The following is a 72,089-nucleotide window of genomic DNA, read 5'->3' as shown; positions in this document are numbered from 1 at the left end:
TGCTACTACTGACCTGAGCTAAGCAAATCATGCCTCAGGCCTGGCTCCTCTCTGCCCTTGGATGTTGCAGTTAATGGTAGACTGCCATGGACTCTAGATGTCAAAATTCTGGTAGCTCTTTTGACTTTTCAAAGCTCACAAAGTTGTCTCTGGGTCCCTTGGTCTCCGATACTTATTCCCCTAAGATCAGGGAAGAATGAATACAACACAGAAGAAACAGAAATGGTCATGCATTCTCATCTACATGGTACCCTGGTGGGGGGGTGGAAATAAACATTGATTAAGCACCTATAGTTCCAGGCGCATTACAAATATTACTTCATCCAATCCTTACAACAACCCACTATGCTAAGTGCTTCACAAATACCATCTCATTTGATCTTCAAAACAACCCTGAGAGGTAGGCACTATTATTATCCCATTTTACAAATGAGGAAACTGAGGCAGAAAGAGGTTAAGTAACTTGACCAGGATCATACAGCTAGTAAGAACCTAGGGCCATATTTGAACTCAGATTTTCCTGTCTCTAAGCCCAGTGTTCTATGCCACCTAGCTGTCTCTAGTGAGAAGATAAGCCAGCTCTACATGAGATTCATAACAAGGTATTTGCTACAAAGATTTCCTCACCCAAAGGTTCAAAGCAGTTCTTCCTCTCCATCTGAAAGGTACTAGGGAAGGGAGAATATTTGTCCAATCATGCCATTATATGCATACTCACTTCTGGCTGAGCAATTAAAAGGTCTGGTTTTTTTTCCATCATACAGTAAGCCAACAGGAAAGAGTCATAATAAATGATGAGAACAAGGCCCTTCCATTACATACCATGATGAATTTCAGAGTACAAGCTCCCCAAGTCTCCACTCAGATTGCCAGCAAACAAACATACTTTGCCCACTCCAAGGACTGGGACCCCACTGGCCAGTCCTCTGATAGAAATATTTTGCTGTTAACGGAACTTTTATTTTTATCATTGACATTCTTGGGGGTCTATATCTAGCCGTGAAATCTCTAGCTCAAAGGTTATGGGCTTTTAATCATTTTCTTAGTGTATTTCCAAATTGTTTTCCAGAATGATTGAGCCAATTCACAGCTACAGAAGAGGCTTCTAAGAATGATATAATGTATTCACAGATACTTCCTGTTATTTCAAACCTCTTGCCCACCTAATGCAAACTAAGAGTATATTCTGTAAAATGTGAGGCCCACAGGAAATCCCTTGCAAATTCAGGAGTGGTTCTCATTCTTGGGGGAGTCTTGAATGTTATTTCCTGAGAAACACAATATTCTCTAGCTGAAACCCAAGAAACCCATGAGGGTGAGTGCTTCTGGCAGGGGGAAAAATACACTGAAAGATATTTTTCAAAAAGCAAAAACAGGGTGAGGAACAAATCTGTAAAAAGGCATTTGGTAAGTTGCATTTTTAAATTTAAAAAAAGATAAGTTTGGGGGAGGGGATTATTGTTGTTTTTTTCTCTCATAGGTAGAAAAGATACCTACAAATTTGAGCAATGGTTTTCTGAAAATGGGCAGGGGGGAACAAAATATAGATACTAAGCAATAAAAGAACTGCAGGACGCAGAAACAGAAAGGCCTCTGACCTGTGCCAGAGTAAAGTCTTAGAAGGTTTTCCCAGATACACGAGGAGCTCCAAACTTTGGCAGGAATTTTACAAACACCACCATAGAGTATGGATTTGTAGAACATTCATTGAAATTTGATAAACTGTCAAGGTAAATTTCACTGGATTCTATTGGTCTTGAGAATAATGGAAGGTGGCTGCTGGGAGCTTAGAGACTCAGAGTCAATATACTCAAACGTGTCCAAAGCCTAACATTTTCCAGGTAGTGTTCAGTTAGCTGTACATCAGCATCACTCAAATTTGAGCAACAGATGGTGATGTTTCTGCTACATTCCTTGTTTTACTCTTTTCTTCATTTTCTCCAAGTTTTGCCAAGTCAACCTGAAAAGATAAAAATGTTTTTTGTTGATCAACATGCACCCATTGATATCTTTTTCATTCTGAAATAAAATTAAAATCCCGAACCATTCTCTCCTGGATTTACAAAGGAATATGTCATGACAAGAGCTTTGCTCCTTTACACTTTGCCTCCAAGAGCAGAGAATTTCTATGGAAGCCAAGGACAAGGTCACCATTAGTCATGTTTTAGGATCTACTAGCTCAGTAGACTTTGACTTCATCACATCTGAAATGGAAGTAGACCTATAGAGTAAACATACTTCATACTTGCCGCCAAATAATGGCTTGAAATTCTTCATTCAGTGAAAGGATAGCCTAATAATACTCCATATTTATGAAACATGGTCTTAGGAACTTTTTTGCTTAAAAAAATCTTATAAGTTTTAATTCTATTGAACCCTCACAACTTTGATTGATGTCCACTATTAAGATCCCATTATAAAAACAGGTAATTTCAATTACATGAATTTGAAAAGCCTTTACAAAATTACTGCAATAAGGATAAGAAGGAAAGTGGTAGATGTGGGAAAGATCTTTATATCAAGTATCTTGATACATATCTCATATCCAAGATATATAGACATCTAAGAGAATATACAAAGCCAAAGGTCTTTCTCCAATAGATAAGTGAATAAATATGGCAAGTCGCTATTAATAAGAGAAATCAAATCAAAATAACTGTGAGGATCCCCCTCATACTCACAAAATTGGCAAAAATAACAAAAGATTGGAAGTCAGTGCTGGAGGGTCTGTTGAAAGACGGGCACAGTAATGTACTATTGGTAGAGCTGTAAATTGGTCCAGCCATTCCAAATTGGAATGCAATTTGGAATTGTGCAACTAGGGAAAGCACCTAAAGAATCCATAACCTTTGATCTGGAAATTCTACTGCTAGAGATATACCCCAAGGAAGTGAATGATAAAAAGAAAGCCTCCATAGGCAACAAAATATTTATGGTATTAAAGAATTAGAAACATAGTAAAAGTCAAACTATTGGGTAATGGTTAAGCAAGTTCTGGCGTCTAAAAGTAATAGAATGTTGCTATGTAATAAGAAACATTTAATATGATGAATAGTAAATTCATGATCAATAAATTGATGAAAGTAAAATGAGCAGACTCAGGAAAATAATATACATAATGAGTACAACATATATAGTTGAACAATACAACAGTAGTTGAAATTGAATGCCATGAAATTATAATGACCAAGTCTGGCTCCAAAGAAAATATTTGAGAGGGAACACACCTTTACTTCCTTCCATAGGTGGGGGAGGGGAGGGGCGGTCTATGGGTATGGAACACTGTGTACGATGTCAGACTTTTTCAGGATGTTGGAAAGATGGCTTTTTGGTAAGAGGAAGGTAGGGGAATAAACTGGGAAATGTAAGTAATATAAAAACAAAATATATCAATAAAATTTTATTTTCGAAAATTGACTACAACAAATGAGGAAACAGAGGTAGCTAAAAGTGAAATAGATTTTATATGTCTATTTTTTTAATGTAGCACTTTTAAGCCTCATCATTATCTAGTGCTCATATTAAGAAAGACATTAATAATCTGGAAAGCTTACAAAGGAGAGAAACCAGTATGGTAAAGGGACTCTAGATAATTCCAAATGAGGATCTGTTAAAGAGGTTAGGGGTGTTTAGACTGAAGAAGAGAAAACCAAGGAGAGACATGATTGTTGTATTTAAGTATTTGAAGACAGGAGAGAGGAATTAGACTTATTTGGACCCAGAGAATATGTAGGACTAAGAATAATGGTTGGGTGTTTAGAGGCAAATAGAATGATCCCACTCCATCCTCTCTCTTCCAATAGATTGCCTTCTGTCATATCTACCTTATCATTTATTTTAAATCTCTTTTTTTCTACTAGCTCATTCCCTCCTGCTTACAAACATACCCATGTCTCCCCATCCTCAAAAATCCATACTTGATCCTTTCTTCCCTGCCTCCATCCTACATCTCTTCTGCCTTTTGTGGCTGAACTCCTCAAAAAGGCCATCTACAACAGGTGTGTCCTCTGTCTCTCTCTTCCTTCTCAATCTCTTACAAACTGGCTTCCAACCTTATCATTCAACTGAAATTATTCTTTTTTTTGTTTGTCTTTTTCCTTTGGAGGGGGGAAGGCAGGGCAATTGGGGTTAAGTGACTTGCCCAAGGTCATGCAGCTAGTAAGTGTGTCAAGTATCTGAGGTCACATTTGAACTCAGGTCCCCCTGACTCCAGGGCCGGTGCTCTACTCACTGTGCCACCTAGCTGCTTCTATTCTCTTCCAAGTTAACAATGATCACTTAGTTGCCCAATCCAATGGCCTTTTCTCAATCCTCCTTCTCCTTGATCTCTCTGTAGCCTTTGACACTACTGATCACTCTCCCTTTCTTAATACTCTCTTCTCTCGGTTTGGCGGGGGAGGGCACTCTCTTCTGATTCTCTTCCTACCAAGCTGACCACTCCTCAGTCTCTTTTGCTGGATCCTCATCCAGGTGATGCCCTCTAACTGTTGGTGTCCCACAGAGCTCTCTCCTGGTGCCTCTTATCTTTTCCCTCAATATATTACTTCACTTGCTGATCTCACATGGATTTAATTATCATCTCTATGCTAATGATTCTCAAATCCACTTATCTTGCCCCAGCCTCACTGCTGACCTCCAATCTCCTATCTCCTACTGCCTTTTAGACATCTCAATGTCTAAAACATATCCAAAATTAAACATTTCAAAAACAAAACTCATTCCATTTTTCTCAAATTCTCCCTCCCTCTTACCTCCTTTATTATTGTAGAGGGCAGCACCATCCTTCCAAACTGCAGGCTTACAATCTACAAGGTATTCTTCATTCCTTAGTTTCTTTCATCCCCCATAGCCAATCTGTTGATAAGAACTATTGATTTCACCACTGAACCATCTCTTGAATTGTCCCCTTCTCTCTTCTGACATGGCCACCACTCTAAAGCAGGACCTCAACACCTCATTCCTCAGCTATTGCAATAACTTGCTGGTGCATCTGCCTGCCCCAAGTCTCTCTCTAGTATTATCTAACCTCCATTCAACCACTAAAGTGATTTTCCCAACACAGAGATACAACCATGTCATTCCTCTACTCAATAAACTCCAGCGGGTCCCTATCACCTCCAGGATCAAATAAAAATGCTCTATTTAACATTCAAAATCTTTCACAACCTAGTCCTCTCCTACCTTTCCACAACAAGTTGCACAACTTACTCCTTGCCACATTCTCTTAGATCCAGTGACACCCCTGGCTGTTCCACAAACAAGACACTACATCTCTTGGGTCTGGGCATTTTCTCTGACTATTCCCCATGCCTGAAATGTTCTTGCTCTTCAACTCCAATGGTTGACTTCCTTGCTTTCCCTTAGATATCATTATCTTTTACATATCCCATATTTTATAGGAAGCCTTTCCCAACCTCTCCCTTCCTTCTGTTAATTATTTCCTAATTATCTTGTATGTAACTTGCTTGTACATATCTCTGTTTGCTTGTTGTCTCCTCCACTAGAATGTAAACTCATTGAGAACAGGAAGTATCTGTTGCCTGTTTTCATATCCCCAGCACTTAGCATAGCACCTGGCATACAATAGGTGTTTAATAAATGTTTATTGAAAGAAAAACTTTAAACCTCTCTCTGCATACTACCTTATTCTTGTCTGCTTACAAACATACCCATGTTTCCCCATGTATGTAAAGTCAGAGGAAGCCTTGCCCTAGACTAGAGCTTTACTTTTATGCTCTAAGTAGGTGCCTTCCCCACTAACAAGAGTTTGGTCATTGATGTGGGCTGATCTCCTGTCAGCAGCTCCATGCCTTATTTGGAGGGCAAAGAAAACTGTGACATAACCATTAGATACCCAATAGTGGAATGGACTGGCTCATGATTCATTGAGTTCCTCTTCACTGGAGGTCTTAAAGAGAAGACTGCATGGCCACTTGTTGGGTATTTTAGAGAGGGGATTCTTTTTCTGGTGTGAGCTGAACTAGACAGCCTTCAAGGTTCATTCCAACTCTGATATTCTGTGATTCATTCCTTTTTCAGATTTTCTGGATTGACCTGGCACAGCGACAGCAACAATGAAAAAAAAAACCATCAATACCATGATGCGTGCTAATGCAGGACCTGTGAGTTCATCAAGGTGGGTACCCCACTCTCTTTACATGAATGTTGATGCTACTAAGAGGTGTAAGATAGATACCTTGCCTCAAGCAGCTTAAGAGTACACTTGGAGACGTAACATTTACATAAAAACTTGGCATAGGAGAAAGAAAAGTTTAACTGAGAGACCATTAACTAGGTGTTTATGTCCAGAAGAGGGCAACAGTGTGATAGAACATAAGAAAAGGTCAGACAAGGTTTAGTTAAGGAAATTTGTGTGTGTGTGTGATGTGTGTATGTGTAATATGTGTACATGTATGTATATATACACACACACACATAAAATTCTGAAGAAAAATATTTAGGGTGGGTATGACGATAGTTTTCTAGGTCTTTCAAGGTTGATGTACAAGAGGGACATGTTTAGTTTCGCCTCAGAGAGCAGTGTTTGAAGCACTGAATAGAGAAAACAAAGAGACTATTTTTAGTTCTTAATTCACAGAGCAGACTTTTGATAAATCAATGCTTGCAGGATGGCATTGGAGTGAATTTACGCCCACCATATATCCCTCCACTGTTTTCTGGGTCACTTCCAATTTTGATTCTTCAGAAATTATGGCATGTCGTGATAGCAGCAAGCTATACAGGATCACTGGGAGAAAATCTGTACTTTTAAAAAATGGGTGCCCAACTAGCCTAAGCTTTGAGATCTGCCACAAGGAGGCTTAGGGCTGAAATGCCATTTATGTGGTTTTTCAAGCAATCAATCAGTAATCATTTAGTAAGTGCCTACTATGTGCCAGGCATTGTGCTAAGAGCTGGGGACACAAAGAGAGGCAAAAAAAAAACAGACCCTGCCTTTGAGGAGACAATATGCAAGCAAATATATACAAAGCAAGATATAGACAGGATAAATAAGAAATAATCAGCGGAGGGAAGGCACTAAAATTAAGGATTCCTGTATTTTAGCTAGGATTTAAAGGAAGATAGGGAGGTCAGTAAATGGAATAGAGGAGAGAGAGTGTACGAAGCACATGAGGGACAACCAGAAAAAATGCAACTAGCAAGGATGCATCCTAGTTAAATGCATTTCCCCTCTGCCTTCCTTTTCCTAGGGAAGATGTTTTCATAACCTCTGGGTGGCAGCAACCCACAGGAAACTGGAGTTCTGTCAAGTCAGAGGAAGACTTGCCCTAGATCACTTTTATGCTCTGGTGTGTAAGTAGGTGCCTTCCCCACTAATCAGAGTTTGGCCATTGATGTGGGCTGATCTCATGTCAGCAGCTCCGTGCCTGATTATTTCCTCCTTGTATTCTGCGAACCAAGCTTAATTATATCTGCGACTCAATTTTGGTCAGGTGCAAACAGGCTCGTTGCAATATCTATTCTTAGTCCATCGCCTGAATTACTCTAATCTGTCAATTTTGGTAAGAATCACACTGAGACCTCCACCACCCCTTGCTAGAAAGGAGCAGTAGTATCCCCCAAAGATACCGTCTAAGTAGGTGGGGGTAATAATTGTAAAATAATAACAAGAGTAATGAGTAAAGAGTAATAAAAAGATTAGTGAGTAATAATAACAGAGACTAATAAATACAAATACAATGTCTGATAGAATTATGAACCCCTGAAAGAGGATTTGGCCTAGTGAGCCTAGCAGACCTATTTGCCATGGTCTGAAGTGGGAAAATATTGAAAATAAGTCTCAAACCTCAAAAGTAGGTAATCGGTATCGGTTTATTATTTAATGATAATGATGATGATGAGTGATTTAAGACTTGAAAAGCATTTTGCATACATTAAGAAATGATATTACTACTACTAATAATAGATGACCTTTGCATGGTGTTATTATGTGCCAGACACTGCGCTAAGTGCTTTACAATTATTAAATCATATGATCTTCACAATCCTGGGAGGTAGGTGCTATTATTATCCTCATTTTATAGGTGAGGAAACAGAGACTAAGAGGAGTTAAGTGACTTGACCAGGGTCAAACAGCTAGTAAGTATCTGTGGCAGGATTTGAAATTAGTTCTCTTCCTGACTCCAGGTCCAACACATTGAACCACTTGGTTCCCTGATTTTGAATAACCAATGAAAAGCAGGAGGATTTAAGTAGGCGTGTGCCTCCTTGTGAAACCAACATCCAGTAAAGTTACCAAAATAATGGTACAGTTATTTTGGAGGGCTTCATGGATAGTACTGCCTTTTTCCTTCAGTAAGAGGCTTATGTTGACCAAGGTAAAGCTAATGATTATTTCTATAATTTCTAGCTCTGCCATATCCACACCCACCTCCCCATCCCTTTGCCTTGGACTTCAATCTTCTGTGGGGTTGACCATCCCCTTGCCATTATCCAGGGTCTTGGGAGAATCACTGTCTATATAAGACATTTTTGTACTTACCATGAATATTACTCTCTCCCCTCATTATGCTTGACAACCTGCTTACCTGCAATCCCAATCAATTATTGCCCCTTACACTACTAATTCTTAAGAGGCTAGCCTCAATCAATGTGCTGTCCAAACCAAACTAGCTCACTTTTGACAGTGAGGAGTATTTTCTGAGCTTTGCTCAAAGACATAATGCTTGGCTTTGGGGCTAGCTCTTTCTGTCCTGCAACACTCAATGCAATGGTGGGTACCTAGAATGTGAAAGGGTCACATATTGTCATAAGGAAGCAACTAGGTGGTGCAGCAGATAGAGTGCCAGGCCTGGAGACCAGAAAATTTAGGCAGTTTGAGTCATGACTGAAAATGACTGAATAACTAAGTATTGGAGGCAGTGGTATAGGATCACCACCTTCTACTTCCTTTGATGGAGCACAACAGAAAAGCAACCACACTTGGTATTGCTATAGGTATTCATAGGGAGGGACCACTTGGGCAGTAATGGGACCAGGAGTGATAGGTACTGGTAGTAGTATCATAGGGACATATAGACAGGGATTATTGAGAGATTTGTCCAATTAAATGTAGAGTTACTTCTTGATCCGAGCTCCATTCAAACTTACCTGCCTCAAGTGTGATTTGTGGACCACTAGATATTATATATGCACTCTCCATATTGGGTCAATGGACTATCGTATATATGCTCTCCAAACCTCCCAAAACCCAATTATTTTTAAGAAATATTTTGATCATTAACAAAAACATCATTAACATTTTAATGTACATGGAAGCTCAGAAAAGAAACTGTAAATACATTGCCAGTGATATTTTATTACTATGTTGCTAGTTGGCGCAGTGGATAGAACATGCGCTGGGCCTAGAGTTAGAAAGACTCATCTTCCTGAATTCAAATGTGGCCTCAGACCCTAACTGTGTGACCCTGGGCAAGTCATTTAACCCTGTTTGCCTCAGTTTCCTCATCTTCTGGAGAAGGAAATGGCAAACCACTCCAGTATCTTTGCCAAGAAAACCCCAAATGGGGCCACAAAGAATCGTACATGATCAAAATGACTGAACAACAACAAATTAAATTCAATATGGTAGTACTTAGGTTACCCTTTTTGTCAATGGTTCCTTCTGAACTTCTGCTTTCTAGCACTTAGTCCAGTGCCTCGCACGTAGTAGGTGCTTAATAAATGCTCATTAACTTCACATATTGACTTCTGTTTCTAGCACTTAGTCGAGTGCCTTGCACATAGTAGGTGCCTAATAAATGCTCATTAACTTCACCTATTGACTTCTGTTTCATTGATATTCTTTTCTTCTTTTTTTGTCACAACACTCTTACCATCCCCTTCTATTTCTCCCTCATCTCCTCCCCCCAAATAAAAGTCCTCCCTTGTAACAAATAACTATAATAAAGTAAAACAAATATATACCATATTGGTCATGTCTGAAAATGTATATTTCATTCTGCACATAAAGTTCATCACATCTCCAAGAGATGAAAGGAACATTTCATTATTAGTCTTTCAGAATTTTGATTAGTTATTGCATTATCAGAGTTCCTAAATCTTTCAAGAGTGGTGATCATTATATAAATGTTGTGGTTATTTGCCTGTGTTATACTCACTTCATTATGCATCCATTAATAGTTCTTCCTAGGTTTCTCTGAAGTTGACTTTCATAATTTCTTACAGTAGAATAATATCTAATCATATTCATATGCTAGAATTTGTCTAGCCATTCCCCAGTTGTTAGACACCTCCTTTGTTTCTAGTTATTTGCTTCACCAAAAAGTGATACTCACGTATCTTTCATTGATCTCTTTGGAGTATGAGGCTAATCATGATATCACTGGATGAAAGGCTATAGACAGTTCAAGTGATTTTCTTTTTTTGGGGAGGAGGGCGTATCATTCCAAGCTGTTTTCCCTATGTCCACTTTCATACATTCACCAACAGTGTATTTGAATGTCCATCTTCCCACAGACCTTCCAACTGTTATCATTTCCTTTTTGCTTTTGTCATCTTTGCCAACCTGATGGGTATGAAGTGGAATCTCAGCTTTCATTTGCATTTTTCTTATAATTAATAACTTTTAGCATTTTTATGCAGCTGCTGATAGTTTGGATTTTTTCTATTGAGAACTGCTTGATTATACCATTTAGCCACTTATCTATTGGGTAATGGCTCTTTTTCACAAATACTTTGATTAATTCCACTTATATCTTGGATATCAAATCTTTATCAGTGAAATTTGCTGGAAATATTTTCCTTAGATAACGATTTCCTTTCTATTTCTAATTGCATTGATTTTGTTTGTGGTAAAACTTCTCAACTTAATTTAATCAAAATTGTGTGTTAATGTTCTCTGATCTTCTCTATCCCTTATTTGATCAAGAAATCTTCCTCTATCCATAGTTGTGAAAGGTATCTCTTAGTATTCTCTCTACTTTGTTTATGATATATTTTTTACTTGGAGGTTAAGTATCTATTTGGAGCTGGTTGTAGTATACAGTGTGAGCTTTTAGTCTAAACTTAGTTTCCCCCAAACTGCTTTCCAATTTTCCCAAAAGTTTTTATCAAATAGTGACACCCCAGTAGTTGGTATTCTCTCCTTAAATCGAATGCTATGCCACTGTATTGTTGTTGTTGGCCTATGTTCTTGAAGAGGACCATAAAACCAGGAAGATGATTCCATAACTTGCAAGTGAATTGGATTTAAGTGAGGGAGGTCTATGCAAGATCACCAGCCTCATTTTCTCCTCTGGAGTCATCTGAGTCCAGTGGCAAGATATAGATCAGGATGACTGGAGATAGCCCCATGCTACTGTCTTGGGCTGTGTCTGGATCTTATGTACCTAATATGTTCCATCTATCAGTTTTCCTGGTATCTTAACCAGCATTAATTTGTTTTGGTGATCCTTGCTTTGTAATATAGTTTGAGATCTGGTGCTGGCTCCTTTCCTTCTCACTTTTTTCCCCAAATATTTTCCTTGAGATTCCTAACTTTTCATTCCTCCAGATGAATTTTGTTATACTTTTGTCTAGTTCTATAAAGTGATACTTTGGTAATTTGATTGATATGGCATTGAATCTATAAACTGGTTTAGGTAGCAGTATCTCTTTTATTATAGTAGCACAACCCAACCATAAGCACTTAATTCCTTTCCAGTTATTTTAGCTTTCATCTACTTCAGTAAAAGGTGATTTGTAATTTTATTAATAACATTCCTCTGTGTATACATGTATGTCTTTGGAAATGGACTCCCAGATATGATTTATGCTCTTTAGTAATTTTGAATGAAATTTATTTTTCTGCATCTGCTAGGTTTTAATAGTAATATACAAGAAGACAAATACTCCCACAAATTTATTTTATTTCCTGCTACTTTACTAAAGTAATTGATTGATTCAATTTTTAATTGAATTGCTAAAATAAACCATTACTTCATCTGCCAAAAAAATGATTTTGTTTCTTTTTGCCAATGCTTGTTCCCTGGATTTCTTTTTCTTATCCTATTGTCATAGTTAGTATTTCTAGAACTACAGGGTGTTCCTAAAGTCTGGACACATAGGCAATTGACAGCAATGTGGAGTTATTGCATCGCCTGCACATGAATCTTGCAAAGCACATCAACCTTTGCATCACAAATTATGGAAATCATATTGAAGATGTTATTTCTTAATATTCCAATTAAATAAAAATTAATTCATTTCATTTCTTGAAAATATGCATTTTTTCCTATGTATCTAGACTTTAGGAACACCCTGTATATTAAATGATATTAGTAACAATGGACATCCTTCTTTTGTTACTGGGAAGCTACATCAAGTCAGGTGCATCTTGAGCCTTAGTCCTCTGGGACATCAAGTCCTGGAGACAACTTTGTCACCTTTCAAGGAAAAACTAGCCTAACCAATATGACAGTGGTAAGAGGAACCTGTAAAATCTTTGTAGTTCTTTGAATATTTGATAGAATGCAAATTCTTACAAATCCATCTTGTCCTGGGGTTTTTTAGTTGGGAATTCATTTGTATTTTGCTTAATTTTTTTCTGATGTTGAGTTATTAAAATACTCTATTTCTTGTTCTGTTAATCAATGTATATAGTATTTTATATTTTATGAATATTTGTCCACTTTCTATTTTTACCTTGCCTTATAGTTTTAATAAAACCAGGCAGTTTTCATTTATGATGTCTTGAAATACGGTATCCAGATATTTTTCATTTGTCATGCTTTTCAGGGACTTCAACGATTCTTAAAATATTTATCCTTGACCTCTTTTCCAGGTCATTTGTTTTTGATTGCATATACCTTTTATTTCCTCATACTTTTTCAATCTTTTTTACTTTGTTCTAATAATTGTGACTGTTTCATGGAATCATTGGGTTTGCTTTATTCTACTTTTAAGGGAGATTGCTACCTGGATAATGTTTTCCATTTCTATTCTAAACTGTGTATTCACCCTGCTTTTTTCCTTAAGCTTTCTAATTTAATTTTTAATCATTTTCTTAATCTCTTATAGACACTTTCTGAATCCTTGTCATTCTACTTGGATTTGAGATGTCCTCCAAGTGTAAAGGGCCTGACTCCATGTGGGCAAGCATTATTATTCCTTTAGATGTCCAGGACACCATTGCTATAGTGAATCATAGGGTTGCTATTTAAATTTCTCCCAAATTCTTTGTTAATAAAACCCTAACCAATCTCTGTTCCTTCTGTAGAGGAAATGGCTGGAGGTGGAAGGAGGGAGAGAAGGTAACAGAACAAACCTTTAGCTTTGCTACTGGTTCTCAAAGCTTATTCTCTTTTCTGCTCATAACCTCATGTTCTAACCCTGATCTCAGGAGGATATTTTCTAGCACATTTCCCAGTGAAATCTTTAGCTCCGTGACTGTACTTCCTACATGCAGCCCGTGGGTTCCTGCCTGAGTCCTGTTGTTCTTCACCCCATCCACATTACCCTTTTCATTTGTTTTGTTATTAGCTTCCAGTGCTGCTCATCGGCTTTCATTGTGGGGTCCTTACAAACTAAGACATCTGTCTCTTGGCCAGATTTCATGCATCTTCCTCATGCTGGTAATTCAGCTTCTCCATGATGGTTAAGAGGAACCAGGGAATGGTAGACCTGGTGCTCTCTTTATGCTCCCCATTAGCCTACTCCCAGTGGTGGCTTTCTTCTACTGAGAGAGCTCTCAATAACTACCAGAAAGTCCCTTGACAAAAGTTGTCACTTTGCCAGAGATAGTCATCAAATCACCCCAGCTTCAATATTTGTGTCATCCTTCCCCCACTTCAATCAGCCCTCACCTACAACAAATGTCGTGGGCGGGACCTGATTCTAGCTGATTCAATGGTAATTTAGGCCCAATTTGGGAACAGAAAAAGACATTTGTAGGTCATTTAACAGTTGAAAAAAGGGGCTTATTGAGCCATACCCAAAAAAAAATACTCTGTAGTCATAACGGTACTGATCTCAGAGGCGTAAGGTTCTCCTCTCTCTATGCAAAAACATGTCTGCTCCTCTGGTAATTGAGTGGTAACTCAGCTGGACTTGGGGCATCCCTCAAGTCTGAAAGACCCAGATTTTATGTGAGTAGGTCTTTTTATGTCCTTTGGTGACAAGAAAAACATATCAGCATGGCTAGATGGCACCAAGAATGGATCCCCCTGGGCCAATCAAAACTTGAGGACAGATGCCTTGCTTTGTAAGGAAAGAATTAACCTATCCTACATGGTGGGAAGGATGGAAATCCTGGTGATTATTAAGCCTATCACATCATGTCTAAAAACTATATGTCTCATTCTGAGTCTTGATTCTGTCACCTCTCCATTGCTTTTTGTCACCATGCCAAGGTTTTAAAAACACTATTCTTCCTGTTTCACTTGTTCCTTTATGTCCATAGTTCCCAGCACTATGCTTCGCACATAGTAGGGGCTTAATAATAATAACAATGATGATGTTTGTTGAGTATGTTTTACACGGAAATGTTTTGCATGAGTACACACATAAACCTGTGTCAAATTGCTTGCCTTCTCAATGAGGGATGGAGTGGGGGAAGGGGAGAATTTGGAATTAAAAATTTGAAAAAGGAATGTCAAAATTGTTTTCACATGTAATTGGGAAAATAAAATATTAAATAAAAATGTTTGTTGAATTTAATTGAATTCTGGAGTATATAGGAGCCTTTCTGAGGAAGCCTTTATATCTACATTCTTGGCAATTAGACCAGTGAACCCAGTAACAAACAAAACAAAAACTGAATAGCAAATTGCACCAATGATTATTAGCTTTGATGAGTTCATCCAACCCTCTCATGAGCCCGTCCCATCATGGTTTACAGCTGATGAGAGCTAAACATTTGGCAGGACTGATATTGCATCTAATTAGACATTCCAGCTAGCAGACAGCTTTGGCTCCAGTTGACAGAACTGAAGGGCCAGTAATTTATATTCTCTAGGGTTCTACTTGGTGGGGCCAGAAGTGTGCAACTCAGACTTGCCCCATGATTTCTAGGGAACCATTCTCTGAGCTCTTCAATGTCTTTATTCATTAAAAGAGAGGGATAGACAAGAGCCTGCCCACATCTGCATCTTTCTTTAGCTTAGCTACTTTCATAATGCTGCTGTTCCCAACTTTTATGGTGGGTGGGGATGGGAGGGAAACTCCCATTCTTGCAAACTCCTGACAAGAGAGTTTACAATTTGCAAAAACTGGAACAAACTTTGAAGTTAATAAAAGTGATTTAAAGTCGAGTCATAGCATCTCCCAAATTAGATTATATCAAATATTGCCAATTAAATACTATAGAAATCCAATTTCCAATTTGGTTGCAACAATTATAGTACATGTGACAACATTATCACCTGTTTCTGTGCTTTGGCATGAGCTGCCCTCCATGCCTGGAATGCATTTCCTCCTCCTCCTCCTCACTTCAGCCTCTTAAAATGCATTGATTCCAAACTCAGATCATGTACCACAACTCATAGGAAGCTTCACATAATCTATCTAGTAGCTAATGTTCTCTTCCTCCTCAAATTATCACATACATACTTGTGTCACTCCCTCTGGGCTTCCCTTTAACTCACTCTCACAAGTTGGATACCCTCAGTGAACCTCCAAGTTCAAGGTAAACTATTGGTCCATACTCTCAAAACTGTAAATGGATAGATAGATGGATGGATGGATGGATAGATAGATAGATGATACATAGATGGATGGATGGATGGATGGATAGATAGGTAGATAGATAGATAGATAGATGATACATAGATAGATGGATAGATGGATAGGTAGATCCCAAGCCCTACTTGTTCATTTACCTTTAATGGTAGTTGTCCTTTGTGCTTGAAGAAGACCAAAATGACAACACTATTTTGGGGTCAAAGTACAGTGTGTTTGACTCTGACTAATCAAACCAATTTGAGCTCAGAAGGCTCTACCACAGGTTGGGCACAAATAGACCACATGAATGTTTGGAATGGAGATGTCTCTAAATTTGGACATCTCACATTTCTTTTGAGCTACTGCAATTCTGCTTTGCTCATAGAGTCAAAAGTTTTTGTACATTTTTTGGTGATTCCAGGGATGATCCCCAACTGACATGGCAAGCAGGCCAGGTTTGGGTGAAGCAGACAATTTTTAGGGCACTTTTCTAGCCCCTTCCTCATGCTGGGAGGTGAGCAGTGCAGTCCCTCAAAAAGGCTCCTCAGACACCCAGGGAGTTGCTGAATCCTACTGCTACTTCAGTCCAGTGAGAAGACAACCCTGTGGCCTGGGCTTCCTATGTGTAGGGTTGTGCCTACAGCTCTCAGTGTATCCATACCTGCTGCTTCTTCACTTGCCTATCACCACCAGACTTTGAGGTAGGTAAAAATGGTAAAGTGGCATGGGTGATATCTTTTGATTTGAGCATATATTTGATTTAAGTGAGGCAGAGTTGCTCAAAGTTGTCAGCCTTATTCTTTCTTCTACAGTCATCAGAGTGCAATGGTAAGACAAAGTCAAGACAACCGGTGGACTGGAATGCATTGGATGACCTCAGAGTCTTCAATGTCTGACCAAGCTCTAAGTGCTCCAGAGCACCTGCTTCAGCTGTTTTCATGGCCTTTGGAACAAATTGTTCTCATCCACCCATTCCACCAGCGTAAGTCTTCACATGTTTGGGGTAGACACCCCCATAACTCACCAACAGGTTTGAGACTCCTCAGTTACCCTCAAACTGATCTAGTCAGTCTGCCAAAATCATTTACAGGGTGTGGCCACTTCCCTTGCTACAGCTTCCTGGAGCCACAGGTGAGAGTCAGGTGATACAGGTAGACACCAAAGGTGAAAAGCAGCCCTCACACCAGAGGTATGTCTTTCCCTACACCCTATTTACCTTCAATAGTCAGCCAGAGGATACAATTAATTCTAATTAAAGGCATTTACTGAGATGGTACCATAAGAGCAGAAGCTACAAAACTTTCTCCCTTCCCCCTCTTCCACACATCTGAGGTTTACTCACCCACAAAAGTTTACAGCAGGAATAGAAAGCATAAAGATGCACAGAGTGAGTATATACATATAGTAGAGAAATGTACACTTAGCGGACTCAACCAAGAGAACTCATGACTCCAACATTGTTGAATCCCAATCCATTGCTCTTCCATAGTGTCCTCATACTCCTGGGCACAGCATCTCTACTGGGCACGTCACTACCCTGGGCTTCTAGAGCCTGCTCCCTGCTGGACTCAGTTTCTCCAATAACATTTCTGCAAGATGCCAGGGACATTGAAGGTATGAGGAAGGGAGGACAAAGAAATCTAATTGCTTTTGGGATTTGGACTCTGTGGATGCACTAGGGTGTGTAATTCATTTGAAAATACATTTTCCCCTCCAGGTGGATATTGCTTTTAAAAAAAATATATATATATATATATATGTATATATATACACACACACACTCATATATTTCTTTTCTCTTAACATGTTGAAACAATTTTAACTTCTTTTAAAAGTTTTGAGTTCCAAATTCCATCTCTCCCTGCTCCCTGAGATGTAAGCAAATATAGGTTATACATGCACAATCATATAAAACACTTCCATATTAGTCATTTTGTACAAGCAGATGAAAGAATGAAAGAAAGAAAGAAAGAAAGAGAAAGAAAGAAACAAAGAAACAAAGAAACAAAGAAAAAAAGAAAGAAAGAAAGAAAGAAAGAGAAAGGAAGGAAGGAAGGAAGGAAGGAAGGAAGGAAGGAAGGAAGGAAGGAAGTAAAGAAGGAAGGAAGGAAGGGAAAAATAGGTTCTTTCAGCCTGTATTCAAACATTAGTTCTTCCTCTGGAGGTGGATAGTATGCTTCATTATTAGTCCTTTGGGCTTGTCTTGGGTCATTGTATTGCTGAGAATAGCTAAGTCATTCACAATTCTTCATCAAACAATACTACTGTTACTGTGTACAATGTACTCCTGGTTCTGTTCACTTCACTTTTGCATCAATTCATGTAAGTCTTTCCAGGTTTTTTCCTGAAATCATCCTGCTTGTCATTTCTTACAGCACAATAATATTCCATTTCATTCATATACCTCAGCTTGTTTAGCCATTCCCCAATTGATGGGCATCCCCTCAGTTTCCAATTCTTAGCCACCACAAAAAGAGCTGCTATAAATATTTTTGTACAAGTAGGTCCTTTCTCCTTTTTTGGATATCTTTAGGATTTAGACCTAACAATGGCATTTCTGGAACAAAGGATATGTACAGTTTTATAGCCCTTTGGGTATATTTCCAAATTGTTCTCCAGAATGATTGGATCAGTTCACATCTCAGGTGGATATTTCTTAAGGCAGATGAGTCCTTTGAAAAGACACTGGAGTTGAATGGACAAAGGTCATTTATTTACATTAGTAGGAGCCTTGTCTCTGTGCCACTTTCAAGATTCAAAATGCATTACTTGATTTTCCTTCTTGTTTTTCTTTTCCTTCAGTCTTTGAGCCAGTTTGCAGTCGAGCAAAAAAAAATTCAAAATGTTGCATATAATGTTATAATCATGCTATCTCCAGCTTAGTTTGAAATAAGAAGTGACTAGCAATCTCATGAGTTTTCTAATCATGTTATCTGTCCTAAGTATGTCACACAGCATTTCAAAGCCAGATGCCATAGAAGACTCACTGAATGATGGATGGCTAGGTTTAATAATGTTGACCAGTCTCCGATAAGCAACTAGATGTCAGAACTCTTGCTTGACTTGGATTTCTTCATGCAGAAATGTTGGAGGGATTAAGGACATTTCAGAGAGACAGACAAACACAGAGAAAGACTGACCAAGAGACTAAATCCCTCAGCCTTTACATAGTACATGTTATACTTTAATAGTCCTTTCAAATACGATTTGAAAAGTCAATCTGATTTATTAAAAACAAAAAGTTTGAAATGGGCCCATTTAAAATAAGGGCTCAGTCCCAATAAGATTACTCAGAAACCCAAGGAAATAAGTAATGATAACACATATTCTAGAATTCTGGTTTTCTTCTGCTACATTTTATATGAGGTTGGAAAGCGAGAGAGGCAGAGATGGAATTGTCTCTTCAGTGATGCATTCTATAAATGAGATTTGATTCTCCTATTATTGTTGTTGCTGTTAATATATCTCAACTTACTCAGCTGACAGATTTTCTTTACTTAAATGTTTCATTCTCTATGACTTCAGTGCTTTTATAATAATAATGATTTTTTCTAACAGATCTGTGATTTCATTTATATAGAGAATTATTAGTGAAGAAACTGCTTCTACCACTGCAGAGGGAATTGTCTCCACATATTAAAGGGTTGTATAGGGCACTAAGAGTTTAAATGTCTTGCCCAAGGCAATACCTGAGTTAGGACCAGAAGGTCTTTCTGATGCCAAGGCTATATCCTTAGTAATAATTTAGTAATATTACTACCACCACTACTACTGCTACAACTACCACCACTACTATCACTACTAGTACTACTACTACCACCACCACCACCACTGCTACTACTATTACCACTGCCACCACTATCACTACCAGTACTATTACTACTACCACTACTATTACCACCACTACTAATAATACTACCACTACTACTACTACTACTACTACTACTACTACTACTACTACTATTACTACTACTACCATTGTTGTTATTGGTCATTCTTTGTTCTTCAAAAGGATCAATGACATCACGAGCATGATGTCTCCACTCACATGAATTGGATTTGAGTGAGGCAGAGCTGCCCAAAGTCATCAATCTTACTCTCCTCCAGAGTCATCAGAGTTTAGTGTCAAGACAAAGGTCAAAACAACTGGCAATGGCTCCACTACTACCACAACTACCATCGCCACTGCCACCACCCCTACCACCACTACTACTACCACCATTGCTGCTTCTGCTGCTACCTAATGTTGATATATGTTTTAAGGTTTGCCAGATACATTACATAAACTATCTCATTTGATCCTCAGAACAATCCTGTGAGGTAGGAACTACATTTCCTAGGACTAAGAAAGGATTTAAATGACTGTGTATTGAACACCTATTCTGTACAGCAAAAAAAAAAAACAGTATAGTATAGCAGTTGGTAAAGTTGGCCAAGGAGTGAGGAAGAAAACCTCTGCTCATACCCTATCTCTGACACATGCCGGCACCTGGACTTTGGGCAAGTCACTTAACTTCAGGGTACCCAACATAACTCTGAGACTATAAGTTAGAGAACAGTTGTTGATTAATATTAGTAAGAGTTTCTTCTTTAGAGAGTTCTCAACACCAAGGGAATAACAAATCTAAACCAAAAATCTGGTGACACAGTTTAAGAGGGAAGAGAGAGGGTACCTAGCACTGTGGAGGAGATAAAGAAATAGAAAGCCCATCCTTTAAGGCATCTGTAACTTTATTGAAGAGAGAAGACACACGTGGTAAACATAACAATAACACAGACAGAATGGGATTAGATGCCAGAAGGGCTGGTATCACTAATACAATACATCTGACTGCTTTAAACAAGAAACAGGGAAGCTTAGGAAAGCTATTCAATTACTAGAGATGGGTCAGGAAAGTTAAATTTAAATTAAAGAGTCTAGGGAAATAAATTTCTCAAAGAAGACTTTCAGCTTTGAAGTTAATGAAAGGCTAGGGATTATTCACCCCAATTGTTACTGGGCAGTCTATTGCCACATCAGGCACAAGTCCCATGTTAAAGAAAAGTGGTGTGTCAGGTAGTCAGTTGATTCTTGGTAGGGGAATCTCAGGTCTCTTAGAGGGGGTTGGCCTCAAGCCTTTGTTGGGAGGAGGGAAGGACAACCAGTCAAAGACAAAGTTCTGAGTGCTATCATGCTACATGGTAGAGTAAAAGGTGCTGAATCTGGGAGACTAAGGACCTGAGGTCTTATCTTGCCTCTTGTACCTATGAGACTTTGGCTAGAGGCAACTAAGGGGGTCAGTGGGTAAAGCACTGAACCTGGAGTCAGGAAGAACTTAGTTTCAATCCAGCCTCAGACTCTTGCTGTGACTCTGATCAATTCCCTTAATCTTTGACTGCCTCAGTTTCCTCATGTGTAAAATTGAGATAATAATAGCACCTATGTCCCAGGGTTATGGAGACAATCAAATGAGATAATATTTTTTTTTATATTTTTTTTTCTTTAAATGCAATTTATTTATTTAACATATTTGGTTTTCAGCATTGATTTTCACAACAGTTTGAATTACAAATTTTCTCCCCATTTCTACCCTCCCCCCCACTCCAAGATGGCTTATATTCTGGTTGCCCTGTTCCCCAGTCAGCCCTCCCCTCTATCACCCCCCTCCCCTCTCATCCCCTTTTCCCTTCCTTTCTTGTAGGGCAAGATAAATTTCTACACCCCATTGCCTGTGTATCTTATTTTTTAGTTGCATATAAAAACATTTTTTGTTTTTGAACATCTGATTTTAAAACTTTGAGTTCCAAATTCTCTTCCCTCTTCCCTTCCCACCCACCCTCCCTAAGAAGTTGAGCAATTCAACCTAGGCCACACATGTATTATTATGTATAACCCTTCCACAATACTCATGTTGTGAAAGGCTAACTACATTTTGCTCCTTCCCAACCCATCCCGCTTTATTGAATTTTCTCCCTTGACCCTGTCCCCTTTCCAAAGTGTTTGTTTTGATTACCTCCACCCCCATCTGCCCTCCCCTCCCTCATCCCCCTGCCTTTTATTTTTTTTTTTATCTTCCTCCCTCTTCTTTCCTGTGGGGTAAGATACCCAACTGAGTATGTATGGTATTCCCCCTCAGGCCACATCTGATGAGAGCAAGGTTCACTCATTCCCCCCTCACCTGCCCTCTCCCCTCCTCCCATAGAACTGCTTCCTCTTGCCACCTTTATGCGAGATATTCCACCCCATTCTATCTCTCCCTATCTCCCTCTCTCAGTATGTTACTCTCTCATCCCTTAATTTCATTTTATTTCTTTTAGATATCTTCCCTTCATCTTCAACTCACCCTGTGTCTGCTCTCTCTCTTTTATATATATATATATAAACACACATATATATATATACATACACATACATACATATACACATAGATATATACATACATACACATTCACTTATATATATATAAACATATATATATATATATATATATATATATACATGCATATTCCCTTCAACTACCCTAATACTGAGGCCTCATGAATCATACTCATCATCTTTCCATGTAGGAATGTAAACAAAACAGTTCAACTTTAGTAAGTTCCTTGCAATTTCCGTTTCTTGATTACCTTTTCATGCTTCTCTTGATTCTTGTGTTTGAAAGTCAAATTTTCTATTCAGTTCTGGTCTTTTCACTGAGAAAGCTTGAAAGTCCTCTATTTTATTGAAAGTCCATATTTTGCCTTGGAACATGATACTCAGTTTTGCTGGGTAGGTGATTCTAGGTTTTAATCCTAGCTCCATTGACCTCCGGAATATCGCATTCCAAGCCCTTCGATCTCTTAATGTAGAAGCTGCCAGATCTTGGGTTATTCTGATTGGGTTTCCACAATACTCAAATTGTTTCTTTCTGGCTGCTTGCAGTATTTTCTCCTTGATCTGGGAGCTCTGGAATTTGGCAACAATATTCCTAGGAGATTTCTTTTTGGGATCTATTTGAGGAGGCGATCGATGGATTCTTTCAATTTCTATTTTGCCCTGTGGCTCTAGAATATCAGGGCAGTTCTCCTTGATAATTTCCTGAAAGATGGTATCTAGGCTCTTTTTTTGATCATGGCTTTCAGGTAGTCCAATAATTTTTAAATTATCTCTCCTGGATCTATTTTCCAGGTCAGTGGTTTTTCCAAGGAGATATTTCACATTGTCTTCCATTTTTTCATTCTTTTGGTTCTGTTTTATAATATCCTGATTTCTCATAAAGTCACTAGCTTCCACTTGCTCCAATCTAATTTTTAAAGTAGTATTTTCTTCAGTGGTCTTTTGGATCTCCTTTTCCATTTGGCTAATTCTGCCTTTCAAGGCATTCTTCTCCTCATTGGCTTTTTGGAGCTCTTTTGCCATTTGAGTTAGTCTGTTTTTTAAGGTGTTGTTTTCTTCAGTGTATTTTTCAGTATTTTTTTGGATCTCCTTTAGCAAGTCATTGACTTGTTTTTCATGGTTTTCTCGCATCCTTCTCATTTCTCTTCCCAATTTTTCCTCTACTTCTCTAACTTGCTTTTCCAAATCCTTTTTGAGTTCTTCTATGGCCTGGGGCCAGTTCATGTTTTTCTTGGAGGCTTTGGTTGTAGGCTCTATGACTTTGTTGGCTTCTTTAGGCTGTATGTTTTGGTCTTCTTTGTCACCAAAGAAAGAATCCAAAGTCTGAGACTGAATCTGGGCACGTTTTCGCTGCCTGGCCATATTCCCAACCAACTAACTTGACCCTTGAGTTTTTCAGTGGGGTATGACTGCTTGTAGACTAACGAGTTCTATGTTCTACGTTTGGGGGGGAGGTGCCAGCTCTGTCAGAGCCGCACTCCTCCTTCCCCAAGGACCCCCAGTCCAGACTGGGCTAGATCTTCAGCAGGCTGTTGCACTCCTGCTCTGATCCGCCACTTAATTCCTCCCACCAGGTGGGCCTGGAGCCGGAAGTAACAACAGCTGTAGCTGCCCCACCTCCGCTGCCCCCGGGGCTGGAAGCCGAACCGCGAACTCCTTCCACTCCCGCAGCTTTTCCCACTAACCTTCTCCACAGTCTTTGGTGTTTGTGGGTCGAGGGGTCTGGTAACTGCCGCAGCTCACATATTCAGGGCGCTAGGGCCCCCTCCGCCCGGCTTCTGGTCTGGATGGTCCACGCCACTCAGGCTGGGCTCTGCTCCACTCCGTTCCCAGCTCCCAGCTCCGTGTGGAATAGACCTCACCCAGAGACGATCCAGGCTGTCCTGGGCTGGAGCCCTGCTTCCCTCTGCTGTTCTCTGGGTTCTGCCGTTCTAGAATTGGTTCAGAGCCATTTTTTATAGGTTTTTGGAGGGTCTCGGGTACGGAGCTCACTCTAGTCCGTGCTTACCAGCCATGAGATAATATTTATAAAGTGCTTTACCAACTTTAAAGCACTATGTAAATGTTAGTTATTATTATCATTGTCAATATTATTATTATTAATTGTTTTATAACCATGGATAAATCATTTCATCTCTCTGGACTTCAGTTTCTTCACATGTAAAATAAAGGGGTCAGGCTAAATGACCTCTGAAGTTGCTTCCAGTTCTAAGTCAATACTAGGATGCTAAGGTACATACACACACACACGCCCACACACACAAACATGCACATGCACATGTAAATTAACCCTGAGACCACTTCATGTCTGGATGTGGGGAAGACAAAGCCATCAAAGAGTGAACAAAACAATTTGAAATAAATTGAATTGAAATAAAATTGAAATAAATTGAATTAAAGTAGAGAATTGAATTATTGAAGTAAAATTGAGAAATTTTATTGGAATAAAATAGAGAAATCATAGGAGCACAGAAGGAGCTGGAAGGGAACTTAGAGACCAGCTAAGTATAACTCCTTTGGACTGAGGAGAGGCCCAGAGGAGTTATGACTTATCCAGTCATACTCTAGTATATATATGACGTAGGATTCAAAGACTGGTCTTCCTGATGCCATGTCCTTCCATCTAGCTTTCTCTATATTTCTTTTTCTTTTTTATATTTCTCTTTCTCTAGCTTTTCGTTTATATTAATTCTTGAGTTGAATGCAAATAAAGTAAATGCTCTTTTAAATTTATGTTGATTAACCCCATACTCATTCATAAAGACTTCCCAGATTATTCCATTTGGATGGGACTTCTCCTTCACCTGGCCCTATATTATCATAAACTCTTCTTTTGCACTTTTAAAAAACATTAATTATAATTTTATTATTTATTTATATATTATATATTTATTATATATAATTATAATTAATTATAATTTTATTATCTCTGTCAGATTATAAGTCCCCTATGGGCAAGGAACTGGTTTTATTTGGCTTTGTAGAGCTGTCTGGAATAAGACACTTCATATAATAGGTGCATAATAAATGATAATTATTGAATGAATGAATGAATGAACTAGTCCATTCTAGTGTGGCTATCCATCCAGTACATTAATTCTATTCTCCATACTTAATAATAATAGTAATAATAATAATAATACATTAAATAGTATTCTTTATGCTTCTCTTACCCTTCTAATGCAGTGTGATGGAAAGGAGAGAAATGCAAATGGGTAGCTTACTTCCTCGTTTGAAATTGGAAAAAATAAGAGTAGTTAAGCTGCTCTAGAGATACTGGGGAGTAATTTTCATTGAAAGGAAGCAAAGTGGCTCGATGGATAGAGTGTCAGCCTGGTGTCAGGAAGACCCATCTTTCTGAGTTCAAATCTGCCCTCAGACACTTACTAGCTGTGTGACCCTGGGTAAATCACTTAACCCTGTTTGCCTTAGTTTTTTCATTTGTAGAACGAACTGGAGAAGGAAATGGCAAACCACTCCAGTATCTTTGCCAAGAAAACCCCAACTGGGGACATGAAAAGTCAGACATGACTGAAACTGACCAACAATAATAAAATTTTCATCTGCCTGGTTCAGATGGCCAGGAGTAGGTTTACCATCTTCCCTGTCAGATTACCATAAGGAAAATAGAGACTAAGAGAAAAAGGAGCTATCCTTGGCCGTGCCCCACCCCCACCCCCATCCCCGCTTTGCATTCAACAATGCTTCCCCATGAGGCCTAGTCTCTGATATCCTCAAGCTTACAGCAATGTAAGATGATGGGGGGAGGTTAATGAGAACAGAAAGCAGGAGGGGCAGAAACAGTAGCTGCCATAGAAGTGGTTACCTTTTCTCCTTTGTTTTCCCCAAGATGATTCATCAAGCCTGAGAGTGAGTATATGAGTGAAGAGAGAGGTGAAGTCTCCAGAGAACTCTCCAACTGAAGAGTCAAAAAAATAACTAGGGTAGTAGTACGAGGTTATGTATGAAGGGGTTCTTTTTGCAGGAGAGGTAGAAGGAAGGGAATGGGTATACGGTAAGACAAATAAACTTGAAGTCCAGGAATCTGGGTTCTAATCTTGATTGTATAGTAACAATAACATACTATTGATATCATCGTCAATTCACATCAGTTCATACTATATGGCACTTTAATATTTAGAACATGCGATGCGACCTTGCATAAATCACATATCCTCTCTGAGACTCAGTTTCTTCATCTTTAAAATAGATTGTCATGCCCTAAAAATTGGTTTTTTTATTCATTCACAAAAAGAACAACTTCATAGGATTTTGTGAAAGAAAGGCAAAGCAGTATGATGCATGGAAAGTTAAACCAGAAGGCACAGGACCTGAGTTCAAATCCCTGCTCTGCCACTTACCACTTTGTGACTTTAGGTAAATCACTTCTCCTCTCCAGACCTTAATTTCCTTATCTGTAAAATGAAGAAATTGAACTGATTGACCTCTGAGGTCCATTCCGGCTCTAGGTCTAGTATCCTATGAATGATTTTTACTTTGATGGACCTGATGGACCAATCAATCATATAGTTTATGATACACTCAAGGCTTCCTTTTCAGTGTGAGGCTCTACCCAACATAATATACATCGTTGGCAGTACCAGAGATGATGATATATAGCATTGGCTCTATGATCCATCTGTTATCATCTCAGGTCATTTGATGGCTGGCCTGTATCATTTTTCAACCATTTGTTGTTGTTTTTTCAGTTGCTTCAATCATGTCTGACTCTTCATGACTCTATTTGGAGATTTCATGATAAAGATACTGGAGTGGTTTGCCACTTCCTTCTCCAGCTCACTTTACCGATGAGGAAACTGAGGTAACAAAGTTAAATGATTTGCCCAGGGTCACACAGCTAGTAAATATCTGAGACCAAATTCGAACTCAGGAAGATGAGTTTTCACGGTTCCCAGCCCAGTGCTGCGCATACATGTCCTTAACACTGTCTTTTAACGGTGTTCTTCAGCACAAACCATCCTTGGCATTATACTGGGTCTGCAATACTAATACTCCCCTTGCATTTCTCCATTGTCTTTTGGGTCTCCTGCAACCTTGACTCTCGTTGAAAATTGTTTTCTGATATCATATTTCAATTCTCCAAGAGAATATTGGCACTAAAGACCATGGGCTTTTGTAGTTATTAGCTTGGAATCACTAACAGTACTACACAATTTCCCGAAAAGCAAACTAACCTGATTCCCGTTTCTTAGTTAATTCTGAGGTCATTCATTGTTCATTTCCTACATCTATCTGAACTAAACAGACCAAGGCAACAGTTTATCTAATTAGCTATTATAATCTAGGCAATACATGTTTTTCACTTTGTTTTTCCATTGCATATGATTATTTTGATCTCACTTAAATCAATATTCATTGCATGGAGAAAAATAAAAAGCTTTGTAGTATTCCAAGGCTGGATGTAATTATCAGTATGTCATCTGGGAAGAAGAGCTATTGGAGACCTCTACCCTTGATGGGGGTGGGGTGTCTTCTGTGTTTGCATTAACTTTGCACAGGACATTATCTATGACATGGGTGAGCTCATCTCAGGTTAGCATATATCTCCCTGTTTCATGCCTTGCGTGATGACGTTTTCAACAACTCAGTGGATTGTTGAATAAAATTTTCTCTCAAAATTGTATCTGTCACAGAATCTTGGATGATTTTCATATGTGTGGAAGACACCTTGTTTAAGAGGAACCTTGAAGACTAAATTTCTCTTTTGAAGTCAACTGACAGTAGACACAGGGAGGATCATATATCTTCTCCGCCTCTTAGTAAATTGTAGAGTTGTAAAGAGATGACCTTCAGTAGAAAATAATGTACGAAATGACATTTGTTCTGTCCTTAAATTTTCATCAAGGCTACCCTTGAATCATGGGCCCACCATTCTCACAGATTTTTTTTTTTTAGCGATGAGAAGGAAGGTATGTGCATCAGTAGTTCCAGATGTCTGCTCTGCCATCTGGCTTTTATAGAACCATTAATTACTATGATTTTTTTATTCTTTCTGCATTTCCTCTTCTTTGAAACACTTCTAAGGAACATTTACATAAAAAACCAACTCACTTGTTCAGAGAAACTGCACTGACAATAACAATTTCTTTTGCTCAGCTATGGTGTTGTTTACTCTTCCCTTCAGATAAGCTGCCCTGGTTGGCATGATGAATAAAGTTCCTCCCACCAAAGTTGTTATCCAAAGTACCATAAGTCATTCTACGCAAGTGGATTTTTATGACTTTCCCACTGGTATAAAAATGTATATTTTGAATTGGAGAGTTATGCAATCGTTATTAAATTTGCTATAATTTTCAGAGAGAAAGTGAGCCCAAGCAACACATTTTATTGAACTTCTCCCACTTCTGCATGACATATATGCATTAACTTTAGCACTGATGAGAGTCTGTGCAAGAGCTACTGGAATTTAATAGGCTGAATATGGTAATATCAGGTTGTATAGTCCCCTGTGGAAATTTTCAAAAGTTCCAGAGCTCTTTTAGAAGTTATGTAGGTCATAATCAAACAATTAATCAAAAGTACACTGCCTGGCATACAGTCAGCACTTAATAAATCTTAATTGACACTGATAAAAAAAATATATTAAGGACTAACTAGTTACCAGGCACTGTTTTAGTTCCTGAAAATAAAATTGCAAAATAGAAACAGTCTGTACTCAAGAAGCTTACATTCTGTTGGAAGAGCCTGTGTGTATACACCTATGTATGTGCGTATATATGAGATATACACACACACATATGTATACATGCATGCATATATAAGGAGAGAGAGAGAGAGAGTTGGGATTTCATTTGTGTAGAGTACTCCCATATGGAGAAATTCTCTCCATCAATGTAGATCAGGTTTTTTATCAACTTACAGTCTTAGTGACCTGCAACATCACCCTTCTGATGTCACTGGTCCTCTTTGAGAAAGAACCACACTGCCCTCCCCACTCCCCCAACAACAACAGGCATTTGGTAGGAAGCCTTGGATATATAGCTCGAAGTACTCCTTCCCCTTTAAGACTAGTAATCAGGAGAACAACTTGCACCTAAAAATTATCTCCCCTAGACTAACAATAGTTGGTGGGGTAGATAGATATAATTCTAGTAACAGTGATCCTCTCACTGAGGGGAACAGAGTAACCAGCCTATGGTGCTAATCTTCTGATTCACCTACAGGCAGAAATCAGTCTCCCTTGGAGAAGGTTGGAGGGAAAAAAACTTTAGAGATATTTATTCAGGTCTCCCTATAAGCCAAATCAACACAGATTCATGTGGATACCCATAAGCTATATGGGAGACACACACACACACGCACACACACACACCCTACACAAATATAAAGTGATTTCCAGGAGAAGAAGGCACTAGTAACTAGAAGGTCCTGGAACTCTTCCTATATGGAATCTGCCACTTGAGTGAAGATTTGAACAAGCTAGGGATTTCATTTTCTTTTTCTATACCATAAAAAATTCCTCAGTCTAACATTTAAAGACCTTCACAATTTTATTCCAGCTTATCCTTTCAGGCTTATTATGCATTACTCCGTGTGGTAGTAGCAATATCTTAAGGCCTTACCCCATGCAAATGTAAGGGAGAAGGTTCCATATCCCACATCAATCAATATAATATCATCGGTGTTAGGCGACGATGAAGTTTTAAGTATGTAAATAAGATGGCTTATGTGCTGTGATCTCTTTATGAAATGGAAACTTCTTTGATTGGTCCAAGAAGGGAATAATTGATTAAATGCCTAAATAATCTAACCTTGACTGTGGGGGCTTTAAATAACTGTATTAAATTCAGTGGTGAGTCAGTCAAGTAGTGTGCTAGTCCAGTGGTAAAACAATCCAGCAGTGGAGGACTCTAAGTTTGTGAGTTGAGGATTCCAGATTTGGAATCAGGCCCAGAAAGATAATCTCTCTTGAAGGAAAGAGAAAGTTTATCTCTATTGCCCCCTCCTCCAACGACCTTGTCATCGGAGAGACTAGATCAAGAGACAGCACATGCTTCCTGGAGCAGAGTGACACACTAATGACAAATGGAAAAACAGTCATCCAAGAATGGGGGCAACTTCAAAAATCATGGTCCCTTGCCTAAAAAGAAAGGACTATAAAAGGCTATAAAATTCTAGGAGTTATGAATTACCTTTTTGCTACATAACTGTATACTGCACATGCACCTCACTACTATTATCTCCCAAGTTTGATTCTACTCTTCCTATGGATCCCTGTGTATTTTTGAGAAAGTATACCTTAAGCGCTGGGGAATTTTTGTACCAATTGTTCTTGCTATACCACCTTATAAATACCTTTACTAAGAGTTAATCGAGACTTCTGGCCAATTATTAGTGGGAAACACACTGGGGGCTCAGGAGCAACCAAATGCTAGAAGCACAGCAATTTGAGGTTATACCTGGGGTGGGGAGAAAAGGAGAGAAAGAGAGAGAGAGAGACAGAGAGAGAGAAAGATAGACAGAGACAGATGTTCCACATTTTTGAAAGCTGTAATTGCTACAAACCTTTTACTTTGCACTGAACTGAACCTTATATCTCTGTACCACATCTCTCATTTTTCTGAGCTCTAGAGCCAAGCAGTTTCACATGATAACCCTTCAAATACTTGTAGGCGGTTGGCATGTTCTACCCAGTCCAACTCCATGTATTCTAAATCCTTTCAGTGGATTTTCATATGGCATGATCATTTGTTCTCTCATCACTGACATTATCCTCCTCTGCACCCTTTCCAGGTTTTCTACATCTTTTCTAAAATGTTGTGCTCAGAACTGAATACATGGTGTAGCGGCCAGACTTCTGGATTTGGTGTTAGAGGAACAGGCTAGGTGGTTCAGCGAATAGAATTCTGGATCAGGAGTCAATTTGCCCAGAGTGCATATCTTACCTGGGCCAGTTACTAGCTATGTGAGCCTGGGCAAGTCACTTGAACTCTGCCTTAGTTTCCTCATCCTTAAAAGGGAAATGATAATAACACCTACTGCTCCAGGTTGTTGGGAGGATAAAAAGAGGTATTTGCAAAACACTTTGCGAGCCTCAGACCCTGTCTAAATGCTAAATATTATTAATGCCCAGAGGTACCTTAGGCAAGTCTTTACACAGCTCGGCGCCTCAGTTTCCTCATCTACAAAATCAGTAGGGTAGACGATAGAGTCAGAGGTGTCAGACTCATGAAGCAAAACTCTTGAGTGCAGCCCAGACCAGATTAAAATGTAATTGGGAAATGTTTAACAAAATAAATACAATGCAATACAATGGTAATTTGTGGTTTTCTAAGTCAGTATATGGCCCATAAGGATCATTTTCTATTTGAGTTTGACACCACTGGACTAAATGACCTCTAAGGTCTCTATCAGGTTAATATGGCCACAAGCATATAATCAGACTATAAATAGTAAATATTATTTATGCCTCACTTTTTTCTGCTTTAAAGAGCAATAATTCAAAGATGTTATTGATTAGTTTTAATTCCCTTTTCAGCCCTAAAGTGTTTGTTAAATGAAAGAAAATGTTCGTCTTTCAAACAGCACCAAAAAACATCAGGTAACCTGATTTCACCACCAGAGGGCATTTGATATTAACGAATAGAACCCATGGAGCATGACCTACTTCTGAGCACCTCCGAGTCTAAGATTTGAGGCTTTTCACTGCTGCTTTCTAAGATCATAAGCACAGACAGAGAAATTTTAGAATTGGAAGAGATGTTTGATAGCATTTAGTCTGGCCCCTCTCCCCCCATTTTGTAGTTAATAGAGTACTGGACTTGGAGTCAGAAGGACTTGGATTCAGATCCCATCGATGACAGTAGGTGGCAATGGACCACTCACTTGACCTTTCTGAGTCTGTTTTCTGTACACTGAGGATAATAGCACCTTTAGCATCTGTCTCACAGGGATATTGCAAAGATCAAATGGAGGTGGGGGTGGGGGAAGTGTGTAAAGCAAATTGCAAGCTTTTAAGTGATAACAAAGCCAACAGTTATTAAACCAGATCCCGAAGAGGTGAAGAGACAGATGCTCAAGGTGATGTCCCCACATTAGCTGGCTTGAGAGGTGTTTTCATTTTCAACATAAAAGAAGTGAATTGTCAAGGGAGGACAAAAGATGTGATTTATGTCTGCATTGTTCAGTTAGTATACATATCGATGTTTAAGATCTAGAGTGAGAAATCTAGGTTAGAAGACTTGACTGGAAAGCTTACTTAATATTGAAGTGGGTTCTGAGGGGATTTGTAAAATCTTTTCTGAAAACATTTGAGAAAAGAATAGGACTTAAAATATTTCTAGCAGTACTTTTTGTGGTAGCAAAGAACTGAAAACACAGTAGATAGGAAAAGAGTGAAGAATGGCTTAAAAAAAAAAACCCTGTTGAATGGAATGGAATATTATTGTATTGATGTGGTTTTGGGCTTGAGAGGTTCAAGGACCCTTTGAAGACTGAAGTACAGCAGAGGGTTGTCTGAAGTGAATTCAGGGACTCAAGCATTCATCAAGTCAAGTTAGCACAAGTTTATTGTTACACTGTTAGAGGAGGCAAAGCTCCTTAAGGAACTTGCAACTTAACAGGAGTGATGCTAAAGCTTATATAGGAAAAGTAGTGGATTAAATGGCAGATAGTCTAATTAGGTGATAACATGCAACCTTGGTCACTGGTGTCATTCAGTACTGGAAACCAGGGGAAGGGGTTTCTCAGGAGTGTACTTGTGGTCTATTACGTCGGTAGCAAGATAGCTTTGAGAGTTGATGTCCATAGCTTGACCTCTGGATTGAACATTATAACTTTGGGAATCAATACATGATAATTCTGTGGGTACAAGATAGTCCTGTTTTTACAAGAGAATTTCTTCAGAGGTCAGCTTGTTCTTGTGATGGGGAAAGATAGTTTGTTTTACTGGGGCCTGCTCATGAGTAATTGCAGGGAAAGGTAGTTTTTCTTACTTGGGGGCCACTCATGAATTATTGTTAGACATAGTATCCTTGGCCTGGGAAGAAAACTGTCAGGGATAGTGTTTTGAAGCTAGGGAAAAATGTGATCTTGGAATTGGGTTCCAAGCACAAGCGTCCAAGCACCCCATCAGTACCATAAGGAATAAAGAATATGAAGAAGATAAAAAAAATGGAACAGTATACATGAAATAATGCTATGTGAAGTAAACAAAAGCAGGAAAACAATACACACAATGACTATTATATTTTAAACTAAACATTTTTAAAACCCCAAAAGTAAATGTTATACAGTTGTAATGACCAATCTTTTTCTTTCCTTTTTGGAGGGAGGAAAAAAGGGCAATTGGGGTTAAGTGACTTGCCCAAGGTCACACAGCTAGTAAGTGTGTCAAGTGTCTGAGGCCAGATTTGAACTCAGGTCCTCCTGACTCCAGGGCTGGTGCTCTACTCACTGCACGACCTAGCTGCCCCCATAATAACCAATCTTATCTCTAGAAAAGAGGAGAGAAAATTCACCATCCTCCCTTATTTTCTGAGATGGGAGACTATAAATGTAGACTATGAAGTATATTGTCAGACTTTATAGACTTTGCTGGCCAATTTTGCCTAGAATCTTTGGAGGACAGAAATGTGTAAGAAAACTAGATAGAAAGGAGTCAGGTTATAAAGATCTTTAAATGTAAAGTAGAGGAGTTTATTTGGTCTTTCAGATAATAGGCAGCTTCTGCAGTTTATTGAGTAGGGGTAAGGTAACAGTCAGTCCTAACCATTAAGAAAAACATTTTTGACCATCAAGGTAAGTCTTCCAGGGGTCTAGAAACCACCTGTCTCCTATTGGTGCTATCCTTTGGCTTTTATCATACTCTTATTTAAGTTCATCTCCCGGAGGCCACTTGCATGGTCCAATGTTGAAATTGGCTGGGAAATGGGTCCCAAGAATGAATGACAATGTGACCATCAGAACCAGGAAGTTCATGACAAACAGACTTCTTCAACATAAACAGGTGCTTGTAGACATCCTTCCTCCTAGGAATGTCACAATGGCTAAGACTGAAACTTGAGAAAAACTGGCCACGATGTACAAGCAACTCAAGATATAATTTTTGTCTTTGGATTCAGAACCCATTTTGGTGGTGGTGGCAAAACAGACTTCGGCATGATTCATGATTCTCTTGACTAGGCCAAAAAAAATGAACCAAAGCACAGACTGCAAGGCATGACCTGTATGAGAAGAAAATGACTTCAAGAAATCAGTGAGGGGAAGATAAGAACAGAATGAAGAAATTCAAGGGTTCTGCAAAGGCAAATGTTGATGCTGGCAAAGAGTGAACTGGAGGTTTCATAGCAGAAGGAAAAAAAGGCGTTCTGAATGATGTTTATCAATGAAGATAGCATGGGTAATTTCTCATCAGAACATAAACTGTGTAAAAACTTCAAAGTCAAAAAAAGCAAAAAATAAATTTGGCAGCTCTGCAGATGATGAATTGGAGCAAGAAGAGACTTCCAGCAAGACATCGAATTAGAGGGCCATTTCAATAATCTGGGTGAGAGCAATGGAGGAGATGGACTAACACGGCAGCTGTGAGAGTGAAGACAAGAGTATGTATGCTGGAAATGTTATTAGGGAAGAAAACAGATTTGACAACAGGTTGGTGACTTGGGCTGAGGGAAAATGAGGAGTCAAGAATGATACTGAATTGAAGAAGGAGTAGGAAACCGAAAAGATGGTGGTGTCCTCAACAAAAAAACAGGGAAGTTGGTAGAGGGGATGTTTGGGGGACTTAGACAATGAGATCTATTTTGGATGTGTTGAGGATCTCCAGGACATCCAATTTATAATATCCAATAGGCAATGAACAATGAAATATTATTAATAAAGTATTTTTATTTATTTACTATATGATTTAATATATAAATAAATTATATTTCTTAATAATATGTTATTAATGAAGTATTAAAACTCAACAGAGAGACTAGTGTTGGATATATAGCCCTGTGAGTCCTCTGCAAAGACCTGGATGTGAGCTGATGAGGGAGGGATTGTAGAGAAAACCAGCAGGCCTGGAATAGAGCCTAGAAAATACCCACAGCTAGGGAGCATACAGTAGATAATGAGGCAGCAAAGAGGACTGAGGAGTGGCCACTGAGGTAGAAAGAAAACCAGGAAAGGATCATGCCAGAAGTAACTAGAGAGAAAGAGCACACAGAAGGAAAGGATAGTCCATCCTTTCATAATTACTTGTTGATCGATAGGCTGACTGATTGATAAGGGACTTGATGAAAGCGGATTTTATTCCTATAGGGTCAAAAGCAGGAAGATGAGGGGATAATGGCCAAGAAATGGAGCCATCAGAAGTTGGAGGTGACAAAGAATAGGTTCGAGGCATAAGAAAAGAGACTGTCCTAGGAGGTTATTAGTATAAGTGACAGATAGCAATCCTTTCTACACAGAATAGTCTGCAATTTATCCTGTATCCCCAATTAGACTGTAAGTTTCTTGAAGGCAGAGACTATCTTTTGCTTCTTTTTGTATCCTCAGCACTCAGCACAGTGTCTGGCACATAGTAGGTGCTTAATAAATGTTTGTTGATTGGTTGACCTAAAGGGGATGGTGTGAGGAAAGCATTGAGGTACAGTAGAAAAAATCAGGAAATGTAGATTTAGTGTGAACTCTACTACGACCCAGTTGTAGGATGTTGGCAAAGTCATTTAACTTCTCTGTAACTCAGTTTTCTCCTCTGGTGAGTGAGCTTGTTAGACTAAGATGATTCACAGTTTCATATGTTCCAGTCTTTTTTCTGTCTTTCTTGGTATGTAGAAATGTTCATATCTGTCAATGACCATCAATGCATAATAAAAGCATATTTAAAATAAGTTTATGAAAAAAAAATAAATCATGCTATTCTTGAGACCAGGCCAGGAGGGAGAGCTGATTTAGATGTAGCTTCACCAACCAGATGTCTCAAGCTGTCACAGCTAATGGAAGGGATAGAGCAGAATCAGTTGGGTAGGGATGTGTGGGTGTGTGGGTGTGGGTATGTGGGTGGGTATGGATGGGTGTGGGGTGTGTGGGTGTGGGTGAGGGGGTATGGGTGTGTGGGTGTGAGTGTATATGTACAAACAGCTTCTTGCAGGACCTTAAGATGACCTTTCCCCAGCATTATTTAGCATCCCAGGAAAAGCTATGGTCAGTAGCAGCAGGCAATCCTGCCACAACAGTAACATGATAACTGGACAAGCATTGAAACTGTGTCTACATATTTTTTCCACACAGAAGCATAGTCTGCACTGTGACTGGCTTATCTAGTCTAGCACATAGCTTGGAAGAAAACTGGAAGGGAAAATAAAGAATTAATCCCATGACAAGATCATGAGGTATTTTCAAATGCTGGAAAAAAATTTGCCCAGGGAGCTGTCTCAGGGCATCAGGGGTCTTTCTACCGCTGGACACCCTTGTCATGAGGTTCCAAAGCACTTAGGCAGCAATGACACTGCTCAGACTCTTTCTCTGCCAGAATTTGATTCTCTCTCTTGCTTCAGCACCATCAACCCCTCCCCCCCCACCAACTACACCAGCTTCCAGGCATGTGTGCTGAATACAAAATGGTGCCTTGAGACTAGATCTCAATATGAGAACCCAGAACTTAAGAATGTGACATTTAAAATCAATTAGGATGTTAGAGATCATCTAACTCCAGGTTCCTATATTGGAGATGGGAACTCAAGGCCATACAGATGGTGAAAGCTCATGAGATCAAAGTCAAGACTAGACCCCAATCCCTTGACTCCAAATATAGTGTTCTTTATTTCTTTATCCTGCAATGACTCATTATTAAATCTTGACTTTTGACTAAGCATGGTTGGGGTGTGGAGGATTCAGAGGAAGAAAATAGGCCATTTTGGAGCATGGGATAGACTCTGTGTCGGGGAGAGGAGAGAGCAGAGCTGAGCGGGGTACTGCAGTGGGGCACTTTGGAGAAGCACTTGGCAGGTCTGTGTAGCACAAGGTACGCCGAGGTAGAAGGCAGGGAGAACGGAGGGCACCAGGGGATGGAAGGGAGGCATTGAAGGGAGGGAATGGTGGTACACATTTGCCAAACAGAATCTTTGTCTATTTTTAAGTATTCCATTGACTTGCCCAGCCTCTTCTCCCTCTCTCAAAATCACTGGACCGTCGCATTCTTTTGGAGTCATCCTCTGTTGCCTGACTCTGCTTCCACCTTTTGCACGTCTTTTTCAATTTTAAAAAAGTTTTCTTAAAAATTTTATATTTAATTTCAATACAACCAACTAAACTTACTCAATAACTATTTACATGGATGTTATTTTATTTATTTACATATAAAATTATTAATTCATGTTAATACATGAATCATTTTAATAATTATTTAATCTTTCCAAATCAGAATTCTTTGACTGCTCACTCTGTTTCATTTTTTCTTTTTCGAGTTGTAGAAATTATGTATGCCATTCTTTGGGTTCTACTTTTTTTACATTATTTCATAAGGCTCTTTTCAGCCTACTTTTTATTCTTCATGTTTGTCGGTTTAAATTGTATTATTTTATTTTATTATGTATTAATGCCTCTATGCATCTTGTTAAAACCTACTGTTGGGAGGATTCCTTGTCTCTTTAAACAACTTCCTTTTACCCTAATGCAATGGATACAGTCCTTGGCCCAAAGTAAGAAAGACCTCAGTTCAAACCCAGACCCATGACCCTGGGCAAGTCACTTAACTTCTGTTTGCCTCAGTTTCCTCAACTGTAAAATGAGGATAATAATGGCACCCACCTCCCAGGATTGTTGTGAGAATCAAATGAGATAATGTTTATATAATGCTTAGCACAATGCCTGGCACATAGGAAGCACTCTATAAATCTTAGCTATTATTATTAGATAATATTTGTAAGTACATAACATAGTATCTGGCACATAGTAAGCACTATCTAAATGTTACCTATCATTGTTATCAGATAATATCTGTAAGCATATAGCACAGTGTCTGGCACATAGTAAGTACGTAATAAATTCTTGTTCTTGTTCCCTTTCTTTGTACAGAATCTTTTTTTTGTATATTTTTTGTATATTTGTATATTAATGTTCCATCCTTAAAGTTTCCCATCCCTCTTCCTTGACTTCCCATTCCTGAACATCACAACTATACCCCTGTGTTACTATCGCCCTCCCTCCCAGACTACCTTGTCTTTAACTATTTTGTGTGTATTTCTATTTATTCTCTTCATATTTGTGCTACGCATATGTATAACATACTTGTTGTCTCCTTCATTAAAATATAAGCTCTTTTCAAGTAGAGATCATTTCACTGATTGTATTTGTATGCCCAGAGCTCAGTACAGGGCCTAGTACATAGTAGACCCTTAATAAATACCTGGGAAGGATTGCTTCATTGATATCTCCTCTGGGTGACATTCTTCCCCCCTGAAATCTCCTACCGAAGCAAAGATTCCTCTTCAGTCCTTCTTCCTTATTTTTACATTGACATTTCTATTTTATTTGTGCTTGTTTACTAATAACAACATCTAACATTTACATAGCGCCTTAAGATTACAAAGCACTTTACATACATGGATTATCCCATTTCACAACCACTCTATACGGTAGGTACAATTATTTTCCCCATTTTCCAAACTGAGGAAACAACAAGGGGAACACAGTTGATGAGTGTCTCACCTGGGATTCAAACTCAGAAGTCTCTTCAAGTTCACTGCTCTAGCTACTACATCAAGTTGGGTCATTTTCTTTGTTTGTTTGTTTTTAAGGAATGCATGATTGAAGGAAGGAATAGATGACAGTCATCACCTTCAGAAATGTCAAAAAAGAGGAAGACTGAGAAAACATTATTGGATTTTTCTGTTAAGAAGTCATTCATAACCTTAAAAACAGCAATTTCAATGCCAGCAGTCAGTTCTGTACTGACACTCAGTGCCAACACTTTAATGCCAACATACCAACATGACAGGGGATGAGGCCCCCAGAAGATAGCCCCTTCACTGAGCAAGAACTCACCTCTTCCTCTATGAGTCACTGAAAGGGAAATAAAATGTTCCCAGTGGTCAATCTATTCAAAAGTGGAATGGGCTGTTATGAAATGTAACATTCCACCTCTTCTTGGCTCCAATTCTCTAAGTAAGAGCCTCCCTTTCTGGTTGGAGTCTACTTCCTCATTCTTCAGCCTCCCAACCACTGCACAGAAGGACAGCCACCCTGGAAGGGCAAGTCTTACATTAGACTTCTTGTCTTCCAGTAAATTAGTAACAAAACACAGGCGATTACCTCACTCCAGATTGTTTACCTTGGGATTAGAAAGCAATAGGGATTCTGATATTTAAAGCTGCATCAAAAACAGAAGAGTGGTATGCCAGCCCATGGTTCTGGAATCTCTGCTCCAAGTTTGGAAACATTAGGGTCTGGTGGTTCATGTACCTGTCCCTGCAACTCTAGCATTTAAGAGGCATGCTTAAAGGTCTCAGAGACTAATGCCCATCAGGTACCACCTGACTGTCATTAATTTAATAATAACATTGGAAAACAGATACCCCTTTCTCTAAGAGCATCATTCATCTTCAAATGTTTTACACCATTTCTCTTCCCTCTATCCAGAATCTACATCAGCCTCTCCAAAGGCTGCACATCCCAAAAGGCAACAGGGCAGACAGAAGGAAAGGCAGTTATACTCAGAAATGATCGTTTTTTCATCCGAGGTCATGGAAATATCAGTGTCTTCCCTCTGTTAATTACCCTCAATTTATCCCATATGCATCTTGTTTGTACACAGTTGTTTGCATGTTGTCTCCTCAAGTAGACCGTGAGCTTTTTTAGATCTCTCTTTTGTCATTCTTCGTAACACCAGTACTTAGCACAGTGCCTGATATGTAGTGGGTGCTTAATAAATGGTGATCAATTGATTGATGCTAAGATCTAAGGCATGAACAACCCTGCTGGTGAGTAAAATGGAGTATGGATCGGTCCTTGGAGTTAAATTCATGAATAAATGACAAGCATTTACTAAGTGTTTATTACGTGCCTGGAACCATGCTGTGCCCTGGGATACAAAGGCGGGGGGAAGTCCTTTTCCTCAAGGAACTTACATTCTAATAGAGGAAAAGAATATATGTAGAAGAGCACTAATGAGAGAGGAGTGTTCTGGACTTGGAGGTCAAAGGAACAGGGATTAAAGTCATGGAGCAATTGATTGACATCCTCTTTCCAGGAAGGGTAGAATTGTCTTGATTGCTATTCTCAGAGCAAGAGGCAGAAAAGGAAGAATGGAGGAGGATACAGAACAGTATGTCATGGGGATGGCCAGGGATTGTTTGTGAAGGGTGTGGGTTCAGATAAGATAAAATGAGTGTTCGCAAATGAGAAATCCAGGGTTCCAGGGTGGGGGATGGACAAGCAAGAGAATGGCAGTTTAAAGATGGCATGGAAGTGAGGATATTAAGCAATTGGGAAATCAAAATATTGGAGATGTTATATCAGAATATCAGAGTACTGGAAAGGTATCTCTTGGATCATGAGTTGCTGCTTCTCACAATGAGGCAGAAAGAAAAAATGTATTTCTCCAAAATCATAAAATTAGATCAGTGGCAGAGGCGGGAATGACAACTTTGATCTAGGTCCAATGTCACTAAGAAAATATTCTTTTAATTGATGTGCATCTAAGGAATAGAGGTGGGAAAATCTCAAGGAAAAATGGAGGAAAGGAAATAGAAGCATAGTGAGAAAAAGTTGTTAGCTGAACAGCAAAGGAACACTAAAATCCCTCTCTGATCCTTCAGTACAACAAACAAAATTAAGCACCTAATTACCTGACATATATGATACTAGGAGCTCATCTGGTCCTGGAGGTAACCTTGGCTTCAAAAGCTTTGCCAATGGAGCCTAAGCTCCAGCAGGTCCTACTATTCTGGAGAGGTTATCAGTAAAAGGACTGTGTCTGTTTTGCAAGGATCAGTTGAACTATTTTTGGAGAGTCTCATCACCAAGTCAGGGGCACAGTGACGAATTTGTTAATCATAGAAACTCTCAAGAGCTCAAGGACTATCTCCTAAGTTGAAGAAGGGCTGCAATCTGTCTTGGTGGAGGACATACCTGTCACAATCCTTCAAGGATTGAATTACAGAGGAAGCAATGATTTTTATGGAAAAAAATATTCTTGCCAAATGAACAAATTTTAAATGTACCAAATATTGAACCAATGGAGGAAAAATAATGCCTAAAAAAGTCTAAAGAAGAATATTGGCAGGTATAAAGAGTGACCAAATGGGAACATTTCAAGAATTTCTAAGGGAAAGTAAAGAAAAAAGTCTAGACTTTTTCTGTATCTCCTATGAGTGAAGTTTATCATTCAGATCTCTTGTAGTAACCTTTTTAGCCACTAAATTATTTATCCTTCTGTTATATTTTAGATACTTCTCCGGATCAACATCAGTACTCACGAATTAACTACTTCAACTGTTCTATAATAAGACTTCTTTAAACATCGTATAGATCATTTTGATAAACCTCCATTTTTACCCTTTTTTAATTTTCTTTTATGCAGGCTATATGGCCCCGCAACTGGATTTGTAAACTATTAAAATTTAAAAAGACTTTTGAGACCAGCTAGTCCAAGCCTCTCTCCTTTTGCAAGTTAGACAAGTGAGACCTACTGAGGTAGTATGATCCTGCGACAAGGTAATGGTATAGCAATCCATCAACCCATCAACAAGTGTTTATTAAGAGTCTACTATGCATCAGCTACTGCCTTCTGTGCTTGGGATACCAGGACAAAAAATGAAACATACCAGGCACTCAAGAAATTTATATCACATCAAGGGAGACACTGCAGTTCTGTTGTGGACATGTTGAGTTTGACATGCTTATGGGCATCCAGTATGAAATATCTGATATACAGTTGGTATATTTTTAGAGAAGTTAGACCTGGGAGTCATCTACATAGAGATGAAACTGAACCAGTGGGATCTCCAAGAGATAATGGAGAAACAGAAGAGAATAGAAGAAATAGAGCCTCGGACTTCTGGGGGGAGAGAATGAATACCAACTGTCATGCTGATTGTTATTTAATATATAAACAAACCAACCAGTTCATTGAATTTTTCGCTTTTCATCCATTGGAAAAAAATAATTTTTTTACTTTTCATCCATTAGAAAAAATATGGTATTTGAAATTAGGAAACCTGGGTTCAAATCTCAACTCTGATTACTACCTGGGAGAAGTCATTCAATCTCTTTGGGTCTCAGTTTCCTCATTTGTAAAACAAAGGGGCAGGACTAGATAATTCATAGGACCCTTCAATGTAAATCCTATTACTTCTGATCCTATTCAACCATTACTTATTGTACCTACCATGTACTACAGTGAATCTGGGTAAACTAAATTTAACTAAGTAATAGTATACTAATATATGTATGTGTATTATATGTATACTAAATATATAGATACACATATATATACTAATATATATGTATGTATACATATATATGTATGTATATACTAATAGCCTTTGGCAAAAAAGAAATAATCAAAGGTATCCAAAGTATTTTGAATGTGCATGAAAATCATGAGTAATCACTGTTGTAAATATGTAAAGCCTGTTGCTTACAGTAGCTGGATTCAGTATTTTTTTAAATTAGATGTATTCATAGGTTCTCAAAACAGTTCTCCTAACTGATAAGTTTGCATCCTTTTAAAAGCACCTGAAAGTAAAAATAAAAAAGTAGCTAGACAGATGAATGAAAAGAGAGATAAATAAAATAAAATAAAAGTACCTGAAGACAACTAAGACTAGCACAAAGTGACCAGGGCTTTTGCCCTAGATCACAAACAGGGGAGGGGGTATACTTCCTCTCATCAACCACTGTTGTTGCCCCTCAGCTAGCCTACCACTCACTCCAAAAAAAATTTGTTCCGGGCATAGTTTGGGCTAGTTAACAGATCTGCCTGTAATAGAAGAAAAGATGAAAAACAAAGTTAATTCTGTTTTGAGATGATCCTTTTTACTCAGAAAAAAAAAATATTTCAAAGGGAATAACCCAAAGTAAGAATTGGTGATCCAAATTTTAAACTGAACTAATAATTTTTCTACCTTGAAATCACATAGATTTTCCTCTGAGATTTGTTCATGAGTCATAGTTCTGAGGTAAAGAACTAAAAACAACAAAGCCACTATGGCCATGTATGTTTTAACCAAACACTTAGCAAATTAAACATTCTATTACCATATGATGAAATGAAGAAGGGTTTCAGGGAAAGCTACCTGATTTAAAAAAGATACAAGCTGATGTCAAATGTCCCTTTAGCAAGATGGAAGTCACTAAATTGTAACTAATCATAATGAGTATTATTTTATCTTTTAAAGTACATTTTCTGAATCATTGCAAAATGTTAGTCAGTTGAATATTTTTTTCTTGGCTACAAGATATAAAATTTTCATCCAATAGTATCCATTTTAGTAAATCATTCATATGGTTAAGCTGGGAGAAATCAATAAGAGATCATGATGGGTTTTATTAGAAAAAAGCAGTTTATTTTATTCTAAATTAGGAAAGTTTTAGTGTGTAAAACCAGGAAATGGAAATTATTGTTTCCAGGGAAGCCATGTGTCCACTGAGTCTCCAGCCAAGAATTTTAATACTTCCAAAGCTAGCTGAATGTTTGGAGTTTCAGCAAAGGAAATGGTACCAAGGAAATTAATCCAAACGCTCGAAAAGGGGAAAATGCTGATGAGTTCCATGTCAAAGATTTTTAAACAACCTAGTTACCACATGCAAAATTTCAAAGTGTTCAAGTCTATTTTAAATTTTAGCTTTTGCCATGGCTAAGCCTTTCCTCATTACTACCTCTAAAGACACATTTTCTATTCATCCTTAATTAGCACCAAATAGTACAATGATATTGATTTGAAACCAGTGTTCTATCCCCGGCACAAAGAAATCTTTACCATCAGAATGATTCATTTATTGAGTCATTTTGCACTTTTCATTTTATTAATGGCCGCACCCAAACATAAATTTAGGCCTGGAAGAGATCTTAGTAATTAGCTAAATGAACTCCACCATCTTAGGTATGAGTTGCTTAAGGTCGCATAGATACTAAGAGAGAGAGTCAAGTTGCAAACCCCGGTGCTAGAATCCCCCCTCCACCTCCCACCCACTCCCCACCCTACATTGTATCCTCTGAACCACATGTCTAATCAATCAGATTCATCCTAGAGACTGGGCCAGCACTAACTAGTATAAGTAATCAAAGTTGGGCAGCCTTCCCTTTACAATGAGACCATCCATATTCTTCTCTCTGGATCTTCTTCCCCACAACATTGTCCAGATTCTACTTCCTGGTTGTCAAGGTGTCCTAATAAGTCTTCCCTTTTTGACCCATATCCCTTCCCCATCAAGATCTTTTCTCCTTCCCGCCTTTGTTCCAATACCTCTCAACAATGAACTAATTAATAAAAAATAATCGAGTATTAAGCACTTTTAATATACCAGGCATGTGCTAGGGACTGGAGATTAAAAAAATCCAATGAAACAATTGTTACTTCAAAGGAGTTTACATTCTAATGAGGGATACAATGAGTACACACACATACAGATGCAGATGTATGTAAATATACAAATGCATCTGCATAGACATGTCACATACATGTGTGAATGTGTATATGTGTATATATACGTATATTTGTCTCCCTCATTGGAACATATGCACGTACTCTTTTGTGTATATACACATATATACTTATACACGTAATGTATACACATATATGCTTCTCTGTGCTTAGTAGGGTTGTTGTGAGACTACAATGAGATGAGATGGCAAAGAGCTTTTTATTATTGCTATTTTTAGTTTAAAGGGATAATTGTGATGTAATTATGTAAATGTCTTAACTATTAAGAAGGGCTATAATGATAAGAATTATAAGCCTTGTGGAAAAAGGAAAGATATTTTTTGAGTTGGTGAATTTGGGGGCAATCTTCTACTTTACCTACATATCAGAGGGCTTTCTTGTCATATACCGGCCTTGAGTCTCCATGCTCTACCTTGTAAGCCAAACTAGAATTGTGGTAGAGATGAAGTGGGCATCATCATTCATTACCTTAGTACATATTTAAAAGTGAATTTACATTTCAAAAATCCTTCACCCAAGAACCTTCAACGTCATTTAATGGAATCCTTGAAATATATGTCTGTTTTCTCCCCCAAAATAGATAAGACTTGGAAAGAGCTAAGAAGAAGCTCAATTTTCCCAGAGCTAAAAGTAAAAATGAGCCTTCCAAGCCTCTCAACCTACTTACTACCTGGCATTCCATAGCTTATTGTGTGGGACATGGCCTCCACCTCCCAAGACATTCCAAGTGACATTTGCCTCATTTGATTTCCTTGCTTCTCCACGATGAAACCACTACAAAAAGATGCTTTAAAAAGAGACAATTGCAAATTTAGAAACGTGCAAACAATCTTTTCCTTTGTTTGGTCTATCAATACCTCGGAAGCTCAGAGATGGCTGTTTACCAAACAAGGCTTTACAAAAAGGCAAAGCAAGCTCACCATTATCTTTGACCTAGTTTAATCATAAATGTGGGTTGTGGTTCAATATTTGAAAATTGATTACCAAGAATTTAAGGTGCTTAAAAAACCACTATAGAGTAATCTGTCTTTTGTGGTCTTTTTAGAAGACTAATATGGCCTTTGCTCGATTTTTTAGCAATGTATGTACTGTAAATCTTCTAAACTCATCAACTTGAAAATATAGGGAGAGAGCCTCATTTTTTTGATGTTATAGAGCTATAATACAAATCATGTGACCTTCATTTTAATTTAATAAACATTTGTTAAGTGTGTACTCAATTTTAACTCTAAGATGCTGAGTCAGGTCCTGGAAATAACTTAAGAAACTTTTAAATATCTCAGCCCTCAAGGGTCACAGGAGGTTATGTGGGGAGTTTGGGGGAGGGGCTAAATTGGGAAAAAGGAGAAAGAATATGTACACAGATAAGTAAATACAAGGTAATTTAAAGAGAATAGGAGAAATGGCAACTAGCAGAGTCAGGGAAGGCTTTATGGAAGAGGTAGATAATATAAAGATAAAAGGCAGAGAGGAAGAAAGAATGAATTCCAGGTATGAGAGCCATGGAGGCAGGAGATGAAACATCAAGTATGGGGAGCTAGGCCATTTTGACTAGAACAAAGACTGTGTGAAGGAGGGTAATGTGAAATAAGACAAGAAAGGGAGATGGAAGCCATCATGTGGAGGATCCCAAATGGCAGCCTAGGGAAGTTGTATTTTATTTGAGAGGTAATAGGGAGCCAGTGAAGATTTTTGAGTAGAAGAATGAGGGTCAGCCCCCCAAAAGGTTATTTGAAAATCAGGTAAAGGATTGACTTAAAAGGAGCTAGCCAGGAAACAGGAGACTAGTTAGGAGCCTATTATATAATAGGCCAGAGGAAACGTGAAGAGGATTTAAACTAGGACAGTGATTGTGTTCATGGAAACACAGGGATAGGGATGTAAGAGGCATGGTGGAGATGGAATTGACTGGAAGGCTCTATAACTGTGCAGTGTAGAATGGAGAATTGTGACAACTGGCCAGAAAATTAAAGGTCTCCTAATTAGGCCATTTACCTAAATATTTGGGGCAAAAGTGTTTTGTTGTTGTTGTTCTGAGTTTTCTGAATGACAGCCACAATATGGAATTCACATTGAATGGGTAGACAGACTAAATGAAAAGGGACGAAAGTTGGGTCTACTACAGGCTTTTCCTGATGGTGCCTCCCTCTACCTGACAGTGCCTTCACCCCTAAAATTAACCTTTATTTATTTTTTCTGTAGTTGAAGTAGAGCCAATCTAGATAGAGAGCCAGCTTCAGAGTTAGGAGGCATGTGTTCAAGTCCTGCCAAAGATATATAGTGACTGTGATCTTGGGCAGAGACACAGGTGCCATAGGCAATTCTCTAAGAGTTGCAGAGAAGGTGTGAATGTACATTGGTATTCTCTCTACCAATGGACTCAGAAATCCAGTATTAAAAAAATCTTGCTTTAAAATCATTCTTCTGGCTTAACCTCTCTCTACCCTCAGCTGTAAAATGAGGATAATAACACCTACCCCACAGGGAATAGTGGAGATAAATGAGATAATATGTGTAAACTGCTTTGAAAACCTTAAAACACTACATAAATACCATCATCATCACCACCATCATCGTCGTCATCATCAGTAGTAGTAGTAATAGTGGTGGTGGTGGTGGTGGTGGTGGTGGTGGTAGTGGTGGTAGTGGTAGTAGTAGTAGGACAAGGAGGAGGAAGAGGAGTATTTCAACTGCAATTGAACTGGAAGGTTAGGTTCCCAGAGGGGAGAATACTACTTCTGACCTCTGGGGTCTAGAGGTATCTCTGATGGATTGTGCTATCTAATATCATTCCTCAGAAGTCCTCATCAAGCGTGATCTCCACATCAATCAATGAATAGAACTCAGCTTCTAGAAAAGAGTATCTATGGAGAAGGCATAGCAAGGAACATAGTTTTGTTAGAAAACATTCCCCCAACCCTTGGAGCATACTCATCTCCTGTATATCCATGTCCCTGAGGAGAGTGGGCTCAAACTTAACGTATGATAGGAACAAGGTACATGTGTAGAGTATGCGTATGGTCAAGGGTTATCTCCTGTCACATGGCCCCAGAAGAGTCCTGTAATGCCAAGCAGGGTGGGACTTTTTGCTGTTGTTTGTTTGAGTTGTTTGTTGCAGTAAGGCAGTCTAGTAGCTTTTATGAGTGTTGCCTTTCAAGTGTAATGGCAAGCAAAGTGGACTTTTTGTCTTTTGTTTTGGAGTACTTCTCAGCACTGAGGTAATCCAGTACCTTTGATGGATCTTGCCTTTCAAATGTGATGGCAAGCAAGGTAGGACCTTTCCTTGCCTTTTGTTTTGGAGTGCTTCTCAGCACTGAAGCAATTGGGTGTCTTTGAGTCTTGCCTTTGTTTGAATCAAGAGTCATTGATTGGAAACAATGTATATTATGTGGTGGTAGCAATCAAAGATCTTTCCAACACCCCTTTTGCTAAATAGGTGCTGAGCCCTCAGGGCCCTAAACAGGGTATGTGAGCTCTGAAGTTGCCATTTTGCTTTTGGGTTTACACTCATTGGAAGAGTGTTGATGACGAGACTCTGGGTAGCCGTTGAAGCCCCCCTGGCTTTGAAAAAATCCAGACACTGGTGCCTCTCTCTAGTAACAATGTATGTAATGTCCTGGTCAGACAGCTAGTGGCCTGTCTGTTGATTTCTGTATGTTATATGCTCTGTTTATATAATTTCTGCTTATTATTTCTGTTTATATTTGCTCCGAAGTTCAGGGTCCTGACTTTTTCCCCTGAACTAAGTGAATGATATATGTACGTTTAATTAAAGTAAGATTGTTAACCCCTTAAATTTGCTTTCCTTAGAAAAACAGATCAAAGAACCTGTGCTAGCAGCCCCACTATGTGCTCTTGTTGTTGGTCTTATTGTTGGTCTTTCACCTCCACAGCAGCTGCTAGTCCCATTGTTGTTACAAGTCCCCGCCAAGCTTCTTTCTCCAGAACTCACTGGTCACCTGGCCACTTCCAACCCAGAGAAATCAAGAAATAAGGCACACAAAAAAAACAGATATGACATGTCTTCAGAGACACATGGTGATGGAGTGAAAGAGACAGCACCTATCCTTTCCCCATCTAGCAGCTCAAAGAACTCCAAAAGCCATCTCATTTGAAAGCCACTAGGAAAGGAAGTGAAATATTATTTTGTGCATATGTATGTAGCATAAAATACTTCAGCTCAGCAATTCAGGAGTCATTGAGTCTTTACCTGAAGTTAAGTAAAGCAATTAATCAACAAACATATATTAAGTACCTTCTACGTACCAGGCACTGTAGAATGTTCTTTGAGAGCAAGGACATTCTTGCTTTTTTATTTGTATCTCAAGCACTTAGCACAATGTTTTGCACAGAGTAAAGTGCTTAGAAAATACTTTTTCACTCATTCATTCATAGTCCTATGGTAACTTAAAGGGACACAGAGCTTTGTTTACTATGCTGTTCCAAGGACTAGAATGAATGAAGGTTTTCAAAGAAAGGAGTGCCAAAGTAGCTAAGTCTAGAGCAAGTCAGTATCATTGTTCTCCAATCTACAATTGTCCACCAATTGTCCAATGACTCTAAATAGTCTACTCACTGTTACGCAGGGACTTTGTATCAAACATTCTCTCTCAACTATGGAAATGATTTGATGTTCCCTTCTGGTATGTGTCTAATGAGGGGGTGTTAACTTCACGAGCAAAAGAGCCTCTTGCCTTCTGTTGTCTAGTTGGAAATAGACCATGACATCTGCTGACTATTTTTTCCTCTTTAGTGCTAATAGCTAGATGTTGGTTTAATAAGGCTTCCTTTTTACTAATCTCTTAATATGCTTCAGAAAAAAGCCAAGCTATTTATGTCTCATCATCTTGCTACTACACACTAAAAAATTAGAGGGTGGCAGAGCAATGCAAAAAACAATCACTTGATTGATCAGTTGAATCATATGACCCCCACATTTAGATGAGACTGCATGGAACAATGAGGAAACAGATACAGAAATAAATATATGTTGAGGTGGAGAAAGCATAGTTGAAAGACCTCAACCTGGATAATTTGGAGCAGATGCTACATGGAGCGAACTAAGAAATCAAGGAAGGATCAATGGTATGATTGTGACTGGGTCCAAATGCCAGCTGGGGAAGAGGCTATTGTCCAGTGTTTAGTTAGCATGGACCAACAGATTTTGTCTAGCATCTCTCCATAGCATAGTTATAGGAATAGAGATTTGGGGTGGTATTCAGTTTCTCTGTTTCCCAGTCCATCTTCCACTCAGCTGCCAAAGTAACATTTCTAAAGCATAGCTCTGCCCTTGTCACTTCTATACTTAATAAACCTCAATAACTCTATATTATCTCTAGGAAAAACAACAAACTTTGTCATTTAAAGGCCTTCACAATTTGGATCCAACCAGAGTTTCCAGGCTAATTATATGATACTCCCTTTCATGTACTCTACAATCCAGCCAAACTGACCACCTTGCTACCCCTCACATTCCATTGCAACTCTCTATGTCTATATGTAAGTTGTCCCTCATGCCTGAAATATATTCATTCCTTATATATGCCTCTTAGAATTCCTAGCATCCTTCAAAGATGAGGTCTTTTGCTGTCTCTTGCATGAAGACTTTCTTAGTGTCCTCATCTGCTACTGTTCTCCCAAATTATTTTATTTTAAACATAGTTTGTATATCCTTAACATGTGTATGTAATATGTGGGGGTAGCTAGATGGCATAGTGGATAGAGAGCTTGGAGTCATGAAGACCTGAGTTTAAGCCAGCTTCAAAAACTTCCTAGCTGTGTGAACTTGGGCAAGTCACTTAACCTCTGTTTGCCACTAGAGAAGGAAATGGCAAATCATTTTAATATCTTTGCCAAGAAAATTCCATGGATGAAGGTCCACAATGTCACAAAGAGTCAGACATGACAGAAACAACTGAAAAACAACAACACATATATGTGCTATCTCCCACAATAAAACATAAGTTCTTTGAGGACAAAAACTGTTTCATTTGTATTTTGTGTCCAGCACCTGGTGTGGTACCTCATACATAGTAAATAATAAATAAAGGCTCAATGGTTGATTGGTTGATTGCTCATTTGGTTGATGGTGATAGTTGAGGATGGGTGGAGTAGACTTAATGGAAAGTAAGAGGAATAAGGAACTCTAAGATTATGGAGAAAGTGAGATTGAAGTAATTAATCATAAAACTGAAAGTGGAGAGGGGAGCCCATCATTACAGAGAAGGAGACTAAAAGTCAGGGCAAGTGAATGGGCTAGAAATCCTTAAAGTTTAGGCTAGGCAGAGAGCAATTGTGGCAGGAGTGGAGAAATGGATTGATAATGAGGCTGTGATCCTAAAAAGGTATAAAAATACTGAGCTGGAAATTCTCGTTAAGAAACTAATTTGAATGATGTTTTTTATTTGTTATTTTTTAAACAAACCCCCCAGGAGAGGAGTGACTATAGAGAGGACAAGAAGGACAAGGAATTTGACAAAGCTATTGAATATTGCAGTTAAAATGTCTCTGATAATCTTGGAGAGACCAATTTCTGTAGAATAGTGGGGCAGGGGGAGCCGGACTACAAGGTGCTAAGGAGAAGGAAGGAGGAGAGAAAATGGAGGCAGAAACTATAGATAACTTTTTCTAATTTGGCTGTGAAAGGAGAAGACATATAGGATGAAACCTTTTGGGGATTGCAAGATCAGGTGACCTTTTTCCAGTATGAAGAAGGCCTGGGAATATTTGTAACAAGGAAAGAACCTTTAAATTTAGAGAGGTTGAAGATAACCAGGGTTGAGGAAGGGGAAGAAGAGAGACAGAGACAGAGACAGACAGACAGAGAGAGAGACAGAGAGACAGAGAGAGAGAGGAAGGGAGGGAGGGAGAGAGAGAGAGAGAGAGAATGACTGAGGTGGGGACAAGCTAAGCTCCAGAAAGAAGAGGGAAAGGATGTGATTATAAGGGTATAAGTGGAAGTATTGACTTGGGCAGGAAGAGTCGTCTCTTCGTCAGAGAATGGAGAAAAGGAGAATAGAGAATGATATAAAGGAATTTTAAGGTATGGTATAGGGGAGAAGGAGTTCATGGAAAACAGTCTTTATTTTCTCATTAGAGTTTAGTGGCAATATCTTCTGTTAAGAGAGCAGAAATTTCAGGTATTTAAGAAAATATTGTGATCAAGGACACGGAGGAATGAAGGAAGGAAGAAATTAAGCATTTATTGAGTGCCTACTTTGTGCCAGGCACTGTGCTAAGCATTTTATAAATATTATCCCCATTTAAAATTAAAGAAACTGAGGCAAAGGTTAAATGACTTGTCCAGGGTGACACAGCTTTTAAGCATCCGAGGTCAGATTTTAATTCAGATATTTTTGACTAAATCTCTCTACATCTCACTCTATCTACTGCACCACCTACTGCCTTTAAGCAGGAAAGTTTTACACACAAGGGTAGGATAAAGTAATGGCAAATAGTTCAGTTTTCCTGAAACCTAGAATACATGGAGGGATAAGATATCATGGCAAGCAAAGTGGGGCTTCTTGCTGTCTTTTCTTTTCGAGTGCTTCTCAGCACTAAGGCAATCAAGTTCCTTCGATTGAGTCTTTGATTGAATCAAGAGTCTTTGGTTGAATCAAGAGTCATTGATTGGAAACAGTATGTATACTCTGAGATTAGCATTTTGATTTGGGTGCTCACTCATTGAAAGAGTGTTAGTGTGATTTGGCCAGACAAGACTCTGGGTAGCCATTAAGGAGCCCCCTGGATTTGAAAAGCCAGATGTTGGTGCTTCTCTTTCTGGTAACTAGGTATGTATTGCTATGGACAGAGGGAAGCCCTGTCTGCTGATTTGTATTATTTGCTCTGATTATATAATTTCTGCTTGTAATTTCTGTTTTTGTTTTCTCTGAAGTTCAGGGTGCTAACTTTTCCCCCTGAACTAAGTGAATGATATATGTATGTTTGATTAAAGTGAGGTTGTAAACCCCTGAAAGTTGCTTTCCTTAGAAAAGCAAAACAAAGAACCTGTGTGCTGATGTTATTGGCCTTATACCTCTACAGCAGCTACAAGCAGCATTGTTGTTACATAAGGATGAAGCCAGGCTAGCATGGAGACCATGAAGGACTTTGTATATACAGTCTGAACTTTACCATAAGAGCATTTAGAGCCATTAAAGTGCTTTGAACGTAGGAGTGATGTGACTAGATCTAGGCATAAGAAAAGTGTGTTTAGTGGTGCAAAGGATGGTTTTGACTTAGAAGGAAGACTGGAGGCAAGAAGACCCACTGGAAGCCTGTTGCAATAGTCCAGGCTAATGATTACGAGGGTTTATAGAAGGGTAGTAACACTGGGAGAAGGATCATCCAATCAAAGATCCAGAGGTGGATGTCACCTGTTGAATGTCATCTATTTCAACCCCCTCACTTTACAGATGAGTATAATGAGGCCCAGAACAGTTTAGTAACTTGCCAACCAGTCAGTTGCAGAATTAGGATTTGAACAAAGGTGCTCTGATCACAAAACAAATGACATAACTACATTGCTGACTCCAGCCTTGATTGACTCCACCTCCCTCAGCTTCCTCTTTCTTCTGTTTGAAGGGATGGAAAGTAGAAGACCAAACTCCTCCCAATGCCTTCCTTTATAGAAGGCAGACATGAAACTCTCAGATCACTCCAGTTTGCATCTGCTGCTCTACCTGGTTTCAATACCATGGAACAAGACACTACCTGGTCCTCACCACCACTACTTTCCTGCCTCCTTTTGTGCATTGTCTCCCACTTTAGATTGTAAGTGCATTGAAGATATGAATTGTCTTTTTATTAATTGTATCTGTAGCACTTGGCACAGTGCCTGGCATGACATGAGTGCTCAGTAAATCTTGATTGGACCTGATTGGATTATATTGGATAAGAGAAGTGAAGAAGAGAATGGATACTCCATTAAAACTGAGCCCCCAAAAGATGGGTCATATAACAAAATATTCAAATGGATCTTTGATATCATCAATTTGGACATTCTCTCCATTGCTAAAGATCCATTCATGCTGGCCCATCTTGTACCATTTTTGCCTACGTCTTCCCAATAGTTTGCCATGGACGTTCATCCAGTACAGACATCGATGTTGGGTAGGTGTGTCACAGTGACTTTTAAATTTTTTTTTATCTTTTCTCATTTTCTATTTCATTACTCATGATAGGAACACTATAAGTATCTTTTGGTTCTCTTTTTCTATGTAACAATGAAATGAATTTAGAATACCAAGTATGAATCTGTGGGCTGGTGTTTCTGTGGAACTGTTTCCTTACCTGTAGAATACTTTTACTTTGGTGTCAGTTGCTGTAATGTAGTTTCTGAACTTAAAATAGAGGTGTTAGATAAAAATACTCCCCAAGCTAGGCTTTTTCGGTAAGAGTCAACTTTACTATACACTCTTAACTCTGTAATAGCAATAAGAAAGTGATTCATGCATGGCCAAAGAATACTTACTATTATTGAGCGTGAAACTTCAATCTGCCTTGAATCTTTTTCAACTACAAGATTTTGCATATAAGGACAGGCCCAAGAGCTGAGAAAATCAGTATCAGCTCCACACAATCATCCCAACAACCTAACCATCATAGGATTGGCCTAGATGACCTCTGAGGTCTAAATCTATGATCCTATAATGTTATTCCTTTTCCATGCTTTTCATTTCTTTCTGAGGACTTGGCAGTAATAAGTCTTTGGATGGTAACCTGATCCACATTACTTTTTAAAGCTAAAGGCAGGAGTCAATGCAAGTAGACATCTAATATAGTAGAAATTTTGAGTCATAAAGCCTGGGTGCAAGTGATTCATGGCTTTACTTCTTGGGTATGACCTAGGCAAATCATTGAAACTCTCTAGGTCTCAATTTTCTCATTTATAAGATGAGGAAGGAAGAACTAAAGGATTTCTGAGTCACTTCTACCTCTAAAACTGTGGCCCTATGATTTGCTATAAAAAATTTAATCATTTGGAAGAACATGAAGATGATACTTGTCATGGAAACACTGATATAAATACAAGCTTTTAGAAATCTTATTAATGTAATGCCTACTTAGATTCACTCACCAATGTGTAGTGACAGAAGGCATTACTGCTCACATGATCCTAATGGTAACACTGTGGGAGCTAGCCTTCTAACACTGTAGTTCATGAACCCCCACTAGTGTGCTTCCATTAACAATCATCCAGGAGACTCAGTTAGTTCTGTAGCAGAGGCATTTACTCAAATGGCATAGCAAAAACAATGGTTACAAAGCATTTTCAAAAAAAAAAAACAACAAAACCTCAAGCATACTCTCCCACAAATGTACACAGAGTACATGGGAAGAAGAGTAGACACATACTTAGAATACAATGGTAGTGAGCACCCATGTAGGGAATACAAATGGACAGGGCAACTCACAATTCTTGAACTGGAGGGCCTCAGTGTCCTTTCTTTCTCTAGGAGCTCCTTATAAATTTTTCTGTGGGGCATGGTATTAATAATAGACAAGTCACTCTTCTGCTCAGTTGCTTAACAAAGCTGGCTCTTTACAGGGCACAGCATCTCAGCTGGACATGTCAATCCACTGATAAAGTAGGTCAAGCAGGTTTCTGGGGCTACTGAGCTGGCTCCTCATTGAGTTGCTGCTGCTAAGCTGGATCAGGTAGGTCATCCTGCTACTGAGCAGCTGTTGCTAGACTCAGCTAGGCAGGTCTCTCTGTCCCTGGGCTTCAGCTACCTAGGTTAGGTCAGGTAGATTGCTTAACCCATTGTGTTCTTCACAGAGTACTTGACAAATATTGCTAGATGGATCAGTCTGCCAGGTTCTCTAGATTTGGTCTTTGATGAGCAGCTATACTCTCAAAGGTTCTTTCCAGCTTTGGTATTACAGCACTCTAGTCAACAAGATCAACCAAATGATAAACATTTATTAAGTGCCTGCTACTTGCCAGGTACTGTGTGTAACAACAATGCTACTTGCTGCTACCATGGCTACGTAAGACCAAAAACACCGGCACACAGGAGGGCTGCTAGAACAAATTCTAGCATTATCTGCATTTCTAAGGAAAGAAATTTTAAGGGGTTTACAATCTCCCTCTAATCAAACACACATATATCATTCACTTCCCTCGGGGAGGCGGGGGAAGTCAGCACCCTGAACTTCAGAGAAGACACAAACAGAAATTACAAGCAGAAATTATATATACAGAGCAAAGTAACACAAATCAGCAGACAGGCTTCTAGCTATCTGTTCAAGACATTACATACATAGTTACCAGAGAGAGAAGCACCAACATCTGGGTTTTTCAAAGCTGGAGGGCTCCAATGGCTACCCAGAGTCTCATCTAATCAAATCACACTACACTATTCTAATGAGTGAGCCTCAAACAAAATGCTACCTTCAGAATATACATACACTTCTTAAGGCACTTCACACCTCTCCACAGTTTCACACATCTCAAGAGCTTCACACCTTTCCTGACCTAACTACAAACAAAGGTAAGGGTCAATAAAAATCATTTTATTGCCCAGGTGCTGAGAAGCACTCCAAAACAAAAGACAACAAAAAGTCCCATTTTGCTTTCCCTTACACTGTGCTAAGCACTGGTGATACAAAAAGAGGCAAAAGGTAATTCCTGCCCTTGAGGAGCTTACAATGTAATGGAGGAGACAATATGCAAATAAATAAATTCAAAGCAATTGTGAGGAAAGAGATCAAGTATATGGAGGAGAGTGAGTCCTACATACATGGTGAGGCTCCACATATGGTGGGGGCTGTCCTTGTGTGGCTTGAATGGATGAAGAATAAATATCTCTAGTCTCTTTTCTCTCCATCCTTCTCCAAGGGACATTCTCATTACTGCCAAGAGGGAAAGCAGGAGACTGGCTCCTCAGAAAGAGAGGGTGCTGGATTAGAGGTATATCTATTTGTTCCCTTGAATAGTATTTGTGCAGGGGACATGATCAAGTTTCATCTAAATTCCAGTGCTTTTTTTCATTTTGTGGGGAATGAGTGCCCCTTGCTTTATATCCAAGGCTTGACCCCTTTCCCACCATCATCTGCTCTCTCCCCTCCTCCCACAGAACTCTTTCCTCTTGCCACCTTTATGCAAGATAATCCACCCCATTCTATCTCTCCCTATCCCTCTCTCTCAATATATTCCTCTCTCATCCCTTAATTTGATTTTATTTCTTTTAGATATCTTCCCTTCATCTTCAACTCACCCTGTGTCCTCCCTCCCTCTCTCTCTCTCTCTCTGTATATATATATATATATATATACATATATATGTGTGTGTGTGTGTGTATATACATATATATACACACACATACATATATACATATATATACACACACATACATATATACATACATACACATTCACTTATACATATATATACATAAACATATATATATATATATATATATATATATATATATATATATATATATATATATATATATGCGTATTCCCTTCAGCTACCCTAATACTGAGGTCTCATGAATCATATACATCATCTTTCCATGTCCACGCTTGGGGGATGTGCCATCTCTGCCACACCAGCACTTCTCCTTCCCCAAGAACCCCCAACCCGGACTGGACTTAGATCTTCAGCAGACTCTGCACTCCTGCTCTGATCTGCCACTTAGTTCCTCCCACCAGGTGGGCCTGGGGCCGGAAGCAACTGCAGCTGTACTTCTGTAGCTGCCCCACCTCCGCTGCTCCCAGGTGGTAGCCGATCAGCAACCTCCTTCCACTCCCGCAGCTTTTCCCACTAACCTTCTCTGCTGTCTTTGGTGTTTGTGGGTTGAGAACTCCGGTAACTGCTGCAGCTCACTGATTCAGGGCGCTAGGGCCTGCTCCGCCTGGCTCCTGGTCTGGTTGGTCTGCGCTGCTCATGCTGGGCTCTGCTCCGCTCAGCTTTGCTCCCACCTCCGTGGGGGATAGACCTCACCCAGTGACCATCCAGGCTGTCCTGGGCTGGAGCCCTGCTTCCCTCTGCTGTTTTGTGGGTTCCGCAGTTCTAGAATTGGTTCAGAGCTATTTTTATAGGTTTTTGGAGGGATTCGGTGGGGAGCTCACTCTTGTCCCTGCTTTCCAGCCACCATCTTGGCTCTGCCCCTTTCCAAATATTTTTAACTTTGTTGAAGTCTAAACCAGGCACATACTTATATCAACAGTAGGGAAACATAAGTTTTGGATAAAGAAAGGTGTTAAATATTAATCTTTATTATTATTATTATGTTATGTTATAATGTAATTATAATATAATAAATAATTATAAATCTAATCTTACTACATTGGGCAAAATTAATTTGTAAACAATGATGAAGTGACTCAAGCGCTAGATTCAGAGTCAAGGAGAACAAGGTTCAAATCCTACCCCTGATCCCCACTAGCAATGCGTCCCTGGCCCAATTATTAAAACTCTAATTTTTCACTTGCTCATTTATAAAATAAAGATAACTTTGATATGTATCTCAGAAAATTGTTGTAAAGTTCAAATTAAATAAAGCATATAAAGAACTTTGCAATATGACTGTTTTTGTCATTGAAAAATAAGACTATTAGATGTCAATGTATCTTCTATACACTCCGTGAAAATGTCTTTGAAACAATTCCAGTAACAGACATGACAACAGAGATAATATCTATGTCATGCTATTCCCAATGTTTTCAGACTTTTTTTTATCTCATTTCCTAGATCTCTATTCTGTCAAAGCTTTTGATTCCATGAAGTTTAGGATCATGAGTATTTGATATGGTGACTGAACATTATTCTTAAATATTTAAGGATCAAATTTATGGCTGGTCTTTTATGGGGTAACAATTTATTCTATGATAGTAGTGCAGTTTGAATACAGGATATTAATGAGCTGTCCAGGATATTTTGAGGTATGTTTTTTGTGGAATGAGTATTTGTCATCTGAAAGGTAGTGCCTTCTGATTCTAGACACTAGATAATGTCTTGCTGGGCATTCACTATGTGCAATTTTTTTTAAGCCTACAATGAAATGTTGCAGAGTTGCTACTATCTCCTTGAATAATTTACATTGATCACTAAGATCAGGCCCCTTAAGGTTAATCCTTCTGTAATTTCTAGTGTCAATGACAATCATTGGCATTATAAATCCCTCCTATTCCATACTCAAATCCGCATGACATTTGTTCAACATTTCTGTCTACATTTGAGATTTTGCAGATGTTACCCAGGGAGGGCCTTTTGATTCTGTTCTTGGATCATATTCATTTTATAAGTACCATCTGGAAATAGAGGACTTTTATTACATGTGACAAATCTAACTCTATGTACCCATTTTTAGGCATTATAGTTACTCAGTGAAGAAACAGCTGATGGCACAGTGATAGAGCTGTAGGTTTGGAGTCAGGAAGACTTGAGTTCAAATTCAGCCTCAAACACTTAATAGCTATGCAACCCTGTGCAAGCCACTTAGTCTCTGTTGCCTCAGTTTCCTCAACTGTATAGCACCTACCTCAAAGGGTTGTTGTGCAGATCAAATGAGGTGACATCTGTAAAAGCACTTAACATAGTGCATGGCACATAGTAAGTACTATAGAAATGCTTATTCCTTTCCCCCTCATTACATTTGGATCTACTTTACATATTTGCAATTTATGAATGAGCCGGGAGTATGAAACTGAGCCAGAGTTTGAGATAATCAACAAAGGCAGTACAAATGGGAAGGCGCTTTGGGGCAGTTTGCTTATCAATTACCAAATTTATAGTAAGCTTTCCTTTACACCACTTTTTTAAGAGTACCTTTTTTACTCTTCAAACAATATATTGTTTTCTTGCATTCTGCTCTATCTATTGTACCACCCAACTCCCCAACATGCATTTTTGTTGTGCTGATCTCTTGCGACTATATAGCCATAAATTTTCCCCATTCTTTTTTAAAGGTTCTCTCTCAGCTCTCATTTCTTTTGCTTCCCTCTCAAATTGTTCATTTTGTTTTTTACACTTTGACTCTTCATATCACCTTAAACTTTTGGTTTCTGGTTTTAGTTGCTGACTAAGGGAATCTTGAATTTCTGGTATATCTTCTTTGAATTCCTTGTCAAATATCTTATTGTTCTTGTTACTGTTACCTTCAATCAGACTCTGTGGTATTTAAGTTTTTTTTTTTTCTGAATGTATCCAGTAGACACTGATGTATAGCTAGGTCCCGATTAGTAGGAATGACAAATCTCCTGAAGAGGTCATATTCTTCATATTCAAACTGCATAATCCATTGGGCTAGAACAAATGATAATATTTTACATGATCATAACTTCAAATGATGTTAATTCCAGTACATATACTCACTTCAGAGGATTCAATATTTGCCCTCCCCAGGGCCCACTTGTAATCTTCAAATACCTTTCCATAGGTCTTCAATATCTCTCTCATTTTTGCCATGAGACATGTGGGTGTTCAAGGAGGTCTAGCATCTCTGGTATGAGGACTTGCCAAGCCCTTTTCAGGACTGCTCATCCATTGCTGATGTCCTCCTGTCATCCAACTCTCACCTGTAGTTCCAAGAAGCTACTAGCATGTGCAACAGCCACACCCTAGTAATCTATTTTAGTAGATGAGCTAAACCAAGTTGAGGATAACTGATGGGCCTCAAACCTAACTGTGAATTAGGGGGCTGTCTAGTGCAAGCATGTAAAGACTTCCTCAGTGGAATGAGTGGATGCGAACAATTTGTTCCAATGGCCATGAAAATGGCTGAGAAGGCACTGTGGGGTGCTTAGAACTTGGTCAGGTGGGCAGAGCCAAGATGACATCTGGAAAGCAGGGACTTGCTTAAGCTCTCCCCCAAATCCCTCCAAACACCTATAAAAAATGGCTCTGAACAAATTCTAGAGCTGCAGAACCCACGAAATAAGAGGGAAGCAGGTCTCCAGCCCAGGATGGCCTGAATGGTTGCTGGGAAGGGGCTATCACATGGTGCAGGGAGCAGAGTGCAGCACAGCATGGGCCCTGCTAGGACCAACCAGAGTGGGAGTCAGCTTGGAGCAGGCCATGAATCATTGAGCTGTGACAGTTACTAGACTTCTCAACCCACAAATGCCAAAGACCACAGAGCAGGTTAGTGGGAAAACTGCTAGATTTGGTTAGAAAGCAGTCCAACCCAACCCCAGGGGTGGTGAGGTAGTGTGTGGTGGTAGCACCAGCAGCAGGCAGTTCCTGCACCTGCTTCCAGAGCTCCAGCAACAGCTGCTTCCAGAGTGCCTGGCTCACACGGTGGGAGGAATCAAGCGGCATATCAGAGTGGGATTGCAGGTCTTGTTTGGCCTTACTTGGATCTGGGTCACAATACTGGTTGCTGTTCTGTAGGGGAGGAGGAGCACTGCTGTGGCAGAGCTTACAGTGACAGTGGAGTAGAAGTAGTTCTGAAAACAGCAGCACAGCCCCTAAAGCTTGGGAAAAAGCACCCTACACTCTACAAGCAGTCATACCCTGACAAAAAGCTTCAAAGGTCAAGTAGTTGGCTGGGAACACGGCCAGGCAGTGAAAAAGGATGCAGACTCAGATTCAGACTCAGACTCTAGAATCTTTTTGGTGACAAAGATCAAAACATACAGCCAGAAGAAGTCAACAAAGTCAAAGAGACTACATCAAAAACCTACAAGAAATAATATGAATTGGTCAAAAAGGATTTGGAAAGGCAAGGAAGAGAAGTAAAAGAAAAATTGGGAAGAGAAATGAGAGTGGTGCAAGAAAATCATGAAAAACAAGTCAATGACTTGCCAAAGGAGACCCCCAAAAACACTGAAGAAAATAACACCTTAAAATAGACTAACACAAATGACAAAAGAGCTGCAAAAATCCAATGAGGAGAAGAATACCTTGAAAGGCAGAATTAGCCAAATGAAAAAGGAGGTCCAAAAGACCACTGAAGATTGGAGCAAGTGGAGGCTAGTGACTTTATGAGAAATTAAGAAATTATAAAACAGAACCAAAGGAATGAAAAATGGAAGACTGTGAAATATCTCATTGGAAAAAGCACTGACCTAGAAAATAGATCCAGGAGATATAATTTAAACATTATTGGACTACCTGAAAGCCATGATCAAAAGCCTCCAAGAAAAACACGAACTGGTCTCAGGCCATGGAAGAGCTCAAAAAGGATTTGGTAAAGCAAGTAAGAGAAGTAGAGGAAAAATTGGGGAAAAAATGAGAGTGATGCAAAAAAATCATGAAAAACAAATCAACAACTTGCCAAAGGAGACCCCAAAATTACTGAAGAAAATAACAGCTTAAAAAATAGACTAACTCAAATGGAAAAAGAGCTCCAAAAAACCAATGAGGAGAAGAATGCCTTGAAAGGTAGAATTAGCCAAATGGAAAAGGAGGTCCAAAAGACCAATGAAGAAAATACTACCTTAAAAATTAGATTGGAGCAAGTGGAAGCTAGTGACTTGATGAGAAATCAAGATATTATAAAACAGAACCAAAGGAATGAAAAAATGGAAGACAATGTCAAATATCTCATTGGTGGTTTCACTGACCTAGACAATGAATCCAGGAGAGATAGTTTAAATATTATTGGACTACCTGAAAGCCATGATCAAAAAAAGAGCCTAGATATCATCTTTCAAGAAATTATCAAGGAAAAGTGCCCTGATATTCTAGAACCAGAGGGTAAAATAGAAATCAAAAGAATCCATAGATCACCTCCTCAAAAAGATCCCAAAAAGAAAACTCCTGGGAATATTGTCGCCAAATTCCAGAGTTCCCAGGTTAAGGAGAAAATACTGCAAGCAGACAGAAAGAAACACTTTGAGTATTGTGGAAACACAATCAGGATAACACAAGATCAAACAGCTTCTACATTAAGAGATCGAAGGGCTTGGAATATGATATTCCGGAGGTCAAAGGAGCTAGGATTAAAACCAAGAATCACCTACCCAGAAAAACTGAGTATCACGGTCCAAGGCAAAATATGTATTTTCAATAAAATAGAGGACTTTCAAGCTTTCTCAGTGAAAAGGCCAGAGCTGAATAGAAAATTTGACTTTCAGACACAAGAATCAAGAGAAGCATGAAAAGGTAAACAAGAAAGAGAAATCATAAGGGACTTACTAAAGTTGAACTGTTTTGTTTACATTCTTACACGGCAAGATGATATGTGTAATTCATGAGACCTTTCTCAGTATTAGGGGAATTGAAGGGAATATACATATACATATACATACATACATACATATATATATATACATATATATATGTATATATATATATTTACAGAGGGCACAGGGTGAGTTGAATATGAAGGGATGATATCTAAAAAATAAAATCAAATTAAGGGATGAGAGAGGAATATATTGAGAAAGGGAGAAAGGGAGAGATAGAATGGGGTAAATTATCTCACATAAAAGTGGCAAGAAAAAGCAGTCCCATTGGAAGGAAAGAGGGGGCAGGTGAGGGGGAATGAGTGACTCTTGCTCTCATTGGATTCGACTTGAGGAGGGAACAACATACACACTCAATAGGGTATCTTACCCCACAGGAAAGGAGGGAAAAGAGGATAAAAAAGGGGGGATGATAGAAGGGCCGGCAGATAGGGGGAGGAGGTTATCAAAAGCAAATGCTTTGAAAAGGGACAGGGTCAAGGGAGAAAAGTGAATAAAGGGGGACAGGATAAGATGGAGGGAAATATAGTTAATCTTTCACAACATGAATATGGTAGAAGTGTTTTGCATAATAATACATGTGTGGCTTATGTTGAATTGCTTGCCTTCTCAAGGAGGGTGGGTGGGGAGGGAAGAGGGGAGAGAATTTGGAACTCAAAGTTTTAAAAGCAGATGCTCAAAAAAAGAAGTTTTTGCATGCAACTAGGAAATAAGATATACAGGCAATGGGGCATAGAAATCTATCCTGCCTTACAAGAAAGTAAGGGGAAAGGGGATGTGGGAGGGAATGGGGTGACAGAAGGGAGGGCTTATTGGGGAACAGGGCAATCAGAATATAAGCCATCTTGGAGTGGGGGGAGGGTAGAAATGGGGAGAAAATTTGTAAACTCAAAATCTTGTGGAAATCAATGTTGAAAATTAAAATACTAAACAAATAATAATTTTTTTTAATAAAAGAACCTGTTCAGGCAATGAAGATGCCAAGGTCATCCACTTCAAACCAGGCCATTGTCAGTTATCTTGATTTTTGTCTTGCCACTGGACTTCAATGACTTGGGAAGAGAGAGTGAAGTTGACAACTTTGTGCAACTCTACGTCACTTAAATCCAATTCACTTACAAGTTACTCACCCCATGATGTCATTGGTCCTTTTCAAAAATGAAGCAAAAACATCATTTTTTCTATAATAATGTTTGGTATCTGTCTGGAATATTCTTTGATAATTCTACTTTTCTTTCTATGCTTTTTATCATAACAATAGCCACCACACATATTGCTGTATGCAGAACTTGAAATGTTTAAATTTCTTGTCAAATAGGGCTCAGAAATGTGTTGGTTCATGATGGTTACAGAAGATACTTTTTTGGATTACTTTATGTATAATTAGTCTGCTACTTGGATCATGCTGTCAAATTCAAAAGAACTCTTCAAAATTATGTCTAAGTATATTCATCTCCTTTTCAAAATCACTTCAGACACTGGTATTCTTTTTTTAATCAACTTTTTTCATTATTAAGTTGGATTTCTTAGATTTGTATTGAATAAATTTTTTAATAAACTCAAACTTCAATTCTTTTCCTTATATTTACAGCTTTTCATGTGATCTAGATTCTGGGATGAAAGATTTTATTTTTAGTGATTGGCCATCACTGCTCAGCAATGCATTGTTGCATGCCAAAAAGCTATGTGATACTCAGATGATGGCTAGATAGATAGATAGATGGATGGATGGATAGATGGATGGATAGATATATGCATACATACATTTGCATTTATGTTTATATTTATATAAATGTACATTTATATTTATGTATATACATACGTATATATGCATGTACAAGACTTATAAAGTTTCTTTTCAATTTTGTTATGATACAGAATCTTCAAATATTCAAAATCTTCAAATTTTCATGATTTCTTTCTTTTTTAAATTTTTTCTTTTTATTTTTTTAGTTTGCAACACACGATTCTACATAATTTTAAGTTCCAGATTTTCTTCCCTCCCTCCCCGCCCTCCCCAAGATGGCATGGAATTCCATATAACTTCCATGTATAACTTTGCATTGAATTAATTTACATACTAGTCAAGTTGTGGAGAAGAATTATGACCAATGAAATGAATCATGAGAAAGAAGAAACAGAACCAAAAAAAAAAACACAACCCAAAAACAAATACAAAAGAGAGAAAAACAAAGGGGGAGAAAAAGGCGAGCATGTAGTATGCCTCAATCTGCATTCATACTTCATAGTTCTTTCTCTGGATGTAGATAGCATTCTCCATCATGAGTCCTTTGGAGCTGTCTTTGCACATTGTGTTGCTGGGAAGAGCAAAGTCTGTCAGGGTTAGTCCTCACAAAATCCATATATCTGTGCTTGTGCATAATGTTCTGCTGGCTCTGCTCCGCTCCCTCAGCATTATGTCATGTAGGTTTTTCCAGGTTGTTATGAAGTCAGTATCATCCCCATTTCTTATAGCACAATAGTATTCCATTACCTTCATCTACCACAGCTTGTTCAGCCATTCCCCAATTGATGGGCATCCCTTTGATTTCCAATTCTTAGCTACCACAAAAAGAGCCGCTATAAGTATTTTGTACATACGGGTCCTTTTCCCACTTGTGTGATCTCTTTGGGATACAACCCTAGAAGTGGTATTGCTGGGTCAAAGGGTATTAACATTTTTATAGCCCTTTGGGCATAGTTCCAAATTGCTCTCCAAAATGGCTGGATCAGTTCACAACTCCACCAGCAATGTAACAATGTTCCAATTTTCCCACATCCCCTCCAGCATTTATCATGGTTTCTTTCTTGTACACTCATGGTTTGCTTGCTTTAGTTGTCAATGCCATTGTAACAACACTGGGGCCAGCAACTGCTGTAAGTGTAAGACCCAACAAGACCAGCAACAAGAGCTGCCAGCACAGGTTCACCAATACAGCTATCTACACTAAAGCTTTTCCAAAAGGTGGAACATTGGCATTTCTGATTTTTTCTGGTGTACCTTTCTTTCTTGTGGCACCAGAATTAAATGGGTACCTCTCTATTATCCTGTATCATCCTGAGCAAGACTATGGTTTCAAGTAGGACCAACCTGTTATGAGTCAGCCTATTTATTTCTTTGATTCTTCAGAGCAAATCAGTCATGTTGACTCAACCAATAGGATCACTAGTGTCTAATTCACAAGAATTTCAAGATTCCTGTGAGACCTTCCATCTCTAAATCTGTGATCCTGTGAGTCTTCACATTTATACCAACAATCTCAGGGAAAACAAAGTCCTCATTGTAATTATTCTGGCTGGCATCCTCCTGCTATGTCATTGTCTCTCCCCTAGAATGAATGATGGATTCCATTTAAGGGAGTTAATGTTATTTTTATTGTTATATGAATAAAGCTCATTGAAAACATGTGAAGTGAGTAAAGAGTATAATAAAATGATATATGTGTTTCCAAAAATGAACTAATCAAAGTGAAAAGTGTAATTAGGATGTTTGTCATCCCATCTCATTTTGGCCTTAAACTTCAGAAACTTAATTTTCTCATTGTATTTTTTCCCTTATCCATTTTATTTTATTGGAGTAGTGGAGTTTTGGTGTCAACCATTCTCATATGTAGGCAATATGGGTCAAGACTTTTTCATTCTCATCATTCTAAGGTAATCTGGGGGGCAGGGGAGGGAAGGGGAGTTTGGATATTTCCTAATTTCTGATTACTAATATTGAAACCTTTCTCTCATTCATTAATCAGCAAGTCTGAGCCCCATCTCAGTTTACAATTTGTTTAACAAAATGGAGAATCTTTTTTTCCTATAAATCGTTGCTTCTCTCTTCTCTCTCTCTCTCTCTCTTTTTCTCTCTCTCTCTCTCTTCTTTCATGTGTGTGTGTGTGTGTGTGTGTGTGTGTGCACACACACACACACATATGTAAACTCTTAATCTCCTGGGCTTAATAAAAATTAAATAACAAAATTTTATAATTAATATAATAAAAATATTATTTGCTATACAACAGATTAACAGCATAACAACAAAATAAAGACATAAAGAGGTTTAGCTATGAGAAAGATCATAGCCAGAGTCAGCTCTAGTCATCAGTTTTAATGTTTATTTCTTCCTAATTCTGGAAGAGTCCTATCATTCAGCTTTCTCAGGATAGCAATCAGTCTTTCAAAAACTGACTATAATTTTTCCCATGATAAAAGTTAAAACAGTTATCTCAGAAAAGTTCTCTTACTCATCTTTCTGTACCTCAGCCTTTCTCCAGAATGACAGTTAAATTGCCAATCTCTTAAAATTCTATTACCTCTTAAAGATACAGAAACAGTGTTTACAATCTGTTGTAGAGACTGTTGGAGCTTATATTATCTTAGTTTGGTCCATTCACATTAAAAGTCATAAGTGTGTAGCAAGGGTATAGACTGAACAATTTTACTTGAAGGTCATCCTTCAGGCAGCTACTTAATTGATTACCATATTCCTGAATTCTAGGAAACTTGGGGCCATATTTGGATGTTTCTTCATCAAGTACGAAAATTTCAACATCTCTTAATCAACTAGCTTAAAGTACTCCTCTCAGTTTATTTGATAGTACTTATTTTATAAAATGAAGAAATTTCTTTTCCCAAAGTTATCCATATAGCTCTAGAAATCTAAACCTGAACTTTTATAAGTAATTCAATATTGAAACTATTGACTATTCAATTTATTTACAATGTAATCAATAATAACACAAAGAGAAAAATAATTATTTATATTTTCACAATGAAAAAGATCACAGTCGCAGTTACTCCTAACAATCACTGTAACTGCAAGTGACTTCCCCTTACTTCTAGAAACCTGGTTCCACCATTCAGTTGACTCAAAATACAAATAAATGCATCTTTTCAGATATATTCTTTAGCTTCCTCACAAGATAAAGATCAAATTTTTAGGTTATGTATGTTATGATATAATTTCATTTCATGTCATATAGTTACATATCGTGTTGTATCATATCATTGTCATATCATATTATACTATATTATTATACTCTGCTACACTCTATTGTACTATATATCACATCAAGTCATATCACATATTTAAAATGTAACTTAAAGACTCAGCAATACCTATAGTCTCTATGGGAGAGCCGAGCAAAACAGGTGTTACATTTGTTGGAATCCTATTTTCCTCCATTTGTTTATTTGGTTTCTTTTTTAAATAGTTTTTACCCCTTTTCTCTTTCAAGTCAGTATGCTGTCCCTGTGATTAATTTTGTCTAAACTGCTTTGTTGACCTCCTATTCCCACAGGCTCTTTTCAATTGTTTTCTCCCATTTGGCCATTCTTCCCCCAGGTTGTAGGTTTTACTTCATTTTTAATATTTTTTTCCTTTCTTTCATTTATTTAGTTTTGCCTCTTCTCTTTCCCCACTCATTTAATTTGTTATTTTAAAATCTTCCATGCCCTCCAGTTTAATACTTATGTTTTATTTTATTGTGCCTTTTTCTAGGAAGTTTTGCTTTGCTTTGTTCTCTTCTCTTCATTAATTGTTACTTTCCAGTCCTTCTGAAATTTAATTCTCCAGTTCATGGGCTAATATCCTTGCTCAATTCTTCTTTAATTAGTCTTCATTCCTTACAAGGACAAGGTTTTTTTTTGTTTTCGTTTGGTTTTTTAATAACTGATTTATTTTATTGCTTTTCTATGAGTTTTTGGTTTTGGGCAGGGCAATTGGGATTAAGTGACTTGCCCAAGGTCACACAGCTAGTAAATGTGTCAAGTGTCTGAGGTCAGATTTGAACTCAGGTGCTTCTGACTCCAGGGCTGGTGCTCTACTCACTGTACCGCCTAGCTGCCCCAGGACAAGGTTTTTGAAGTACTGGCCTAGAATTCTCTCTTTTAATTAATTTCTCTGTTATTAGCTTTATAGGTCTTGCTCCTTCCTCCTCTTTTTCCTGCTATACTTCACTCTTAAAAGTATCAATTCCTGAGAGACGTAATATTTAACAGGAGTAGCAAACACCACATACCAGATCACCCTTGCATCCCAAATAATGTTGACTGGACAATGATGTGCTGGTAAATAATTAACAACTGTCTCTCTGGAAGAAGAAGAAGAAGAAGAAGAAGAAGAAGAAGAAGAAGAAGAAGAAGAAGAAGAAGAAGAAGAAGAAGAAGAAGAAGAAGAAGAAGAAGAAGAAGAAGAAGAAGAAGAAGAAGAAGAAGAAGAAGAAGAAGAAGAAGAAGAAGAAGAAGAAGAAGAAGAAGGAAAAAGAAGAAGAGGAAGAGGAAGAAGAGGAGGAGGAGGAGGAGGAGGAGGAGGAGGAGGAGGAGGAGGAGGAGGAGGAGGTGGAGGAGGACGAGGAGGAGGAGGACGAGGAGGACGAGGAGGAGGAGGAGGAGGAGAAGATGCTAGACATACTTTTAACTTTAATATGCATTATCAACATTTTCTCCATTACTTTCTTGGGTCTAGAAAATCACCTAAACAATAAATCAAGCCCTGATTTGTAGTGTTTGCTTATTTCTGAGTAAAACTGGGTCACACTGAAGTTTTAGCAATCAACTCAAGCTGGTTCCACCTGTCTCCAGCACATACTTAGGCATGTGTCTAACCTGTTCTTATGTTTCTTTAAAAGGTCAGGATATCTTATCTCTGAGTCTATATCAATCCTTGCTATCATTTTAAGTTCCAGTTGCCACTAGGAGCTTCTGTATTCCTTCTCCTGGGACAGAATACTAACCTTGAAAGCTCACCACTCTCTCAGAGAAAGTGGTTTCTGTATGTACCCTCTGTTACCCAGATTAGATCCATCATGAAGTCATCTTCCACATCAGACACATACACCTATTCTCCATTAGAGTGTTCTTCAGCAGGTATCCCTATCCTGTCCTGGGGTAGTATCTTCCCACTGCCTAGATTCAATTTCCATCCTATTCCACCTCTTCCATTCTCTTGTAGTCCCTTTCTTGTTACAGTGAGAGAATATAGGAATCTCCATCCCTTTGCTGTTCAGCCATTCAGCCATGGCTTTGATAAGGGGGTAATCTGCATTCTTTTCTCTGTGCCACCTCTCCTCTCCCTATATATGTACTCTCCCACTCTACAATCGCATTCCACAATGTACGTTGATTTTCCTTTGGTTGGGGGGGAGGGGTATTAAGGGAGAGAGAGGTGGACCAAGGACATTACTTCTTGGTATTTTTATTCTGCTTCTCCACCTTCATTTCTTCTTTTTCTTGAGTCTTACTTACATGTTTGTCTCCTTATGTCCTGTCTTATCCTTTGACAATCCTTCTTTATCCTTACAATTAGGTGCAACTTCCTTGTTTCTTCTGGATTGGGAGATCTTATCAAGGTCTTCAAAGAATCACAGTATTTAGACCATCAACATACTTCAGCTAGTAGTTGCTAAGGATGAATGGCAGAGATCCTTGGAATACTGAGGAAAGTGTCAGATTAGTCACTTTCTCCTAACCACTTCATCCTTCTAACACTTTAAGAAAAAAAAAGGAATTTTGTACCAGATGTAATTTCAATAAGAATCATTTATCAGTAAATTCATTTATAAGCCTCCCCCATCTTGCTCAAGATCATGTGAACTGGAAGACACTTAGTTTTCTTGTAAATCTCCCTGACAATGTTATAGCAATCTCACCTACTGACTTCAAAGTGTAAACTCTATCCCAATATGAGTAAATATGTAAAAGGTGACACTCAGATGAACTTTTACAAAATGCATACGAAAGGGAAGTGAAAGTTTCCAAAGAATCACATTTGTGTATTACAGAAAAACATTCACACTTCATCCAATTTTTTTTTCTGTAGTCTGGATGATCTAATTTTGACTTCTAAGCTCAATATCCCCAGGATCTCTACTACTTCATCTTCAGCAACCAATGTTGGAGTATAAGCTAGAATTATTTTTATATTTCCAATTATTTTCGTTATTTTCTTCTTGCAGATATTTATTATTAGTTGCTACAACAAAATGAAAAGAGCCAAGAAAGCACTTTAATCAGCAAAAATCTGGCTTACTTGCCAGAGGGAAAAAGATGGCCACCAAAGGTAAGGCTGGGCTAAACTCGTCTTATACTCTGCTAAAGTAGAACTGTAAAACCTTAGGTCACCTCGCCTCCATGATGAGACACTGGGGAAGCATCATGATTTTTTTCCTATTTATACTGATTAAATATACTGCCAGCCCATTGAAGGTCCACTTCTTTTTCTTCAGCACCCATCTCCAAATGTATCTCTCTTATTAAACTCTCGTCTGACTAATCATACTCTCATATGAGTATTCCCTTACTTCTTACTTCCATAGGCAAAACTCTTCTTACAATCTGAGCCTTAGGAGAGATCAAAATTTGTTTTGTAACTCTTTTCTTATTACCTTGCCTGATATATTGAGTGTCATTAAGGTAGTAGACAATCAACAATTATGTGATGTGTGAATGGCCGCTTAGACAGTGTCTATTGAATTAAATTGAATCCATCATTCAGGTTTTTTTTGTTTTAAATGTATTTTATTTTTAAATTTTGGTGAAAACAAGCATTTCCATTACATAGTATAATAAAACTACATAAAACTACAGATGTATTATGTACAATTTACTATTCCTTTTAAATATATAATAAAGTTATCACGTAAGTTTCTTCTTTTTTCTTTTTTTTCTTCCCCTGTCGTGCCCTAGAGATGGCTACCATTAGATACAAATACTTGTGTGTGTGTGTGTGTGTGTGTGTGTGTAAAATCATTCTATACATACTTATATTTACAAGTTCTTTCTCTGAATACATATAGCATCTTCCTTCATATGTCTTTTGTAGTTAATTTGGGTATTTGCAATAGTCAGAATGACTTAGTTGCTCAAAGTTGTTCCTTAAAAAATATTGATGTTAATATATATAACATTCTCCTGATTCTGCTTACTTCAATTTGCATCAGTTTACGTAAGTCTTTCCAGGTTTTTCTGAAATCATCCTGCTTGTCATGTCTTATAGCACAATAATATTCCATCACAATCATACACCACAACTTGTTCAGCCATTCCCCAATTTGATGGGTATCCCACAATTTCCATTTATTTGCCACTACAAAGAAAGCTGCTATAAACATTTTAAAACATATAAATTCTTTCCTTTTTGTAAAATCATCTTTGTATATAGACCTAGTAGTTATATTACTGGGCCAAAGGGTATCAGCAGTTTAATAATTCTTTGGGCATAATTCCAGACTGTTCTCCAAAATGGTTGCATCAGTTCAAAATGCTACCAACAATGAATCAATGTCCCAATTTTTCCACGTTTTCTCCAATATTTGTTACTTTCTCCTTCAATC

This window comes from Trichosurus vulpecula, chromosome 5, assembly GCF_011100635.1.
Source record: "Trichosurus vulpecula isolate mTriVul1 chromosome 5, mTriVul1.pri, whole genome shotgun sequence".
Lineage (NCBI taxonomy): Eukaryota > Metazoa > Chordata > Mammalia > Diprotodontia > Phalangeridae > Trichosurus > Trichosurus vulpecula.
This window is presented reverse-complemented; position numbering follows the sequence as displayed.